This window comes from Sebastes fasciatus, chromosome 17 (assembly GCF_043250625.1).
Source record: "Sebastes fasciatus isolate fSebFas1 chromosome 17, fSebFas1.pri, whole genome shotgun sequence".
In the NCBI taxonomy this organism is placed as follows: domain Eukaryota; kingdom Metazoa; phylum Chordata; class Actinopteri; order Perciformes; family Sebastidae; genus Sebastes; species Sebastes fasciatus.
This window is the reverse complement of record NC_133811.1, coordinates 27,427,480-27,497,244: the sequence shown is the minus strand read 5'-3', so window position 1 is coordinate 27,497,244 and position 69,765 is coordinate 27,427,480. Positions and strand designations below refer to the sequence as shown.

The following is a 69,765-nucleotide window of genomic DNA, read 5'->3' as shown; positions in this document are numbered from 1 at the left end:
ATTAATCGCCATTAAATATTTTAATCGCCAGTATCGGTGATATAATTTGCCACAGAATAGATTTTATTGAGTGTTTGTAAGAGTCAAACTGTGCGTGCACCTGATCATCTGACTGGAGATTTCCGGCGGGTCAGGGGGAGAGAAAATGTGACGAAACACATAAAAACATCAACAGAGGCCAACGCCTCAACGCCTCGGTGCTAGCTGTTCAAACTAAACAAAACTGGGGGGGTCGCATCCCGAATAGGTTGAGAACCACTGAGTCCCTGAGGTGAAATCTAGTTTTAGTGTCTTTATTATTTCAGTTTATATTTTTTATTGGTAATCCCGTGTTACCTTTAAGAGCCTAACTTTCATGGAAACTTAATCAACACTGAAGATAACGTGCTAAAAGAAGCCACGGAGGAGAACTGCAGTAATGTTTTTTTGTTGTATTTTTTCTTCCAGCAGCAGCAGCAGCAGAGGGCCCTCAGGCGACCTGCAGAAACACTCGCTGTAATGGGCTTCCTCGTGGTCGGAGGTCTGCTGTCAAACCTCCTCGCTGGGAGCTGAAAATCTCCCCAAGCAGAGAAATCGGTCTGAAAAGGATCAGAAGGAAATGAAAGGATGCTCCCTCTGGGCGTCTTTCTGCAGCGGTACGGGGGGTTTGAACGCTGAAATGCAGCACGGTTCACTTCCTGTTTGGATCAAGACGCTGGAAACAGAGCGGGGGGGGGGGGGGGGGGCGACGGTGCACACCTGGACGTCAAATGATAAGTTTCTGGATTTATTTCAGGCTCAAAATGTTCAAATCTTCCTCCAAATGTGAGCGCTCTAGAGTCCTCAGATTGAACGCCGCCATCGCCTCCTTCCTCCCTGCAACGTGGCAGGAAACCCTCCTCCTCCTCCTCGTCGGGACCAAATTTTCACTGCGCTCGGTGAATCTTTAAAAGTATTGGAGGCTCTCCGGAGGGGTCCTCTGTGCAGGGAGGGTGACCGAACCTTCGCCTGAAGGAAAGAAACGTCGACAGAAACGGGTTTCTTTTCTTTCTTTCTCGTCCTGAAGCAGAGGGAGACTGTTATCCTCTCCGTGTTGAAGCCTCTGCTGAGTGAACGCAGCGGGATCAGATCTGAAATCTCTACCACTTTTTTCTGATTGAAAGTTTTCTTTTTTGGGGGGAAGTTATAAAGATTTGGGGCCCTCTTGGATCCCACGTGAGGCCTCCCAGGCATCAGAGATGGAATATAAAAAAGGCCCAGCAGGAGTTTTTCATGAGGATCACTGAAGAGTTTAATTTCCACGATGACACCGATCCATTTTAAAATCAGCCCACCGTTGTTTTCTCCAGTTCTACAACTCTAATACTACTGAGTTTTATTTTCATGGTGTTTTATCTTTTCTTAAGTGTTGCTGAGCTTCAGAAAGCGTCATGATTTTCTGTTAATGCTGGAAAATTCACTCATTTAGGATCTGTGAAGATCTGCATGGAGTCACGGTTTCATGTGCAGACATGGTTAGAAAAAATAATGTGGCTGATGTTTTAGAGCAAAGAGACTCAAATTTCGACAACATTTTCACTCTTATCTCCATATTTGAATTAGAAAATTTGCCCCCAAATAACTCACTAACCTTTTCCAATTTTGTCCAAGTCTGGATTTAAAATATCCAAATTTGCCACGTCTTTTCTCAAATTTTTAAAAAAATCTTTCTCCCATTTTGTCCAGATTTGTACCTGATTTCTGCTTCTTTTTTCCATGTTTTTGTATTTTAAAAAAATACCCGAAGAAGCAGCTGACAGACTTGATAAGAAAAAATAGTAGCTGTAGATGTTTAAGAGGAGCAAAAGAAATTCAAATTTTGACAAAATGTTTTGCTCTTTTCTCTAAATTTGAATTAGGAAATTTGCCCCAATTAGTCACTTACTCAACTTTTTTCAAATTTTGACAATTTTTTTTCTCATTTTGTCCAAATTTAAAACATCGAAATTTGTACCTTATTTTTGTCTCTTTTTTCCATGTTTTTATTTTTTAAAATTTAACCAAGAAGTAGCTGCTTGTTTCTGCCACCTCAGCTCCAAATTTGGACATGATTTCAGCTCCCTTTTTGTCCAAATATGGATAACAAAATGTGCCCCCAAAAAAGCCCAGATGATGTGAACTTACAAAGATGTTTTACGGGCGTTAGGTGGGGCTGAAAATGGTCAGGCACAGCTGACTGTGATTGGCTGAGACACCCGTCACATTTCCGTGTTTTTATGGATTTTCTTGCTCTTCAGTCGTCCTCAGTTTGAGATGAATTGAAGCTTCTGATAGAAAGATCCTCGATCTTAAGCTGAGAATGTAAAGTCTACTCAACACACTAACAGATGTTTGTACTCCTATACTTGTGAGGTCTATTATTGACATATTAACCAACTTTAGAAACCAAATCTGTAGCCCTAAACAGCATGTTAAAGAAATGAGGACAAAACATCCTCACTTTCAAAAATGTCCTAATTGTCCTAATTTTTGCAAAGCTTCATGATCCAAAAAGGAAACTACTTTTTGATAATTCGATTTCCAAAATATGTTTTTACTCTCAAATGTTCTGAAAATTTTATTTTTGAATGATGTTTTAAAGATATCCTCACTCTCCAAACATTGACATATTTTACAGAAATTCTCCCACTTTCCTAAAAGTCTTCACATTTCCACAACTGCTAAACTGTCTCACTATATAGACCCTTTTATTGATGACGTCATGATGAGGTCACGGTGTTAGCTGGAGGCTAAACAAAGGAAAGACTGGAGGCTAACACTAGCAGTGGGCTAAAGTTACACATCTAAAATGACATCTTGCTGTGTTGTTGGGTGCCAGAATCCAGATGTCACAGACATTGGAGATGACAAACTGTGATTCGAGGCTCTAGCGAGCTACAATATCAGATAAACGTTTCAGAGATGGAGAGTAAATGTTGCTAATATTTAGCCTACTGCTAACTGCAGCCGTGAGCCGTTAGCTGCTGTTAGCAGAAGACTAAACTATTAGCAACCCTTTCTCTCCATCTCTGAAACGCTTCGCCGATATTGTACGACTCTCTTTTTGACTGACTTTACTGAAGGATAGTTAACTATATACACTGTGCTTTCCTACGCTGGGACAAGAGTGTGTGGATGAAGCATTAAGTTGTTAAATTGTACTTATTTAGCGACTGGCTAGTTAGCTAGCTACCTTGCTAATTCCACCATGCTACAGAAAATGAGCCCAACAGCGAACAGCGCCGGGTCACGATCCCTCTGCCTCACTCCTCGCCGCTAGGAGACTACTTCACCGGGAGGAGAGCAGGCGTTAGCTAGCTAGCTTGTCAGTCTCCGGAGACAGACAATCTAGCTAGTTAACTAACTTTAGCCAGCCTTCTACTCCTCCTGAAATAGTCTCCAGCGGCGTAGGGGTCGGCTAATCTGGTCCCATTGATTAATGTTAATTATTGAGAGAAACTAGTATTTTCTTCAGCCATTGTTAAAAAAAACAATCCAACAAAACTTGCTAGCCAGTAAATACCTCATCATGGTTACTATGAAAATGTCCTCACTTGCTTTGATGTCAAATTTGTCCTCACAAAGATAGAAGTACAAACACACTTTTATGTTTGTTCCCTACAATAGTGGGGACACACACATTATGATATACAGTATGAAAGTGTAACCACACCTACAGTACTGCCTTTGTATTCACGTGCACATCTTATAAGCGCACACAATGCTAAATGAAACATAATGCATCAATGAACACACTTCCTGTCTCCACACACACTCCCAGCAGCTCACTGCCGAACCAAACCGTCCAACCGACTTCACTTCTCCACCCGTCCATCTCTCCCTCGACGTCTTCACCTCCTTCATCTCAAACTCACCTTTATTCACTTTATCTCTCTTCAGACGTTCACTTCTCTCTCCTTAATCTGTCTTTATTTTAAACTTAATTTAAAATTTCACAGGCCTGACAGGTGAAAAACATTTGTATTGCAGATGCATATGAGGAAGAAATATACTCGATAAAGGAAGAAAGAGCAATAAAAGAGGAAGACGTCTCACTCTGTCTTATCTCTTCAGTCCTTCTCTCGCTGGAAGAGCTAAAACTCTCATTACTCTGCTGTCAGCTGCTGCAGGAGTGGAGAGAAATCTGTGTAGACGCCTTTATTGAAGTGGTAGGACAGGTGTGTATACCTAGTGTTACACTGTGGGGAAAACCGTAGGTTTATACACCTACACTGTGGGGACAACCGTAGGTTTATACACCTACACTGTGGGGACAACCGTAGGTTTATACACCTACACTGTGGGGACAACCGTAGGTTTATATACCTACACTGTGGGGACAACCGTAGGTTTATACACCTACACTGTGGGGACAGCCATAGGTTTATTCACCTACACTGTGGGGACAACCTTAGGTTTATACACCTACACTGTGGGGACAACCGTAGGTTTATATACCTACACTATGGGGACAACCATAGGTTTATACACGTACACTGTGGGGACAACCGTAGGTTTATACACCTACACTGTGGGGACAACCGTAGGTTTATATACCTACACTGTGGGGACAACAGTAGGTTTATACACGTACACTGTGGGGACAAACATAGGTTTATACACCTGCATTGTGGGGACAACCGTAGGTTTATATACCTATATTGTGGGGACTCACCTCCCATTTGGAGCAACTAAAGGCTGGCCCACACAAAAAGATTTTTCAAATAAGTAAAATGTGAGAGAGCCCACACATAACGTTCTGTTACAGTTTTGTTCCTATAGTGTGTGGCGAACTGTTTTGAACTAACAGATTCATTAATGAACAACAAGAGTCTCCACTAAAATAAACAGAAATCTTACAAAACCGATCAAACGTAACTTTAGTGTAAACAAACATGGCGGACGACAATTACTTTGTACTGAAAATTCACAAAGGACGGATCGATGAAGTCATGGAGACACATTAAATAAACACTAATCAACAAGTTGGTCCTCCATTTCTGAGCTCCATCTTTCTACTTTATGCTTCACGTTTAGCATTAGCTCATGCGTTAGCCGCAGCCGCCATGACGGCGGTGGTTGTCCTTCCTCCTTCAGTCAGCTGGTTCTCTATTTTTCCCACATGACTGCGTCATAGGCTGTCCTCGGGGTTCCCCACACACAACAGGATATCCCATCGTAAATATTGAACATGATTAATATTTATTAAGGCTGTCAATTGATTAAAATATTTAATCGCAATTCACCGCACAATTGTCCATTAGTTAATTGTGATTAATTTCAAATTAATCTCAAATTTTTTTTATCTGTTCAAAATGTTTATTTAACGTTCTTTGCGACAAGCTAGTATGACATGGTTGGTACCAATGGGTTCCTTAATTTTTCTAGTTTCATATGATGCCAGTATCTTCACTAAAACTGAGCCCACTACAACCTAAAAATTGCAAGTTGCATTAATGCGTAAAAGAAGTTGTCATGAACGGAGATAGTAGCTATCGAGATCAAAACGATTGTTGTACCAGGCTGTAAACTTGTTTATTTCTGCTGTAAAGTTAGTCATTTTAACATGGCGGTCTATGACACGCTTTTGGAGCCTCAAGTGGCCATTTGAGAAAATGCCGCTTCTGGCACTTCAGCGTTGGCACTGCCGCTTGGTTTCCTCCCATTTCAGACAAATAAGGCAGTTTTTCTTTAGGGTTAACTTTTTTTAAATTTTAGGGTGATTTATCTATCCTTACACTGTGGGGACACACTGAAGTTTAAACAGCTACATGTTGCGGACACACTGATCTGTTTCTACACCACATTTGGAACAGTTATGTTAGAGAACATACTTTGTTTTTTACGTAGCTTGTTTGAAGCTTTTTTTCTGAACACAGCAACATGGCATTTACATTTCAACCAGCTACAAATGTACTCTTTTATCCGGTCGGTTGCAGATTGGCTCCAGTTCTTCATCAACAGGTGGAGATCGGTTTATTTGAGCTTTAACAGCTCCGTAATGACTCCGCTGCTGTGTGTTAATGGAGCTTGTTTTCCCAGGATGACAGTGATGGCTTTAATTATTACCTGCTTAAAGAAAACGCAGGGACAGATGGAAACTAGACATGGAGAGATGAGCTGAATGTGAAGGCAGGCTAAATCTGAGGGAACATAATTTTCCAATTTCTCACCCTCTCTGTCTCTTTTTCTTTTTTTTTAAATCCGTGAGACGACGGAGACAGAAAGACGGCTAGAGAATTTAGCTAAATCCAACAAAATGAACATGAGAGAGCAGCGAGAGAGACGAAGAGAAAAGAGAAAGCGAGACATCAATTAAGCCTCCACAGCTAAACACAGCAGGCAGAGCCGCAGGCCGACATCATCCAACAGAAACATCAAAAAGACCTCATAAAGAGACGGTAAGCAGTTTTCATTCATCCAGCTAAAACCTGAGAGGAAAATATACATTTTAGAGACACAAAGAAAACACAAAAATGTCTCAGTAATCGTGAGCTGGCAGTGAAAGAAAAATCAGACTACAAATATGAGAAACATGATCCTTTAAATGAAATGCTCATCCATCTTTTGTTCCTTTTAGTCCAATAGTTATAAATATGTTGTATTATTTTATGTTATTCAGCTTCACCACCCAAGATAATCAAAGTTTAGTAGTGCTAAAACAATTAGTCATTTAAAGTGAAATTATAATTTAAGAAAGTATTTAGTATCTTATTATTCCGATTTTTGATATTAACACTTCAATAAAATTGTTGGTATGAAAAAATGTAGTTGCTTGATCAAGAACATTTTTTTACAATATTAAGAATAATAAGACAAGTTTAAAACGTTTTTTTCTTCATACCACGGAAAAAAATTATCTTACTAACTTCACATGGTCATGACATGTTTGATTTTGACATTTATTTGCATTTAACAATTAACAGTTTAACTCTTGACATCATCTTGTCAAGAGATCATCTTGTTTCGGCTCGAAACAAGAAGTTTGTTTTGTTTGACGGATACGGAACGGATATGATATACCGTTACTCAAACTACAACAATAAAAGCGGTAATTTCCTTCTACCTCCACGTTGACTCAAATAAAGCAAAAACATTATATCGATTCTGATATTAAGAAATTAATTTCAAAATCGTAAAAAAAAAAAAAACTGCGATACATAGATGAATCGATTTATTTTCCCACCCCTAGCCTTTTCGTACAAACGGGTCGATGCGTTGGTCTCGTGTCTGATTCAGGTTTCAGCAGAAGTTTGTTTATGCGTCTGAGCATTCGTCTGATCCCTTTAATTCTGCTGTCTGCCTTTCAGCCATCTGCATCCTGCTCTTCCTCCTCCTCCTCCTCCTCCTCGCCTGTCCGCCTCCCTCTGCTTACTCATCCTCTTGATCGCTTTCCTCCTCCTCTTCATCATCCTGTCTTCCTCCCACACCTTCATCCCTCCTTCTTTGTCTCATCTTAAAGTTCACTCTCTCTCCTCTTCCTCCTCTTCCTCCTCTTCCTCCTTGCCTTACACTAAGCCTGTTTACATAGGATTAGAAACTCCAGCAGCTCCGTCGCTGCTGTGTTTTACCCTTTAAAGACTGGTTTTCTGTTTTCTGGTGTGTTTTCTTGTGTTTGTTCGTGTTGAATTTCGGGTAGTGCTGAACTTTGCCTTCGAGCTGCTGGTTTACCCAAACTGTTTGTTTTTCTTCACACTGTACTAGAAGGGAAAATCCACCCTGAGTCATGGATCGATTACTGAACGGGCCTACCCACAGACATACATGTATATACATAGACGCCGCATCATACGCCAACGTGGGTGCCATATTGGACCTGGCGAGACTGGTCTGTAACCCTATACAAGTGAACGGGGGAGCTGCCACTATAAAGTCTACATTTCTCAACCGATTTCAACGAGTCGTTTTATATTCAAACGTTTATGATCTACGAGGAGTAAAGTCACGTTAACGTCACTGCTTCCGGTTCCTAAATTGTTTGCAATATTAGACATATATTGTTTTTAATACGTATCGTACATTTCATGTTTTAAACACAATATAATGTTAGATATGAACATCAATAAGCTAACATTAGCTTATATTGATTAGCTAACAATAAGGAACGTTAGCTGGCTCTTATCTGATGTTAAAAACGTTTTGTAAAGACATAATGTTAACTTGAACAGTTGATAATGTGAAAAATACTTCAAGGAAAATGTGATATGATAGAACTTGTTTTTAATAATGACCTAATAATTGATTGAATCATATCGAAGGACAGACCGCTGATCTATGAACCAGAAGCAGTGACGTTAACGTATTTAACAGTTTTTCACCAAAATCTTTTGGAAAAGAAAAAATAATCGTAACATTTACTTAACGTTACTCCTCGTAGATCATAAACCCTTTAATATAATAGCGACTCGTTTGAATCGTTTGAGAAATGTAGACGTTATAGTGCTTTTTGTCCAGAAAAACGTCAGCTTCCCCATTCACTTGCCAGGTCCAATATGGCGTCCAAGTTGACGTACGATCCAGGAGTCAATGTGGCGTCTACGTATATATGTCATGGTCCTGCCGGGTACAGGATCAGAATTTGTTTTTGGCTAAAAAGTCTGAGCTGTTGAGTCCAAAATGTGACGTAACGTGATGCAACGCATGATGTCAGAGTTCCAACAGGAGGAGAAAATGTTCAGGTGTCACTGGTTTTGTTTTTATGTGTTTTGAATGGTGGGTTTTTCCTTGAAGTACTTCCTGTTGTGTGTGCGCCCCGAAACTGTGAAGTCTCTCGTTTTAAATAAATTATTTTTAAATGACAAACCTGTTTTTTTATGGTCTTTTCTGTGTTGTGGCTTTTGAAAGAAAGTGTCACAGAAACAACCATGAAATGTAAATTTCAGCTTTGTCGGGGTTTCTTACGAATCGCGCGTCCTTCACTGCAGTGTTTTTTCATTTTCTGGTGACGACACACAAACTGAGATGTTTTCTTAGTCTTTACACTGTTGATGTTGTATTTTATCAATGCAAAGGTTTTAGTTTTGATAAAGAATTGAAGTAGGCGCTTATGAACTTTTTTATTTTGTTAGGTTTTATTTTTTTATTTTTTTTGGGGGTGCACTGCACTCAAAAACAAACCAAACAGAAGTTTAAACATGTCGTATGAGGACGCAAATAAATGTCACAGTAAAATTCGGAATAAATTTGAACACCACTGAAGTCAAATCATTGAAACCATTTAATTTGAAAATCATGTTGATTGACATTCTTTGTCTTCCTTAATTTTTGAACACAAGAAACTTTCAAATTAATTGTTAAATTGTTATAAATTAAATGGTTTAAATATGTTTTAAAACTTTATACTCAGTTTAAAACATATTTTGAATTCAAAAACTACTTTAAATTTTCCATTTAATACAAGCATCAATTTAGACACATGGTTTTCAAAATAAAATATTTCAATGCTCTGTTTTTATTTCAGTGTGCAGGATTTTATTGTTTCAATGTTAAGTTTAAGTTTCAAAATCAAGTGTCTGGGAATTGCAAAACATTTAAAAAAAATATTTCCTAATTACAAATGTTAAAATTTGAATTATTAATGAATATATTTCAGTGGTTTAAAAATGATCAACTTATTTCCTTTTATAACTGTGAATTGTGAAACTACAACCAGATTGTTTTAGTTTCAGACGTCACACCCAGCTCTATTTTTATTCTGTTTTTTTAGAAGACGTGCAAATCTCCTAGCTTTCGTTTTGTTGTTTTTTTACAGTGTAGATGACGTGCAGGTTGTGTGTATCGGTGTGTGATCAGAGCTCCTCTATATTTTCTAAGTGGTTGAAAGTTGTCGTGTCAAAACTGAAGTGTAGATTTCTCTTCCTGCCTTCTGTCTGAGCTCTTTTATGAGTCTGCGCTCTTGTTTTGTAAAAAAAAAAATAAAACTTCCCGTTGGACCAAACCTTATTTTGGATGTGTGCTTTTTTCAGTACGTAGGTACACCCGATACCTATAACCTATAACCTGCCAAAATAAAAAATAAATGAATATATAAATAAATGACTCAACTGCAGGAATGCATGAAGAAATGTAAAAAGAAAAGAATAAATAAGTTTGGAGGACTAAATAAGGGGTGAAATACAAAATGCAGAAATAAATAAATAAATGCCTAAATACATACATTTAAAAATAGATATAAAATAAGTGCAAAATAAATGATTCAATAAAAGATAATTGCAAAAATACATAAATTTAAAAATGAATAGAAAATAAATACATAAATAAATAAAAGGGAAGATTAAACAGAAGAGTAAATAAGGGAATTAATACAAAGATAAATAAATAAAGAAGCAAATTAAAACAAAAATATCAATGTATGTCACATTTTATCAATTAATCAATAGCTACATTAACTTTTAATACTATTTTTGCTACATTTAATGACATTTATTCCTTTATCAAGTCATTTTTTCATTTATTTATTTTCGATTTTGGCAGGTTCTGTCCTCCATAGAACTTTCTCTTGTCTTTACGGTCTAATTTTAGTGAATTTCTATCTTATAATTATGAAATTACCAAAAAGTTCCAACTCAAAGAAACTCCTAAAACCACAACACGTTTTTTCCTAAATTTCGACAGCTGGTTTGAGTTCATTTTAGGTTCATTTTCTCTCTAAACTCCTGCAGAGTTGAAACGGCAGAATAAACCTTTTAAGAGGCAGATCAGGAATAAGTCGTTGAATAGCGTTTCGACATTAAGCTGCTTCAAATCGTATCTCACTGTGGACAGTCATATGGAAATATCTAATATTAGTCTGTATTTCCATAATCTGCAAGTGTCCTTGTGAGTCACCATACATGAAGGCTGACAGATGGTCGACCAGCGGAGCGACAAAATACAACAAGATGTACCTAAAAAACATCATTAAATAGACACAGTTGTCCAAACTGTCCATTTAGGAGAGGGTTGCTTATAGAAGTGATAAATGTGCCTCATGGAGAGAAGAAGAAAAGAAAGTCTAAATACAGATTTAAAGTTTCTCCTGTCCAGCTAAATAATGAAAAGCGTTTGTGATGTTTCATTTCTCTCTGAGCCTGAACTGAAACCTGAAATCTTCCTGCAGAGAAACTTAGACTTAATGGAGGACGGAACCTGCCACAATAATTGATTAAATAAATAAATGACTCAATAAATACATATTTCATTAAATGTAACATAAATGTGACATAAATTCAGATTTCTGCTTAAATTTGTTTCTTTATTTATTTTTGTATTAATTCCCTTATTTATTTACTCTTCTGATTATTTTTTTTCCCTTTTATTCATTTATTTTATGGAGTCATTTATTCTTTTATTCATTTATTTGTTATTTTGGCAGCTTCTGTCCTCCATATAAAAAAGTGAACTGAATATCTCTCTGTGTTTTAGACCGTTTGAAGACGCCGTTTTGGTGGTACATTTTCAGGAGGTTTTGTGGGAATAAAACAAGACATTCTCGTAGTAAAATGTCTTCATGAACGTAAAGTTTTTTGTCGACGTTCCGTCAGGTTGTTAAATAAAGAGCTCTAAGAGTCAGAGTGACTCTGCTGTAACAGGATTAAATGATTGACTTGGCTGGAAGTCCGTTTTTAATTTACATTCATAATCAGTACAGTTATTAAATATACATGAACACACAGTGTGGTCGACACTGACTTTATGTTTCATCCTTCTACTGAGGCTCAAAGTCAGTCAGGACTTCTGTCTCTGATTTTATTGATTTTATACACAAATAACTGTCAGTCAGCAGCTGTTTGTGTGATGAACGAACTTTATTTGGTCTTTTAAATGACAAAGAGGCAGAATCTGTTTAATCCTCGACACTAACAAGACTAAAGAAAGTCATAAACTAATATCTATAACCTTCTTCCCAGTTCTTGTTTTACATCTTTTTGTGAACATTTTGCATTTCTTTTTGGACGTTTTGTGTCTCTTTGTTGATGTTTTGTGTCTCTTTGTGGTCATTTTGCCTCTCTTTGTGGTGATTTTGTGTCTCTTTGTGGATGTTTTGTGTCTTTTTGTGGTCGTTTTGCGTCTCTTTGTGGAAATTTTGCAACCCTTTGTTGACATTTTGTGTCTCTGTGGACCTGTTGCATCTCTTTGTGGACATGTTGTGTCTCTGTGGACATTTTGTGTCTCTTTGTGGACATTTTGCATCTCTTTGTGGTCATTTTGCATCTCTTTGTGGTCGTTTTGCATCTCTGTGGTTGCTTTGCGTCTCTTTGTGGTCGTTTTGCATCTCTTTGTGGTCGCTTTGCTTCTCTTTGTGGTCGTTTTGCGTCTCTTTGTGGTCGTTTTGCATCTCTTTGTGGTCGTTTTGCGTCTCTTCGTGGTCGTTTTGCATCTCTTTGTGGTCGTTTTGCATCTCTTTGTGGTCGTTTTGCGTCTCTTCGTGGTCGTTTTGCGTCTCTTCGTGGTCGTTTTGCATCTCTTTGTGGTCGTTTTGCATCTTTTTGTTGACGCTTTGCATCTTTTTGTGGTCGCTTTGCGTCTCTTTGTGGTCGTTTTGCATCTCTTTGTGGTTGCTTTGCGTCTCTTTGTGGTCGCTTTGCTTCTCTTTGTGGTTGCTTTGCATCTCTTTGTGGTCGTTTTGCGTCTCTTTGTGGTCGTTTTGCATCTCTTTGTGGTCGTTTTGCATCTCTTTGTTGCTTTGCCAGTGTTACCTGTAAAAATACTCCATCAGAAGTAAAAGTTGACACAATCAGGCAGCAGGTTAGGAACTTTTCATCCATAATGTATCTGATGTATATTTTTCATTGTAATAATTAGTATTACATTACAAATAATAATTAAACACTTTTGTCTTCTCTGTGTGTGTCGATAATGTAAATCTACTATAAGTCAAACTTATTTTATACCTAAGGGATCAGACTTCATTGATTAGAGATGTTTGATCAATTAATCAGCAGCTGTGGGACCTCGTTTATTATGAATCAGTGAACACTTCCACACAGCGCTGCCATCGTCTGTGGCATATATGACGTATTGATCAGCTGCCTCATCAATAAATGAAAAGAGCTCCGGGGCCTTCGGAGCGCAGTGATGAAACAGAGACTCTATTAAAGACAGAAATCCTCCTCTGATCCTCGACACTCTCTGATCTCTGATCAGTTCAACTGTTTGAAAATTAAGAATTAGAATCAATTAATCTGCTGATTTTATTATTATTTTATTTTATATATCTCTGTGGTAATTTCAACTGTCTTTGTGGTCATTTTGCGTCTCTTTGTTGTCGTTTTACGTCTCTTTGTGGTCGTTTTGCGTCTTAGTGGTCGTTTTGTATTTCACTTTGGTGGTTTTGTCGCTGTATTAATTTCACTGAAATCTTAACTATTATCTAACGTATATAATTATGGAGGTATGGGCGGTGTTGGACGGTGGAGAAGATGGACTTTTTCTCCGTCCTCTCTTTCTCTGTCCTCTGAGGTCCTGAACAGAAAGCTGCTCAGGGTTTCATCTTCTTCATTAAAATGCTTCGCCCTCAGGCGGCTGCGTCGCTTCACAAGTCTCATGCATTTACACAGGTGTTAAGATAAGGTAAGCCTGACACACACACACACACACACTCTCACTCACTTAAATCAAGGTAAAGCCAAGCGAGTCAGCACGGACCCTGAGCAGGGTTTGAAAGGATGTTTGATTTTTCTCCATTTGAATATTTGAACAGTTCTGTCCTGTTATCTACAGTCCAGCATCTCAGTGTCAGTCGGTTCACATCCTGTCAATGAGTATTACGTAGAGCTGTCAGACGATCAAAATAGTTAATCATGATTAATTGCACATTTTTTATCTGTTCAAAATTAACCTTAAAGGGAGATTTGTCAAGTATTTTTTGGACAATTTTCATACATTTTGTTGGACATTTTTTCAGAGAAAAACCTTCACACATTCACATATCTTGAGGTCAGAGGTCAAGAGACCCCTTTGAAAATGGCCATGACAGTTCGTCTTCGCCAAAATATAGCATAAGTTTGGAGCGTTATTTAACCTCCTTCACGACAAGCTAGTAGGACATTATCTTTGACCGGTTGGGACTTTTACTTGAAGTGCTTTCAATACATTTAGCTGATCATACTTAGATGCTTTTACTTAAGTAATGTTTTGAATGCAGTATACTTTTACTTGTAGTGGAGTATTTTCACACAGTGGTATTATTGCTTTTGCTTCAGTAAAGTCACTATAATCACAGCAGGTGTATCAGTGTTTGTACACATAGCAGACAGACGTGGAGTTCCACAAGGATCTGTACTTGAACCACTTTATTTCCAATCGGTCTCGTAATAAAAAAAATCACTGATTATTTTCGCTATGCTATAGACAGATCTTCCTGTAACAGCTGATGAAACTGGAAAACTGCTGGTCAGACGTCTCTTGACGTTTAAAAGCTTCATTTGAAGCCCAGAAGAAGAAGTGAAACGTTGCATGCTGCTTCAGTCAGACGTAGATCAGCTTTCATGGATGTTTCTACGGATTTTATTATCCTGATGACACGTAAACATGCCGTTGTTTCATGCTATTTTTCTGTCTTTTTAATCAAACTCTATTAAATTGAGTTTAATTCCTCATCAGCACAGCAGGCAGATTTGTTAATGTCCTCATTAAGGCCTTAGTGATGTTAATAAAACCACCAACCAAACCTCCTCCTCCTTGTAAAACATATTTATTTAATTATTTATTCCAGTCTGTGTGATACTTTTAAAACCTGAGCTGCTGTATTATCCCACATGAGGATTTAAAGGTTTAACTCTTTCACAGTGGATTGGTTTAATTAGGATTTGGAGGAGAAGGGACTGAATAGGAAAATTAGATGGAGAGAGCGAAAGGAGGTTTATTTTCCTGCAGCTTTTCTCAGCCGTGTGCTGAATATTGTCATTAATGCTCATGAAAAATAGAATATTATTATTGCATTTAAGTCACCGGGGGAACTAATCCTGTAATCTTAAACCTTAACACAGAAGGTGGAGGATTAACCCTCTGGAGTCCAGGTTCATTTTGTCTTTGTTTAGCACCTTCTAGCATGACATCCTCTTTTTCAGCAAAAACTTGGCTATCAATCAAACCTCTCATTTTGTCAATTTAGTACAAAGCTGCCAGGGAAAAAAAAGACACAGGTTCCCCTAAAAAATGTTCATATCTTTGTTGATTATCCCTGAAAATATTATTTCAGAACAGTTTAAGGTTTTAAAAAACATTGTTTTAATATTTATACACAAAAAATACAGCAGAAAAATGTAAGAAATAGAGTCCATACATATTACTAATAATACACCTGGCATAATAAAATAAAAATACACACATATACTGTACATGCATCCTGTTTTTAATGTGAAAACAGAGTGACGAACCAGATCCTGTGAGGTGTTCTGCAGTAGAGGAGTGCTGGTCTCTGATCTGTGGCTCTCTCTAGTGTTCATGAACAAACACTACATCCACAAAGTGACTGAACTGATGTGACGTCTCCGTCTGTCCCTGGAAAACAAAACTCTATGCAGTTTGTTTTTAGCCATTAGTGGAAATGTAGATTTACATCGAGGGCCCAAAAAACAGTGGTGGGAGAAGTATTCACATCATTTACTTAAAGCCCGTCTCCAGACAGTTTTACTTCCTGTTTTTTGGTTAACGTTCTTTCTCAAATAGAGAGTGGGGGTGTGGTTAATAGTAATTACTTAGCTTCTCTAACAGGCTAGCATCAATGTTAGCTTCTCTAACAGGCTAGCATCAATGTTAGCTTCTCCAAAAGGCTAGCATCAATGTTAGCTTCTCCAAAAGGCTAGCATCAATGTTTCTCCAAAAGGCTAGCATCAACGTTAGCTTCTCCAAAAGGCTAGCATCAATGTTTCTCCAAAAGGCTAGCATCAACGTTAGCTTCTCCAAAAGGCTAGCATCAATGTTTCTACAAAAGGCTAGCATCAATGTTAGCTTCTCCAAAAGGCTAGCATCAATGTTAGCTTCTCCAAAAGGCTAGCATCAATGTTTCTACAAAAGGCTAGCATCAATGTTAGCTTCTCTAACAGGCTAGCATCAATGTTAGCTTCTCCAAAAGGCTAGCATCAATGTTAGCTTCTCCAAAAGGCTAGCATCAATGTTTCTACAAAAGGCTAGCATCAATGTTAGCTTCTCCAAAAGGCTAGCATCAATGTTTCTACAAAAGGCTAGCATCAATGTTAGCTTCTCCAAAAGGCTAGCATCAATGTTTCTCCAAAAGGCTAGCATCAATGTTAGCTTCTCCAAAAGGCTAGCATCAATGTTTCTACAAAAGGCTAGCATCAATGTTAGCTTCTCCAAAAGGCTAGCATCAATGTTTCTCCAAAAGGCTAGCATCAATGTTAGCTTCTCCAAAAGGCTAGCATCAATGTTTCTACAAAAGGCTAGCATCAATGTTAGCTTCTCCAAAAGGCTAGCATCAATGTTTCTACAAAAGGCTAGCATCAATGTTAGCTTCTCCAAAAGGCTAGCATCAATGTTTCTCCAAAAGGCTAGCATCAACGTTAGCTTCTCCAAAAGGCTAGCATCAATGTTAGCTTCTCCAAAAGGCTAGCATCAACGTTAGCTTCTCCAAAAGGCTAGCATCAATGTTTCTACAAAAGGCTAGCATCAATGTTAGCTTCTCCAAAAGGCTAGCATCAATGTTTCTACAAAAGGCTAGCATCAATGTTAGCTTCTCCAAAAGGCTAGCATCAATGTTTCTCCAAAAGGCTAGCATCAATGTTAGCTTCTCCAAAAGGCCAACATCAAGGATTCTCCAAAAGGCTATCATCAATTTTAGCTTCTCCAAAAGGCTAGCATCAATGTTAGCTTCTGGAACAGGCCAACTCCAATGTTTCTACAAAAGGCTAGCATCAATGTTAGCTTCTCCAAAAGGCTAGCATCAAAGTTTCTCCAAAAGGCTAGCATCAAAGTTTCTCCAAAAGGCTAGCATCAAAGTTTCTCCAAAAGGCCAACTCCAATGTTTCCACAAAAGGCTAGCATCAATGTTTCTACAAAAGGCTAGCATCAATGTTGAGACTTATTTGAATGAAGATGTTGATGTCCAGTGGTTCTTACATGGTAAATCTGATGCTACCAGCTACTAGTCCAAACCTTTTTATGTTCGTCGTGCCATTAAGTATTTTTACAGCCGGAGCTTACAGCAGTATGGCAGAGGTCAGGCTGTGTCACAGTCCTGGTTTTAGCTAGAATGAAGCAGCCCTGTGTTAAACTGTATACTACATGTATGTGTAAGCTTTGGTGGCCAAGGACAATTCAACAAATCAGTGCATGATTAATATACAAACCCAATAGTGTTGTTATGAAATCCTAAACTCACAGTAGATCCTGAAATCCCCTTTCAACCTGCAGAGAGGTACGCTGGCAGTGAAATATGACTTGCGTAACTCTTGGCAAAAAACATGAACACAAATGTTATGTAATTATTGGCCAGCAGCTTGTAACTGGGCCACCATCAGCTTCTATAAAGGCTGACCGGCTCAGTGAAGCTCAGTCGTTTCGTAACGTGCAGCTACCATCTGAGATCTTGGTGTTTATTCCATTTGTATCCTGAATCTGATCAGCTGTAGCATCATGAATCTGTGGCTCATCAGTCATTTCCTGGTAGCGGGGCTGTTTCTGAGCAGCTCGGCTCTGACACCTGAAGAATGCCAGCCCTTGGTCACGCCTTTGTCTCTGGCTGACCCCTCCATGGTAAGTCCTCATCTGACTACTGACTGGGTCTTTGCGTTTGTTTATTAGCCGTTGAAGCAGTATTCAGCTTTTTGGGAAATTACATAATTAGCATTGCAGTCGAGTTGTAATGAAGTTTAGAAAGTTTAAAGTTTACTTCCATTATTGAAAGATGTTTTTGTCTGCTGTCACTAACTGACTTCATGTTTGTTTGCAGATGTACGGCAGGATGAACTTCCTTGCGAGTTACACTGATAATGAAGAATATAACGCCATGTCGAAGATGGGCGAGAGCTCCTGGGCGAATACCACCGAGTCACCATCCAGCCCCAACGAACTTATTATGAGTCAGCTGAACACGATGTGAGTTGATAACAGTACAACTGTACAAATACACATTAACTTCTGTAAATCGTAGTTTTATCATAATTAATAAAACATTTGAGGAACACATTAAAACCTGCTAAAGGCGTGCCAGGTCTTCCGCTATGCAGATGATACTCAGTTTTACCACTAAAACCTCTTGAATCAACACAGTCGTTGTAACACACAACAGTTGAGTTGCATCAGTTCATCAATTCACCCTTTGCTAAGCTACGCCTGCGGGCTGTGTATTGATGAATGGATCTCGTGATACGATACGTATCATGATACAGAAGTTTGAGCACAATAGGCAAATACCCTCGTATTGTCAGTTAGCATCCACAACCTTTCTCACACCGGATCCCCAAAGCAGATGTTTTAGTCCTAAACAGGGGTTTTTCTTATGTGACCTGTAACCTCACAAAATAATGTAGTTAGCTAATTATATGGTAACTCTTGGCCATGGAACTAATGCTAAGTTACTACTGTTGGTAGTAAGCTAGTTATCTGGGAATGCTAACATTAGCAGCTTAAATTAGAGCAGATAAAACATTGTTAATCCATTCCTTACACTTTAGCCGACCCTTTTAGTGCTGACGTCATGATGAGGTCACGGTGTTAGCTGAAGGTTAAACAAAGGAAAGACTGGAGGCTAACACTAGCAGTGGGCTAAAGTTACACATCAAAAATGTCATCTTGCTTTGTTGTAAAGGTGCCAGAATCCAGATATCACATACATTTGAGATGACAAACTGTGATTCGAGGCTCTTGCGAGCTACGATATCAAAGAAACGTTTCAGAGATGGAGAGTAAATGTTGCTAATATGTAGCCGTCTGCTAACTGCAGCCAATGGCTCATCATTAGCAGAAGGCTAAACTATTAGAAACCCTTTCTCTCCATCTCTGAAATGCTTTGCCGATATTGTACGACTCTCTTTTTGACTGACTTTAGTGAAGGATAGTTAACTATAGGCCTCCAAAGATTTATACGGCCTCAATTTATATTTACAGCGCTACCGACAGCCACCAGCCTACGGTGACCAGACGTCTCGGTTTGTCCGAGACAGTCCCGGTTTGTCCGAGACAGTCCCGGTTTCAAGCTGACGTGTCCCGAGTCCCAACAAATATCTGTATAACACTCAAATGTCCCGGTTTTCAAAAGTCACTCACAAATTGTCCCGGTTTTCACTACAATTAAAATAATAACAATATTATACTTACATAGACATTTATCATGTTCCACTCATTAATTAATTTGTGCACACGAGATAAAGTTATCTTAACTTAAAACTAAAGTTGAAGAAAAATTTCCATAGGCCCAGACAACAATAAGTATCTTCTGAGTGAAACTCTCTACAGGACTCCCAAACTCTCTACAGGACTCCCAAACTCTCTTCAAGACTTCCAAACTGTCAGTGCATCATGAGGGGGATAGTCCTGTGATTAAAGGGGAAAAAAGTAGTGTATGTGATAAGTCATGATGTCACAGCCTCTAATGCACCCTCCTATAATGCCATCTCTCTGAGCCCACTCCGTGCTCAAATGCGCCACATGTGTGCCAAGTTAGCCATCCTGATGAAAACGCATATGGTGCGTGCATGTTAGCGTGTGCCCGTGTGAGCGGGCGTGCATGAATGTGCGGTACACTTCAGTGTCCCGGTTTGGGGGTTTGAAAAATATGGTCACCCTGTACCAGCTCGCTGGTCGGACGGCTGGTTACTTAGCTAGCCTAGCTTGCTAATTCAGCCATGCTGTCATGCAACACAGAAAATGAGGTGAACAAAGTTGTCACTCATCTGGCGAGAGCACTGTTCTTTCCTACGCTGTGACAAGAGTGTGTGGATGAAGCATTAAGTTGCTAAATTTTACTCATTTAGCGACTGGCTCGTTAGCTAGCTACCTTGCTAATTCCACCATGCTACAGAAAATGAGTCCAACAGCGGACAGCGCTGGGTCACGGTCCCTCTGCCTCACTCCTCGCCGCTAGGAGACTACTTCACCGGGAGGAGAGCAGGCGTTAGCTAGTTAGCTTGTCAGTCTCCGGACAAGCTAGCTAGCTAACTAGCCAGTTCCGGAGACAGACAAGCTAGCTAGCTAACTAACGTTAGCCAGCCGTCTACTCCTCCTGAAGTAGTCTCCAGCGGCGTAGGGGTCGGCTAATCTGGTCCCATTGATTAATATTAACTTTCTCAACTAACACTTGTGATCCTGGAGAGTGAGTGACAGTAAATATTGAGAGAAACTAATATTTTCTCCAGCCATTGTTAAAAACAAGCCAACAATACTTGCTAGCCAGCGTTAACTAACAGTTTCAGAGCATTATTCTGCCTCCCCTTAACGTCCCGTCCACTAAATACCTCACCATGGTTACTAACAGAGAAAAGGTCCATATTCAGTAGTAGTAGAAATAATAGGCTAATTAAACCAAATCAATCCCAACTCAACATGAAAACTCAGGAGCTATATTTTGATTAATAGTAAATAAATGACTTCTTGTCTGTGTCTTGATCTCAGGAGAAGTTTGACAAAATAATCATAACTGAAGCCTTACTATCCTTTTTTAGGATCTTAAATCGTAAAACAGCTCTCCCAGAATCTGGACTCACCTCTTCCTCTTGTCTTTTTTTCTCAGAAATGGAACCTGCTTTGCCTCAACTGTCACCGTAACTATTGACGGCAACACTGCAACATTGTCAAGTAAGTTACCTGATCTGACACGATAGGCCTACTGGAGATTCTTCGTGTAAAGCTGGGCATTCACTGTACGACTTAAGCCTGTTTCTGGCCCGAATTTTGAGCCGCACGACTCATATTCGAGTCTGACTAGATTTCAGCTTCGTCGGGAGTCGTTTTCCGTGCAGTGTACGGGGGGGACAAGGACCGATTAAGTCCTCCCGACCGGCCGTTGGAGAGTCTGATAAATTTCTGACATGTCATGTTGTCAAAAACACATTTCAAGGCTAAAAAAAGCAACAAGGGAATCAATAAAAAATAAATCTGACCTTGTCCGTCCACAGGCTCTCGCACAGTTAAAGCAGAGAAGCCGATTCCCCAACGTCAACACCTTGTTTGTCCTCTTTTTACAGTAATCAGAGCGTAGCTATCGAGATAACAATGTACAATAGATACAGTAAAACTTAGCTAGCTTACCTCAAATTATTTTCCGTCCACGTCTTCCTCGCCACCTGCGAGTCCATATAACGTTACACCGCCCCCACTTTTTTTAAGACATTTCAGCAGACGGGATTGCACAGATGATGAGGGCAGTACGTTTCTGCCTTGTTAGCATTGTGACCCGTCCAGATACACATAGATACTTTTCCTGTTTCAGATGATGAATATTGTTTTATTTAAAATGTTTTGACTTTCTTTCTATCCTCAGTCGCCAACATCACCACTGTGTTCCACCTGCTGCCGAGTTGTGACGGCTGTCTGCTGATGAGCTTCAACAGCACCGCCAGAAACCTTAACAAGATGTTACAAATGTTGAACGTCAACAGCAACATTACGGGGGAGGAGATCAACTTTCGTGGTGTTTATCTGATGGGTAAGAAGGAATGAGCCTGAGAGAAAATAACACATTTTATCTGAAACATTCGTCTATTTTTGTTGTTTTGTTTCCAGCCAGAGAGTCGACCCTGAAGGACTCGGACATGGAACACTTCAAGAAGCAGGCGAGCTGCCTCGGCTTCTCCAGAGAACCAGACTTCCTCTACGACCCCAAGAATGGTGATTCACCTTTTAAAGCTTAAATGAAACTATTATTAAATGATTAAACAATGGAATCAAGATGAGTGATGTCAGACATAACTGATTTCTCTATCTCTGTCTTTCTCTCTGCAGGTTTCTGTGCTGAAGGCGAGGGCATTAAGATAACATTCTGAAGTGAAGAACAACTTTCAGAAATATTTCAAACTGAAATTGAGAAATTAAAGAGACAAAAAGTGACTAAAAACATCAAAAGTGTGGTCCGTATTTTTTATTCATTATCTAATGAAATGGTGTAACACCAAGGCTTTCAAACTGTGAAGCGCCTCCTCAGGGAGGTGTGGAGGGAGAAAGGTGACGTAAAGATACTGGGTCAGGGGCATGCAGGTATTCTAACAACAGGAAGTTAGTTGTAGTTTTTCAGCAAACCTTAAAGTTGAAGTCAGTAACTTTGAGCAAATATGATGAAAACAGTATTTTTTTATAAAACAGTCACTATGTCCTGCCAGTAGTACATGATACAGATAATCTGTAAGAAAAAACAATAGGACTGCGATAATAACACGTTAACGCAAATTTGTTTTAACGACACTAATTTCTTTAATGCGTTAACACAACTTGTGATTTTTAGGTTGTAACGGCTCAGTTTTAAAGCTAGAGTGAAGATACTGGTATCATATGAAACTAGAAAACCTCATAAATCCATTGATACCAACCATGTCATACTACTTATCATGAAGAAGGCTAAATAACGCTCCAATGTTACACAAAATCTTTGGTGAGGAAAAACTGTCATGGCCATTTACAAAGGGGTCTCTTGACCTTTGACCTCCAGATATGTGAATGAAAATGGGTTCTATGGTTTACAGCATGTAGGGCCATCAGCATGGACCATAAGGGAAGTATTAATCTCAGGCGCTGGTTATGTGCATACCAGAATAAATCTGTGCACAAGCTGACAACAGTATTTTTTGCTCAACAAGCTTGTTTGCTGCTGGCCCAGGTCCTCTGAGTCCAGAGGCCGACAACATATACTCAGTGTATTTGTAAGCGTTGGTGGCCAAGGACAATTCAACAAATCAGTGAATGATTAATACACAAACCCAACAGTGTCCTTATGAAATCCTACACCCACAGTAAATCCTGAAATCCCCTTTGAACCTGCAGAGAGGTACACTGGCAGTGAAATATGGCTTTCCTAACTCCGGTAAACAAATGTAACTAGGCCACCATCAGCTTCTATAAAGGCTGACTGTCTCAGTGAAGCTCAGTCATTTCGTGACTTGCAGCTACCATCTGAGATCTTGGTGTTTATTCCAGTTATATCCTGAATCTGATCAGCTGTAGAATCATGAATCTGTGGCTCATCAGTCATTTCCTGGTAGCGGGGCTGTTTCTGAGCAGCTCGGCTCTGACACCTGAAGAATGCCAGCCCTTGGTCACGCCTTTGTCTCTGGCTGACCCCTCCATGGTAAGTCCTCATCTGACTCCTGACTGGGTCTTTGGGTTTGTTTATTAGCCGTTGAAGCAGTATTTTTGGGAGATTCTTCCTTAGTTCGTGCTTCTCATGGATTAGCATTAGCATTTGAGTCAGAGCTAAATAAACGACAACACGGCACAATGAAAATATATTTTAACCCATTTCCCAAGATGTGGCTGTGTCCTATCCAGGCTACCATCTTTGTTTGGATTAGGAAGTGCTGCAATTTGGAAAAAAGTTTAAAAAATGTTTTTATAGTGTAGTAGGATGTTTGAAGATTCTGGAAAACATCACCCCGTATGTAACACCTTCAAATGTATGTTGATGTTTTTCAGGCGAGAACGTAACCATTTAGATTTCAAAGATTTTGTGATCAATTTATCCAAAACATGTCTGTTTGAAACCAGTTAACATCTGTCAGCAGATCTTAGATACTTAACGACTGGCTCTGATGTCTCTGTAGCATTTTGATATATCATGTTTATTCCTTTTGAAAAATAAATTGTGATCTCAGATATTAAATATATGTTGCTGCTACATTAGTTCATCTGAAGGCAAAGTTGAGCTTCATGTTTTAATGTCGTACAACATGGCCGCCTCTATGGACATTGACTTATATGTATTCGAGCTGGGACAATACACCTATCTCCCGATTCGATACTACCATGAGACTTCGGTGCCGATTCGATATGTATTGCGATTCTACAACTATTGTGATTCGATATTACGATTTATTGTGATTTTTGTTAACTTTTTTAACACTAAACCATGGAAGAAAGTTGAATCATACACTTCTAGGGACTAGGGAAAATCTCTAAATGAATCCAGTAAAAATGTTTGATTTTCAGCAAGTATGTAGTCAGAAATGTCCTGAAGTCGAATATATCAGTCATCGTCAGGAATGATTTATTAAATTTTTTCCAGCAACCCAAAAATCAAAGAATAAAGACATTTCCCTCACAAATTAGTGGTATTTTCTTTTTAATTTATAAGGGATATTTAATGTTTTATACTTCTGGTGAATAATTCCATCAATCTTATTTCCATAGATGTATTTTGTATATACATACACCTTATTTTGCAAACCAGACGTAGTCACACGTGTCTACTTCCTCTAACTTCTCCAAGGTGGTCTCTAGCTCTCCCCTCAGCTCCGTTCTCTTTATACATCCATGGTCAGCTCCATCGGGGCCGTTTGAATGCATTTAACATAAATGTCTATATATGGGTGCTCAACAGTTGAAGCGTCGGCCCATTTGACCACAGAGATGAGAATGACGGCCGGCTTGACCGCACGTTGCCGCGATACGATGACGTTTCCTGTCCATGACAGAGTTAGCATGCAGCTTTAGGCGTGATGTCTAGCTCTGCTTTTCCTGCAATGTGTGAAACACAAAGTGTTTCCATACTTTACTGGATGTGTAGTGTTTACCTCTTTGGATTCAACATGTGAGGGTGCAGGTCGTATCCAGGCAGACCCGTTTCAACTTTCTAGTTTCGGCTCGCTACGGTTTGTTTTGGTTGACGGATACGGAACGGATATGATGTCACGTTACTCAGACTACATCAATAAAAGCGGTAACTTCCTTCTACCTCCACATAGACTCAAATGAAGCCATTATATCTATTTTATATATATTACCACTAGCTTTGTTCCAGTTAGTGTTAGGTGTCTTTTGAAGTTTTTGGTACCCTTGCCTTTACGATACCCAAGTTTCAATACCTAAACAAGTCTTGAGTTTGAAGAATAGTTTCCATTGAATAATTTTTAAGTAAAAATTGTTTAAAAAATGTCAAAAAATATCTCGTGAAAGATGAACAAACTGTTCAAATAAGTAAACAAGATGACGATTCTCTCCAAAAGTACTGAGAGATGTTTTTGTCTGCTGTCACTAACTGACTTCATGTTTGTGTGCAGATGCTCGGCTTGTCGAACTTCATGGCGGGTTACAGCGATAATAAGGTATATAACGCCATCCTGAAGTTAACTCAGAGCTCCTCGATGAACATCACCGAGTCACCATCCAACCCCAGTGAAGTTGTTATGTCTCAGAAGAACAGGATGTGAGTTGATAACAGTACACCTTACAAATACACAACTTAATAACTTCTGTAAATTATAGCTTTCTCAAAATTAAGAAAACATTTGAGGGACACGTTAATCACTGTTAAAACCTGCTAAAGGTGGTAACTTTTCCTTCTTAGGCCCATTTTCCCTACTTTTTCTGTCTATATGCTGTTCCTGGCTCTCTGATTTCCTAATCGTAACATCCAGTTCCACCGCTATGCAGATGTTACTCCATTTTATCACTAAAACCTCTTGAATCAACTTAAATGTAACACACAACAGCTGAGTCTGTTGATGTTTGTCAATTCACCCTTTGCTAAGCTACGCCTGTTACTAGGGCTGTGTATTGGCAAAAATCTGGCGATACGATACGTATTATGATACAGGGTTTACATTTCAAGATATTGCGATATATTGTGATACTCTATCACAGTACAGTATCTGAACAGATGAGTTTTCAGTCTGAAGAGTTTCTGCTGTCCTGATGTGAATGGGGAGTTCGTTCCACCATTGTGGAGCCAAGGCAGCAAATAGTCAGGAGTAGTTTGACGAAACAATCCTAACTAAAGTTCTACTTACTAGCCTTTTTCAGAGCTTTAAAACATATAACTCAGTCTTCAACGTTTTTAGCCAACGAGGACGTGAAGTCGTAAAACAGCTCCATCAGAATATGAACTCACCTCTTGCTCTTGTCTTTTATCTCAGAAATGGAACCTGCTCGGCCTCAACGTCCAACGTTATTTTTGACGGCAACACTGCATCAGTGTCAAGTAAGTTACCTGATCTGACACGATACTGTAGTTTCTACGTCATCACGCATGTTCTCATGCCTTCAGATGCTTGTAGGGTTTCAATTAACCTGTTAAGCCCTAGCTCTATCTCTCCGAAAAAAATAAGAACTACACAAAATTAAGCAGGATTTGCTCCTCAAACATAAGGCTTAGATGCATACAGTATGGTCTCACTTGAATGGTAAGGAGTATGAATGCATTGTAAGTAAACTAGACTACATATATTACCATGGAGATTACAATGGAGAAGCAATAACAAAAAATATGATTTTTTATCCTCGCCTAGTATAAAATCTTAATTTCAAAGGCAATATCACCATAATAACAAAGATCCCATTGATTATGATGCAACTAAATGTATTCTGCTACTCTTTACTACAACTGGGACTGTTGATGAAAATACACAAAAACTTTGAGAAACACCCTGTTTTTCCACTGTCTCACGGCAGTTTGTGAAATAGTCACGTAATTTAATCTATTTGATTCGTGTACATAGACACGAATTTCCCTTATTTTTCATGACGCTCAGCACGGCCTTCAACAACGTATTTTTGGTACGTTTTCCTACAAATGTCCAGCAACACAAGACGCAAATGTCAATTTCCGCTCCAGTCTTTTCAGAATAAAACTACTACTGAGGTTTAAGAATGGATAGCCTTGGTTAGGTTTAGAAAATAAACTACTTAGTTAGCTTTAGGAAAAGATGGTGGTTTGGGTTAAAATGACTACAGAAGTGCTCTAACTTAAGTACGGAAGTTATGTGAAAAAATAAATCAACTTTGACTTGAAACACCAGTCTCCTGGTGAAAGTCCTGTGTTTTTTGGATATTTGGTTGGACTTAAGTAACAAAACTACTTAGTTAGGTTTATGAAAAGATTGCGGTTTCGGTTAAAGTAACACTGGAAGTTGCGTAACTTAAATACGGAAGTAGCGTGAAAAAAGTTGCTTAGTTGGCTTTAGGAAAAGGTTGCGATTTGGGTTAAAATAACTCCGGAAGTTGCGTAACTTAAGTACAGACGTTACGTGACAAAAACTACTTAGTTAGGTTTAGGAAAGGATTGCGGTTTGGGTTAAAATAACACCAGAAGTTGCGTAACTTAAGTACAGACATTACGTGACAAAAACGACTTAGTTAGGTTTAGGAAAAGGTTGCGATTTGGGTTAAAATAACTCCGGAAGTGTCAAAGTTACGTGACAAATAAATCGTTGAAACGTTGACTTCTGGTTTCACACAGGACATGAACAGCGATCTTCTGGGCGAAAATCCTGTATTTTTTTACCCATCCATCCACCCCGACCTCCTCCCTATGTGGCATTTGTCGCACTTTATACTTCCCGGTTCACAATTACATGGATTACATATGAATTGATTTCTTGCTGACAATCACAAACATTTTTGAAATTCGTGTCTATGTACATGAAACAACACATTCAATTTCGTGACTATTTCACAAACTGCTCTGCGACTGGGCTGTTGATTACATCAAACACAAAATCAGTTTCCAGAAAGCTGACAATACACACGTTCTTAGGTTTTCGGTCTACGGGCTCACTATACAGTTTCTGTTTCAGATGGAGAATATTGTTGTTTTATTTAAAATGTTCTGACTTTATTTCTGTCGTCAGTCGCCAACGTCACCTCGATGTTCCACCTGCTGCCAACTTGTGACGGCTGTATGCTATTCAGCATCAACGTCACCGCCAGAAACCTCGACAAGTTACTTCACAAGATTGAATTCAACCACGACGTTACAGAGGAGGAGATCCATGCTCATGCTCTTTATCTGATGGGTAAGAAGGAACAAGCCTGAGAGAAAATAACACATTTTATATCGGAAACATTCGTCCATTTTTCTTGTTTTGTTTCCAGGCCCCGGATCGACCCTGAAGGACTCAGACCTGGAACATTTCAAGCAGCAGGCGAGCTGCTTCGGCTTCTCCGGAGAACCAGACTTCCTCTACGACCCCAAGAACGGTGATTCAACTTTTAAACTTAAATGAAACCACTATTGAATGGTTAAATAATTAAATCAAGATGATCTTTATCTCTGTCTTTCTCTTTGCAGGTTTGTGTGCTGAAGGCGAGGGCATTAAGATGACGCTCTGAAGTTAAGAACAACTTTCATGAATATTTCAAACTGAAATTGAGAAATTAAAGAGACAAAAAGTGACTCAAAACATCAAACGTGTGGTCCGTATTTTGTATTCATTATCTAATAAAATGGTGTAACACCAAGGTTTTCAAAGTACTACCTCCCCATGGGGGTTGTGGAATTGTAGTCCTAAAACTTAGACCATGATGATCTCCCAAATTCAAATAAAACAAAAATAATTCATTAATATTAACTTCTTTCTATCACAATAAATGTTTTTTTGGCACTAATAAGGCTCAGAATATCACATAGAATTTGTCAGCCGTTGTAATCAACATAGATTTCTCATTGTTTGTCCATTCTTGTTGACTATACTAGACCCTTACAGAGTCCGACCACCAGATACTATTATCATATGACGTATTGGTGTGTTTATTATCGTCACCTATTATGAAATGAGTAATGTTAGACCAGACATGTCCGAATCAAATTTAAACGAACGTTAGCTAACGTTATCAGTTAGCCCTCAGTCGGAAACGTAACAAAAGTCAATACAATATTGCAGACATGTCCGATTCAATTTTAGCTTCCGCAGCCACTTGTTGTTTTGACCGCGGGGGAGGAGGAGCGCCTGCACCGGTAGACTACCAGTTACGTGATTCCTTCTTGATGGCCGCCGCCAGACACTTTTTCCTCAGCGATTCCTCAACAAGTATAATGTCAATATAAAACTGGAGACTTGGATTTTGGTCATTTTATTAGATCAACCAGTCACACAGCAGCTCTTTATATGTCAGGCAGGTGAACATTAACATCAGACCCCTGACAGTTCTCTATTAAATAGAGTGTTGCTGGTCGAGATTTCTATTTTTTTAATTAATTGACCTTAACATTTTTGCCTGTCTGTTTGACTGACAATCTGTTCCCTTTCGGTGGACCCCATGCGACCTTATTTCAGAAAAAAATATGTACAGTAGTCAACGGCAAGAGACAAATAGTTTTTTGATATCGTTTGAATTGTGGCATGAATCACACACATTATGTTTGTCAATTTAAAAGATAATTTTGCAAGTCAAGAAAGTCTCAGTTTGTCGTAGTATCATTGGGTTTAGTGTGAAACCGCTCAGTCAACTACATCTGTCCTCTCACACAATAAACCTTTCCTCTTAGTAACCATGTTGAGGTATTTAGTGGGCGGAGCATTAAGTGGAGGAAGTATAATTCTCTGAACACGTTAGTTAATGCTGGCTAGCAAGTATTGTTGGCTTGTTTTTTTAACAATGGCTGAAGAAAATACTAGTTTCTCTCAATATGTACTGTCACTCACTCTCCAGGATCACGAGTGTTAGTTGAGAAAGTTAACATTAACCAACGGGACCAGATAAGCCGACCCCTACGCCACTGGAGACTACTTCAGGAGGAGTAGACGGCTGGTTATTTAGCTAGGGCCTATTTGATGGCCATTTTGAAAAATGGCTGCCATGGCCTTCAGGGGCCAAATATGCAGCGTCCCGATATCTACATCTTTTCATAACATATAAACCTACGTCTGTGCCCAATTTGTTTCTTTTATCGCAAAATGCACAACCATTATGAATATTTCAGCTTAGTTTCTCCACGAAGGGTTCCTTTCTTCATTGCTCAACAGCTTAGCTGGCAACATATACTCAGTGTATTTGTAAGCGTTGGTGGCCAAGGACAAATCAGTAAATGATTAATACACAAACCCAATAGTGTTGTTATGAAATCCTACACCCACAGTAAATCCTGAAATCCCCTTTGAACCTGCAGAGAGGTACACTGGCAGTGAAATATCGCTTACCTAACTCTGGTAAACCAATGCAACTGGGCCACCATCAGCTTCTATAAAGGCTGACCGGCTCAGTGAAGCTCAGTCGTTCCGTGACGTGCAGCTACCATCTGAGGTCTTGGTGTTTATTCCAGTTATATCCTGAATCTGATCAGCTGTAGCATCATGAATCTGTGGCTCAGCAGTCATTTCCTGGTAGCGGGGCTGTTTCTGAGCAGCTCGGCTCTGACACCTGAAGAATGCCAGCCCTTGGTCACGCCTTTGTCTCTGGCTGACCGCTCCATGGTAAGTCCTCATCTGACTCCTGACTGGGTCTTTGGGTTTGTTTATTAGCCATTGAAGCAGTATTAAGCTTTTTGGGAAAATACATAATTAGCATTAAAGTTGAGTCTTAATAATGTTTATAAAGTTTAAAGTTTACTTCCATTATTGAAAGATGTTTTTGTCTGCTGTCACTAACTGACTTCATGTTTGTTTGCAGATTTACGGCAGGATGAACTTCATCGCGGGTTACACTGATAATGAAGTATATAACGCCATGGGGAAGTTTACCCAGAGCTACTGGATGAATATCACCGCATCACCATCCAGCCCAAATGAAGTTATTTCCACTCAGCAGAACAAGATGTGAGTTGATAACAGTACAACTGTACAAATACACATTAACTTCTGTAAATCATAGTTTTATCATAATTAATAAAACATTTGAGGAACACATTAAAACCTGCTAAAGGTGTACCAGGTCTACCGCTATGCAGATGATACTCAGTTTTACCACTAAAACATCTTGAATCAACACAGTCAGATTCCAACTCTTGTGTTGTCAGTTAGCATCCACAACCTTTGTCACACCGGATCCCCACAGCAGATGTTTCAGTCCTAAACAGGTTTTTTTTCTAATGTGACCTGTAATCTCACAATATAATGTAGCTAGCTAATGATATGCTAACTCTTGGCCTTGGAAGCAATGCTAAGTTACTACTGTTGGTGGTAAGCTAGTTATTCGAGAATGCTAATGTTAGCAGCTTACATTAGAGCAGATAAAACACTTTCCTTACACTTAAGCCGACACCCTTTTAGTGATGACGTCATGATGAGGTCACGGTGTTAGCTGGAGGCTAAACAAAGGAAAGACTGGGGGCTAACACTAGCTGTGGGCTAAAGTTACACATCTAAAATGTCATCTTGCTGTGTTGTTAGGTGCCAGAATCCAGATATCCTATAGTGAAGGATAGTTAACTATAGGCATCCAAAGATTTAAATGCCCTCAAATTATATTTACAGTGCTGCCGACGGCCACCAGCTGATCAGACAACTGGCTACTTAGCTAGCTTAGTTTGCTAATTCCGCCATGCTGTCATGCAACACAGAAAATGAGCCAAACAAAGTTGTTACTCATCTGGCGATAGCACTGTGCTTTCCTACGCTGGGACAAGAGTGTGTGGATGAAACATTAAGTTGTTAAATTTACTCATTTAGCGACTGGCTAGTTAGCTAGCTACCTTGCTAATTCCACCATGTTGAGAAAATGAGCCCAACAGCGGACAGCGCCGGGTCACGGTTCCTCTGCCTCACTCCTCGCCGCTATGAGACTACTTCACCGGGAGGAGAGCAGGCGTTAGCTAGCTAGGTTGTCAGTCTCCAGACAAGCTAGCTAGTTAACTAATGTTAGCCAGCCGTCTACTCCTCCTGAAGTAGTCTACAACGGCGTAGGGGTCGGCTTATCTGTTCCCGTTGGTTAATATTAACTTTCTCAACTAACACTTGTGATCCTGGAGAGTGAGTGACAGCACATATTGAGAGAAACTAGTATTTTCTCCAGCCATTGTTAAAAACAAGCCAACAATACTTGCTAGCCAGCGTTAACTAACGGTTTCAGAGGATTATTCTGCCTCCCCTTAACACCCCGTCCACTAAATACCTCAACATGGTTACTAACAGAGAAGAGGTCCATATTCAGTAATAGTGGAAATAATAGGATAATTAAACCAAATCAATCCCAACTCAACATGAAAGCTCAGGAGCTATATTTTGATTAATAGTAAATTAATGACTTTTGTCTGTGTCTTGATCTCAGGAGAAGTTTGACAAAATAATCCTAACTGAAGCTCTAGTAGCCTTTTTCAGGATCTTAACTTTGTAAGCCAACATGGAGGAAGTCGTAAAACAGCTCTCCCAGAATCTGAACTCATCTCTTCCTCTTGTCTTTTTATCTCAGGAATGGAACCTGCTTTACCTCAACTGTCCCCATAACTATTGACGGCAACACTGCAACATTGCCAAGTAAGTTACCTGATCTGACACGATAGGCCTACTGGAGATTCTATGTGTAATGCTGGGCATACACTGTAAGATTTTAGCCCTTTTCTGACCAAAACTTTGAGCCGCACGACTCATATTACAGTCGGACCGAATTTCAGCTTCGTTAGGCGTCGTTTGCCATGCAGTGTACGGGGGGGACTTGGGGCTGATTAACTCCTCCCGACCGGCCGTCGGACGACTGGCATGTCATAAATTTTGGTTGTCCATCCACAGGCACCCGCACAATCAAAGCAGAGCAGCCGGTTCCCCAACGTCAACGCCTTTTTTCTACTCTTTTTACAGTAATCAGAGCGTAGCTATCGAGATAACAATGTACAATAGATACAGTAAAACTTAGCTAGCTTACCTCAAATTATTTTCCGTCCACGTCTTCCTCGCCACCTGCGAGTCCATATAATGTTACACCGCCCCCACTTTTTTTAAGACATTTCAGCAGACGGGATTGCACAGATGATGAGGGCAGTACGTTTCTGCCTTGTTAGCATTGTGACCCGTCCAGATACACATAGATACTTTTCCTGTTTCAGATGATGAATATTGTTTTATTTAAAATGTTTTGACTTTCTTTCTATCCTCAGTCGCCAACATCACCACTGTGTTCCACCTGCTGCCGAGTTGTGACGGCTGTCTGCTGATGAGCTTCAACATCACCGCCAGAAACCTTAACAAGATGTCACAAATGTTGAACGTCAACAGCAACATTACGGGGGAGGAGATCAACTTTCGTGGTGTTTATCTGATGGGTAAGAAGGAATGAGCCTTAGAGAAAATAACACATTTTATATCTGAAACATTCGTCTATTTTTGTTGTTTTGTTTCCAGCCAGAGAGTCGACCGTGAAGGACTCGGACATGGAACACTTCAAGCAGCAGGCGAGCTGCCTCGGCTTCTCCAGAGAACCAGACTTCTTCTACGACCCCAAGAACAGTGATTCACCTTTTAAGCTTAAATTAAACTATTATTAAATGATTAAATAATGAAATCAAGATGAGTGATGTCAAACAGAACTGATTTCTCTATCTCTGTCTTTCTCTCTGCAGGTTTCTGTGCTGAAGGCGAGGGCATTAAGATAACATTCTGAAGTGAAGAACAACTTTCATAAATATTTCAAACTGAAATTGAGAAATTAAAGAGACAAAAAGTGACTCAAAACATCAAACGTGTGGTCCGTATTTTTTATTCCTTATCTAATGAAATGATGTAACACCGAGGCTTTCAAACTGTGAAGCGCCTCCTCAGGGAGGTGTGGAGGGAGAAAGGTGAGGTAAAGATACTGGGTCAGGTGCATGCAGGTATTCTAACAACAGGAAGTTAGTTGTTGTAGTTTTTCAGTAAACCTTAAAGCTGAAGTCGGTAACTTTTAGCAAATATGATGAAAACAGTATTTTTTTATAAAACAGTCACTATGTCCTGCCAGTAGTACATGATACAGATAATCTGTAAGAAAAAACAATAGGACTGCGATAATAACACGTTAACGCAAATTTGTTTTAACGACACTAATTTCTTTAATGCGTTAACACAACTTGTGATTTTTAGGTTGTAACGGCTCAGTTTTAAAGCTAGAGTGAAGATACTGGTATCATATGAAACTAGAAAACCTCATAAATCCATTGATACCAACCATGTCATACTACTTATCATGAAGAAGGCTAAATAACGCTCCAATGTTACACAAAATCTTTGGTGAGGAAAAACTGTCATGGCCATTTACAAAGGGGTCTCTTGACCTTTGACCTCCAGATATGTGAATGAAAATGGGTTCTATGGTTTACAGCATGTAGGGCCATCAGCATGGACCATAAGGGAAGTATTAATCTCAGGCGCTGGTTATGTGCATACCAGAATAAATCTGTGCACAAGCTGACAACAGTATTTTTTGCTCAACAAGCTTGTTTGCTGCTGGCCCAGGTCCTCTGAGTCCAGAGGCCGACAACATATACTCAGTGTTTTTGTAAGCGTTGGTGGCCAAGGACAATTCAACAAATCAGTGAATGATTAATACACAAACCCAACAGTGTCCTTATGAAATCCTACACCCACAGTAAATCCTGAAATCCCCTTTGAACCTGCAGAGAGGTACACTGGCAGTGAAATATGGCTTTCCTAACTCCGGTAAACAAATGTAACTAGGCCACCATCAGCTTCTATAAAGGCTGACTGTCTCAGTGAAGCTCAGTCGTTTCGTGACTTGCAGCTACCATCTGAGATCTTGGTGTTTATTCCAGTTATATCCTGAATCTGATCAGCTGTAGAATCATGAATCTGTGGCTCATCAGTCATTTCCTGGTAGCGGGGCTGTTTCTGAGCAGCTCGGCTCTGACACCTGAAGAATGCCAGCCCTTGGTCACGCCTTTGTCTCTGGCTGACCCCTCCATGGTAAGTCCTCATCTGACTCCTGACTGGGTCTTTGGGTTTGTTTATTAGCCGTTGAAGCAGTATTTTTGGGAGATTCTTCCTTAGTTCGTGCTTCTCATGGATTAGCATTAGCATTTGAGTCAGAGCTAAATAAACGACAACACGGCACAATGAAAATATATTTTAACCCATTTCCCAAGATGTGGCTGTGTCCTATCCAGGCTACCATCTTTGTTTGGATTAGGAAGTGCTGCAATTTGGAAAAAAGTTTAAAAAATGTTTTTATAGTGTAGTAGGATGTTTGAAGATTCTGGAAAACATCACCCCGTATGTAACACCTTCAAATGTATGTTGATGTTTTTCAGGCGAGAACGTAACCATTTAGATTTCAAAGATTTTGTGATCAATTTATCCAAAACATGTCTGTTTGAAACCAGTTAACATCTGTCAGCAGATCTTAGATACTTAACGACTGGCTCTGATGTCTCTGTAGCATTTTGATATATCATGTTTATTCCTTTTGAAAAATAAATTGTGATCTCAGATATTAAATATATGTTGCTGCTACATTAGTTCATCTGAAGGCAAAGTTGAGCTTCATGTTTTAATGTCGTACAACATGGCCGCCTCTATGGACATTGACTTATATGTATTCGAGCTGGGACAATACACCTATCTCCCGATTCGATACTACCATGAGACTTCGGTGCCGATTCGATATGTATTGCGATTCTACAACTATTGTGATTCGATATTACGATTTATTGTGATTTTTGTTAACTTTTTTAACACTAAACCATGGAAGAAAGTTGAATCATACACTTCTAGGGACTAGGGAAAATCTCTAAATGAATCCAGTAAAAATGTTTGATTTTCAGCAAGTATGTAGTCAGAAATGTCCTGAAGTCGAATATATCAGTCATCGTCAGGAATGATTTATTAAATTTTTTCCAGCAACCCAAAAATCAAAGAATAAAGACATTTCCCTCACAAATTAGTGGTATTTTCTTTTTAATTTATAAGGGATATTTAATGTTTTATACTTCTGGTGAATAATTCCATCAATCTTATTTCCATAGATGTATTTTGTATATACATACACCTTATTTTGCAAACCAGACGTAGTCACACGTGTCTACTTCCTCTAACTTCTCCAAGGTGGTCTCTAGCTCTCCCCTCAGCTCCGTTCTCTTTATACATCCATGGTCAGCTCCATCGGGGCCGTTTGAATGCATTTAACATAAATGTCTATATATGGGTGCTCAACAGTTGAAGCGTCGGCCCATTTGACCACAGAGATGAGAATGACGGCCGGCTTGACCGCACGTTGCCGCGATACGATGACGTTTCCTGTCCATGACAGAGTTAGCATGCAGCTTTAGGCGTGATGTCTAGCTCTGCTTTTCCTGCAATGTGTGAAACACAAAGTGTTTCCATACTTTACTGGATGTGTAGTGTTTACCTCTTTGGATTCAACATGTGAGGGTGCAGGTCGTATCCAGGCAGACCCGTTTCAACTTTCTAGTTTCGGCTCGCTACGGTTTGTTTTGGTTGACGGATACGGAACGGATATGATGTCACGTTACTCAGACTACATCAATAAAAGCGGTAACTTCCTTCTACCTCCACATAGACTCAAATGAAGCCATTATATCTATTTTATATATATTACCACTAGCTTTGTTCCAGTTAGTGTTAGGTGTCTTTTGAAGTTTTTGGTACCCTTGCCTTTACGATACCCAAGTTTCAATACCTAAACAAGTCTTGAGTTTGAAGAATAGTTTCCATTGAATAATTTTTAAGTAAAAATTGTTTAAAAAATGTCAAAAAATATCTCGTGAAAGATGAACAAACTGTTCAAATAAGTAAACAAGATGACGATTCTCTCCAAAAGTACTGAGAGATGTTTTTGTCTGCTGTCACTAACTGACTTCATGTTTGTGTGCAGATGCTCGGCTTGTCGAACTTCATGGCGGGTTACAGCGATAATAAGGTATATAACGCCATCCTGAAGTTAACTCAGAGCTCCTCGATGAACATCACCGAGTCACCATCCAACCCCAGTGAAGTTGTTATGTCTCAGAAGAACAGGATGTGAGTTGATAACAGTACACCTTACAAATACACAACTTAATAACTTCTGTAAATTATAGCTTTCTCAAAATTAAGAAAACATTTGAGGGACACGTTAATCACTGTTAAAACCTGCTAAAGGTGGTAACTTTTCCTTCTTAGGCCCATTTTCCCTACTTTTTCTGTCTATATGCTGTTCCTGGCTCTCTGATTTCCTAATCGTAACATCCAGTTCCACCGCTATGCAGATGTTACTCCGTTTTATCACTAAAACCTCTTGAATCAACTTAAATGTAACACACAACAGCTGAGTCTGTTGATGTTTGTCAATTCACCCTTTGCTAAGCTACGCCTGTTACTAGGGCTGTGTATTGGCAAAAATCTGGCGATACGATACGTATTATGATACAGGGTTTACATTTCAAGATATTGCGATATATTGTGATACTCTATCACAGTACAGTATCTGAACAGATGAGTTTTCAGTCTGAAGAGTTTCTGCTGTCCTGATGTGAATGGGGAGTTCGTTCCACCATTGTGGAGCCAAGGCAGCAAATAGTCAGGAGTAGTTTGACGAAACAATCCTAACTAAAGTTCTACTTACTAGCCTTTTTCAGAGCTTTAAAACATATAACTCAGTCTTCAACGTTTTTAGCCAACGAGGACGTGAAGTCGTAAAACAGCTCCATCAGAATATGAACTCACCTCTTGCTCTTGTCTTTTATCTCAGAAATGGAACCTGCTCGGCCTCAACGTCCAACGTTATTTTTGACGGCAACACTGCATCAGTGTCAAGTAAGTTACCTGATCTGACACGATACTGTAGTTTCTACGTCATCACGCATGTTCTCATGCCTTCAGATGCTTGTAGGGTTTCAATTAACCTGTTAAGCCCTAGCTCTATCTCTCCGAAAAAAATAAGAACTACACAAAATTAAGCAGGATTTGCTCCTCAAACATAAGGCTTAGATGCATACAGTATGGTCTCACTTGAATGGTAAGGAGTATGAATGCATTGTAAGTAAACTAGACTACGTATATTACCATGGAGATTACAATGGAGAAGCAATAACAAAAAATATGATTTTTTATCCTCGCCTAGTATAAAATCTTAATTTCAAAGGCAATATCACCATAATAACAAAGATCCCATTGATTATGATGCAACTAAATGTATTCTGCTACTCTTTACTACAACTGGGACTGTTGATGAAAATACACAAAAACTTTGAGAAACACCCTGTTTTTCCACTGTCTCACGGCAGTTTGTGAAATAGTCACGTAATTTAATCTATTTGATTCGTGTACATAGACACGAATTTCCCTTATTTTTCATGACGCTCAGCACGGCCTTCAACAACGTATTTTTGGTACGTTTTCCTACAAATGTCCAGCAACACAAGACGCAAATGTCAATTTCCGCTCCAGTCTTTTCAGAATAAAACTACTACTGAGGTTTAAGAATGGATAGCCTTGGTTAGGTTTAGAAAATAAACTACTTAGTTAGCTTTAGGAAAAGATGGTGGTTTGGGTTAAAATGACTACAGAAGTGCTCTAACTTAAGTACGGAAGTTATGTGAAAAAATAAATCAACTTTGACTTGAAACACCAGTCTCCTGGTGAAAGTCCTGTGTTTTTTGGATATTTGGTTGGACTTAAGTAACAAAACTACTTAGTTAGGTTTATGAAAAGATTGCGGTTTCGGTTAAAGTAACACTGGAAGTTGCGTAACTTAAATACGGAAGTAGCGTGAAAAAAGTTGCTTAGTTGGCTTTAGGAAAAGGTTGCGATTTGGGTTAAAATAACTCCGGAAGTTGCGTAACTTAAGTACAGACGTTACGTGACAAAAACTACTTAGTTAGGTTTAGGAAAGGATTGCGGTTTGGGTTAAAATAACACCAGAAGTTGCGTAACTTAAGTACAGACATTACGTGACAAAAACGACTTAGTTAGGTTTAGGAAAAGGTTGCGATTTGGGTTAAAATAACTCCGGAAGTGTCAAAGTTACGTGACAAATAAATCGTTGAAACGTTGACTTCTGGTTTCACACAGGACATGAACAGCGATCTTCTGGGCGAAAATCCTGTATTTTTTTACCCATCCATCCACCCCGACCTCCTCCCTATGTGGCATTTGTCGCACTTTATACTTCCCGGTTCACAATTACATGGATTACATATGAATTGATTTCTTGCTGACAATCACAAACATTTTTGAAATTCGTGTCTATGTACATGAAACAACACATTCAATTTCGTGACTATTTCACAAACTGCTCTGCGACTGGGCTGTTGATTACATCAAACACAAAATCAGTTTCCAGAAAGCTGACAATACACACGTTCTTAGGTTTTCGGTCTACGGGCTCACTATACAGTTTCTGTTTCAGATGGAGAATATTGTTGTTTTATTTAAAATGTTCTGACTTTATTTCTGTCGTCAGTCGCCAACGTCACCTCGATGTTCCACCTGCTGCCAACTTGTGACGGCTGTATGCTATTCAGCATCAACGTCACCGCCAGAAACCTCGACAAGTTACTTCACAAGATTGAATTCAACCACGACGTTACAGAGGAGGAGATCCATGCTCATGCTCTTTATCTGATGGGTAAGAAGGAACAAGCCTGAGAGAAAATAACACATTTTATATCGGAAACATTCGTCCATTTTTCTTGTTTTGTTTCCAGGCCCCGGATCGACCCTGAAGGACTCAGACCTGGAACATTTCAAGCAGCAGGCGAGCTGCTTCGGCTTCTCCGGAGAACCAGACTTCCTCTACGACCCCAAGAACGGTGATTCAACTTTTAAACTTAAATGAAACCACTATTGAATGGTTAAATAATTAAATCAAGATGATCTTTATCTCTGTCTTTCTCTTTGCAGGTTTGTGTGCTGAAGGCGAGGGCATTAAGATGACGCTCTGAAGTTAAGAACAACTTTCATGAATATTTCAAACTGAAATTGAGAAATTAAAGAGACAAAAAGTGACTCAAAACATCAAACGTGTGGTCCGTATTTTGTATTCATTATCTAATAAAATGGTGTAACACCAAGGTTTTCAAAGTACTACCTCCCCATGGGGGTTGTGGAATTGTAGTCCTAAAACTTAGACCATGATGATCTCCCAAATTCAAATAAAACAAAAATAATTCATTAATATTAACTTCTTTCTATCACAATAAATGTTTTTTTGGCACTAATAAGGCTCAGAATATCACATAGAATTTGTCAGCCGTTGTAATCAACATAGATTTCTCATTGTTTGTCCATTCTTGTTGACTATACTAGACCCTTACAGAGTCCGACCACCAGATACTATTATCATATGACGTATTGGTGTGTTTATTATCGTCACCTATTATGAAATGAGTAATGTTAGACCAGACATGTCCGAATCAAATTTAAACGAACGTTAGCTAACGTTATCAGTTAGCCCTCAGTCGGAAACGTAACAAAAGTCAATACAATATTGCAGACATGTCCGATTCAATTTTAGCTTCCGCAGCCACTTGTTGTTTTGACCGCGGGGGAGGAGGAGCGCCTGCACCGGTAGACTACCAGTTACGTGATTCCTTCTTGATGGCCGCCGCCAGACACTTTTTCCTCAGCGATTCCTCAACAAGTATAATGTCAATATAAAACTGGAGACTTGGATTTTGGTCATTTTATTAGATCAACCAGTCACACAGCAGCTCTTTATATGTCAGGCAGGTGAACATTAACATCAGACCCCTGACAGTTCTCTATTAAATAGAGTGTTGCTGGTCGAGATTTCTATTTTTTTAATTAATTGACCTTAACATTTTTGCCCGTCTGTTTGACTGACAATCTGTTCCCTTTCGGTGGACCCCATGCGACCTTATTTCAGAAAAAAATATGTACAGTAGTCAACGGCAAGAGACAAATAGTTTTTTGATATCGTTTGAATTGTGGCATGAATCACACACATTATGTTTGTCAATTTAAAAGATAATTTTGCAAGTCAAGAAAGTCTCAGTTTGTCGTAGTATCATTGGGTTTAGTGTGAAACCGCTCAGTCAACTACATCTGTCCTCTCACACAATAAACCTTTCCTCTTAGTAACCATGTTGAGGTATTTAGTGGGCGGAGCATTAAGTGGAGGAAGTATAATTCTCTGAACACGTTAGTTAATGCTGGCTAGCAAGTATTGTTGGCTTGTTTTTTTAACAATGGCTGAAGAAAATACTAGTTTCTCTCAATATGTACTGTCACTCACTCTCCAGGATCACGAGTGTTAGTTGAGAAAGTTAACATTAACCAACGGGACCAGATAAGCCGACCCCTACGCCACTGGAGACTACTTCAGGAGGAGTAGACGGCTGGTTATTTAGCTAGGGCCTATTTGATGGCCATTTTGAAAAATGGCTGCCATGGCCTTCAGGGGCCAAATATGCAGCGTCCCGATATCTACATCTTTTCATAACATATAAACCTACGTCTGTGCCCAATTTGTTTCTTTTATCGCAAAATGCACAACCATTATGAATATTTCAGCTTAGTTTCTCCACGAAGGGTTCCTTTCTTCATTGCTCAACAGCTTAGCTGGCAACATATACTCAGTGTATTTGTAAGCGTTGGTGGCCAAGGACAAATCAGTAAATGATTAATACACAAACCCAATAGTGTTGTTATGAAATCCTACACCCACAGTAAATCCTGAAATCCCCTTTGAACCTGCAGAGAGGTACACTGGCAGTGAAATATCGCTTACCTAACTCTGGTAAACCAATGCAACTGGGCCACCATCAGCTTCTATAAAGGCTGACCGGCTCAGTGAAGCTCAGTCGTTCCGTGACGTGCAGCTACCATCTGAGGTCTTGGTGTTTATTCCAGTTATATCCTGAATCTGATCAGCTGTAGCATCATGAATCTGTGGCTCAGCAGTCATTTCCTGGTAGCGGGGCTGTTTCTGAGCAGCTCGGCTCTGACACCTGAAGAATGCCAGCCCTTGGTCACGCCTTTGTCTCTGGCTGACCCCTCCATGGTAAGCCCTCATCTGACTCCTGACTGGGTCTTTGGGTTTCTTTATTAGCCGTTGAAGCAGTATTTTTGGGAGACTTCCTCAGTTCATGCTTCTCGTGGATTAGCATTAGCAATACATTTGAGTCAGAGCTAAGCTTACATTTCTCTTAAAGATAAATACACGACAACACGGCACAATGAAAATCTATTTAACCCAATCCTGCTAACTGTCCCGAGGTGACTGGCCACTGTCAGCCGCTCTTTGGTAATTTACATCTGGCTCTGATGTCTCCAAAGCATTTTGATATATGATATAATTCCTTTTGGAAGATACATTTTGGTCTCAGAGATGATATAATATTTGTTGCTGCCACATTTGTTCAGCTGAAAGTAAAGTTTGACCTAATCATCACAGCCCAGGACACAAGTTCAAACTCGGTGTGCTCAGTATTGAGAAACACCTAGTATCCTTCTGCTTACAGTCTTTGTGTTATGTTAGGCTAAACATGTCCAAATTAAATTAAACACAGGACTTTCACCCAGAAGACTGCTGTTCGTGTCCTCTGGCACTAAACAACTCTTTTGATGTCTTCCAGTCAGGTTTTCGACGAAACCACAGCACTGAGACTGCTCTTGTTAAGGTCTTCAATGACATCCGATTGAACACAGACAGTGGTAGAACTACGGTTTTAGTTTTACTGGATCTCAGTGCTGCATTCGACACGGTTGACCATAATATATTACTAGACCGACTGGAAAACTGGGTGGGTATTTCTGGCATAGCACTCAGCTGGTTTAAATCCTACCTAAAAGACAGGGACTTCTTTGTGTCTATAGGTAATTGCAAATCTGAGCTGAACAAAATCACATGCGGAGTTCCCCAAGGCTCCATCTTGGGGCCTCTTTTGTTTAACATCTACATGCTCCCACTGGGTCAGATTTTTGAGAACAACAAAATAAATTACCATAACTATGCAGACGACACACAAATTTACATAACTCTATCACCAGGAGACTACAGTCCAATACAAGCACTGAGTGAGTGCATTGAACAAGTCAATAATTGGATGTGCCAGAATTTTCTTCAGCTGAACAAAGACAAAACTGAGGTCGTAGTTTTTGGAGCCAAAAAAGAAAGATTAAAGGTTAGTGCTCACCTACAATCTGTGATGTTAAAAAGCTCAGACCATGCCAGAAACCTTGGTGTAGTCATGGACTCAGACCTGAGCTTTAACAGCCATATTAAGACAATTACAAAGACAGCCTTCTATCACCTGAAGAATATAAGAAGAATTAGAGGACTGATGTCTCAGCAGGATTTGGAAAAACTAGTCCATGCATTTATCTTCAGCCGACTTGACTACTGTAACGGCGTCTTTACCGGTCTTCCTAAAAAATCGATCAGACAGCTGCAGCTGATTCAGAACGCTGCTGCTAGAGTCCTCACTAAGACCAAGAAAGTGGATCACATCAGTCCAGTTCTGAAGTCTCTACACTGGCTGCCTGTCTCTCAGAGAATTGATTTCAAGGTACTGCTGCTGGTTTACAAAGCACTAGATGGTTTAGGGCCAAAATACATTTCTGATCTTCTGCTGTGTTATGAACCATCCAGACCTCTCAGGTCATCTGGATCAGGTCTGCTTAGTGTCCCCAGAGTCAGAACTAAACATGCAGAAGCAGCGTTCAGTTTTTATGCACCAAATATCTGGAACAAGCTCCCAGAAACCTGCAGGACCGCTCCAACTCTCACTTCTTTTAAAACAAAGCTTAAAACTTTCCTGTTTGCGGGTGCCTTTTATTCTGACACTGCACTATAACTTTTACTCTTTTGAGTTTTATGCAATTTTAGCTTCTATCCTAGCTTTTATTTTTAGCTTGTTTTTATTTTCTAATCTTTAATGTTTTAATGTTTTAAGACTAAAAGGAGGAAAGCTGCCCTTTTAGTGAAAACTAGGGGGAGGAAGCTGCCCTTTTGGTAAAGACTGAAAGGAGGAAAGCTGCCCTTTTAGTGAAAACTGAGGGGAGGAAGCTGCCCTTTTAGTAACGAAAACTGAAAAGGAGGAAAGCTGCCCTTTTAGTAACGAAAACTGGAAGGAGGAAAGCTGCCCTTTTAGTAGCGTGTTGAAAACTGAAAGGAGGAAAGCTGCCCTTTTAGTAACGCAAAGCTTAAAACTTTCCTGTTTGCGGGTGCCTTTTATTCTGACACTGCACTAACTTTTACTCTTTTGAGTTTTATGCAATTTTAGCTTCTATCGTAGCTTTTATTTTTACCTTGTTTTTATTTTCTAATCCTTAATGTTTTAATGTTTTTAATTATTTCTTAATGTTCTTTTGCATTTTGTCGCAATGTTCTTGAATGTTTCTGTAAAGCACTTTGAATTGCCCTGTTGTTGAAATGTGCTATACAAATAAAGCTGCCTTGCCTTGCCTTGCCTCTGTGAAACCAAGTCAACCTTGACTTATTTTACCTTAGTTTTGTTACGTAACTTCTGTACTTGATGTAACTAACTGAGTTGTTTTACGTAACAAACAAACTTATTTTAACCCCAACCTAACCACGTAAACCTAACAACTAAGTAAACCTCTGTTGGAAGTTTATTTTAAAAAAGAGACTCTACATGTAATAAGTAAATGTAACTTTGAAAAGACTAGGGGTGTGTTCCACTCAAGACGATTCAATATGCATCTCGATACATGGTCTGCAATATAAAAACAATAGGCCAACAGTTAAGCACGTAATGTTCGATACAGTTCAATAGACCCTTTCAGTGTGGACGTCATGATGAGGTCACGGTGTTAGCTGGAGGCTAAACAAAGGAAAGACTGGAGGCTAACACTAGCAGTGGGCTAAAGTTACACATCTAAAATGTCATCTTGTTGTGTTGCTGGGTGCCAGAATCCAGATATCACAGACATTTGAGATGACAAACTGTGATTCGAGGCTCTAGCGAGTTACAATATCGGAGAAACGTTTCAGAGATGGAGAGTAAATGTTGCTGATATTTAGCCGTCTGCTAACCGTAGCTGTGAGCTGCTAGCTAGCTAACTAACCAGTTCCAGAGACAGACAATCTAGCTACCTAGCTAACGTTAGCCAGCCGTCTACTCCTCCTGAAGTAGTCTCCAGCGGCGTAGGGGTCGGCTAATCTGGTCCCATTGATTAATGTTAACTTTCTCAACTAACATTTGTGATCATGGAGGGTGAGTGACAGCACATACTGAGAGAAACTAGTATTTTCAATGGCTGAAGAAAATACTTGCTAGCCAGCGTTAACTAACCTGTTCAAAGAATTATTCTGCCTCCACCTAACGCTCCGCCCACTAAATACCTCAAAATGGTTACTAATAGGAAAGAGGGTCAATATAGTACTATTTTGATACGATTCAATTTAGTTTAACTTAATTCATAGTATTCTCATGCCGTGCCATATATTTCCTATACGATGGCTTAATGCAGCTCATTGGCCTAGTCTGTTCCTGTCCTGTTTGGTGGCTGACCCAAACCACGCAGTGATGGATGTGCAGAGAACAGATTGGATAGCTGCAGTTTAGAACTGGATCAGCAGCTCCTGAGGCAGGTTGAACTTCCTGAGCTGGTGCAGGAAGTACATCCTCTGCTGAGCCTCCTCCCCAGTTTTAAGAGCGTTCAGCTCCAGGTTGTTCTGACCACACCAGAGGGCCAGCTGATTAATGTACTGTCTGTATGCAGACTCATCACCACCCTGGATGGGGCCGATGACCGTTGTGTCGTCTGCATCTTCAGCCCTACTTCCATTATTGAAAGATGTCTGTGTCTGCTGTCACTAACTCACTTCATGTTTGTGTGCAGATGTACGGCAGGTGGAGCGTCATCATGGGTTACAGTGATCTTGAAGAATTTAACGCCATCATGAAGATAACTGAGAGCTCCTGGATGAATATCAGCGCATCACCATCCAGCCCCAATGGAGCTGTTATTACTCAGGAGGAAAAGATGTGAGTTGACAACAGTGCAACATTAACTGTACAAATACTCAACTTAATAACTTTTAAATTATAACTCGAAATCCAACATGGCATGTTCATGGCACAGGTTTATATCCTGTTCATGACGACAAATTATGTTGAAGATATATGGTATTACAGACTAAGCGGTTAAAAAGATTAACTGTAGAACAGACATGGACTCGTAAGTTTGAAGTGTTTATTTGCGAAGAAACCAGATAACACAGGAACAGTCCTTCCTTATATTCTTCGTCCGGCCGCCCCACATTCCAATGATCCAATCTGACTAATATGGTCACAAATTCCTTAGCATCCCCAAAGTCTTACACAATACCCCTGTGAGGACATCACAAACACCAGCTAGAGCCGTGCTTATAAGGACATCAGCCTCAAGCCAGGCCCGTGCGACCCCTTACACAATAATTATAGTTTTATCATAAGTGAGAAAACATTTGAGGAAAGAAAGCACATTTAACACTGTTAAAACCTGCAAAAGGTGATCACTTTTCATTTTGAAGCCCATTTTCCTTCCTTTTTTTGTCTATCTGCTGCTCACCGCTATGCAGATGATACTCTGTTTTATCACTAAAACCTCTTGAATAAACTTAAGTGCTGTAAACACACGACAGCTGAGTTGCATCAGTTGATGTTCATCAATTCCCCCTTTGCTAAGCTCCGCCGAGCTGTGTATTGGCAAGAATCTGGCGATACGATACGTATCATGATACAGGGGTTATTGCAATCTCAGTTGATGTTTGTCATTTCACCCATTGCTAAGCTACGCCTGTTACTACGCCCATCAAGCTTTCTATCCTAGCACGGCACATATGTAGTTAACAATGAAACACAGTTTAATTTATTCCTTACACTTTAGCTCTTGTGCTTTTTAGAAATATAGAAGTTAAACCAAAACGATCCAAATTCAAGTTAAACTTTTATTCATAGTAAATTAATGACTTCAACCCTATCTTACGTTCTGCGCCCGTTGGCGTGTTGGTCTTAAAATGAGGTGTGATCAGGTGCACTGTTGGTGCATTGCTATCTTGACGAAGAAGAAAGCAATTGTGCCATTGACAAACAAAAACCTGGTCTAATGTCAAATGCGCAGTATTTTCTAGCTATTTAAAGGACGCATTATTCAGATAGTAAGATCTGTCAACATAGGCAGGTTCACAACACGCGTCCACTCTGCTTATTACACAGCAGCGCTCTTCCTCCTCAGTTAAACAGGTTATCGGTGCTCAGATGCAGTCAGATGGAGTTGTTGATGCGTCAGAGGATTGGGAGACGGCGGAGGCCGAGGGTCCACTAGCCAACAACCACATACCTGTCCCTTCACTCCCTTCATAATACCCCATGGCAACGTTAAATCAGCACCCTCGTCAATGGACAGCGATAAATAATAAACGGAGTGACCTCCTAATCAGTAAACAGAATATGAAACTCCTCAATATAAGACAATTCTAGGGCTGTACCGTACAGTTGGAAGCTTCAAAGCTTCATTCATAATGTTGACATTCAAATTCTAAATCAACATTTGAGTGCTGCGAAGCTTTCTTTTTTTTTTGCATATCTACTCATTGTGTTTAAGCAGTATTTCTGCACAGTTGCGGATGCAGATCCGGCTACACTAATATTATTAGTATTATACTATTTGTAGAATTAGACTCCAGTGGTGGCTGTGTAGGATTATTTCAGACTTGTGTGATCCAAACATTTCCAGTAACTCCAGAGAGTTGTAAAGTCCAAAATTCTCAATGTTTTTAATCTAACTAAATATTCTGCTTAAATCCATATTCGTTACTCTATTTAGATAGCAAGGTGCAGATGCTCCTTGCTTTTAAAGGGAATAGGAGATGACACCCTGATTGGTTTAATTCATACACCCAAAACACACCTGTGATTAATTAAGAGACTGAGTACAACCCCTTTGCCCCTTGCGCCTTACTTTGCGCCCAGATTATGCGCCGTTTCACTAGCAAAAGTGGAGTTGGACACGTCCTAAATGCACTTTAGACCATGCGCTATGGATGGTGTAAATAGGGCCCTTTCTGTGTTGGTTTAAAGGTCAAGCATCTTGACCTCGGGAGTAGTAGAAAACAGTCAAGCTCCACTTATTAGCCTTTTTCAAAGCTTTCAAACATATCACTCAGTCCTCATCAGTGGAAGGAATCTGAACTCACCTCTTCCTCTCGTCTTTTTTTCTCAGGAATGGAACCTGCTTTGGCTATAATGTCAACGTAACCATTGATGGCAACACTTTGTCAGTGAAATGTAAGTTACCTGATCTGATACGATACTGGAGTTTCGATGTGTTTGTTAGTTCTAGAGAATACAGCAGGAGAGATCATGTTTCTGACTAATAAAAAGCTGCAGATTTATCACACATATTGATGCTTGTAGGGGTTCAATTAACTGAAGGATAAAGATACAGCCATCATCAGGTCAACATTTAAAGTGTAAAGTGAAAAAATATCCATCTTGACTGAGGACATTGTTGGATTATGTAAATCCGAAATCAGTTTCCAGAAAGTTGACAATACACACGTTCTTAGGTTTTCAGTCTACGGGCTAAATATACAGTTTCTGTTTCAGATGGAGAACATTGTTGTTCTATTTCAAATGTTCTGACTTTCTTTCTGTCCTCAGTCGCCAACATCTCCTCGGTGTTCCACCTGCTGCCGACTTGTGACGGCTGTATGCTGATGAACATCAACAACACCCACAGAGACCTCGACAAAATACTTCAAATGATGAATATCAACAGCAACATTACAGGGGAGGAGGTCAAATTTCACGCTCTTTATCTGATGGGTAAGAAGGAACAAGCCTGAAAGAAAATAACACATTTTATATCTGAAACATTCGTCCATTTTTTGTTGTTTTGTTTCCAGCCAGAGAGTCGACCCTGAAGGACTCGGACATGGAACACTTCAAGAAGCAGGCGAGCTGCCTCGGCTTCTCCAGAGAACCAGACTTCCTCTACGACCCCAAGAACGGTGATTCACCTTTTAAGCTTAAATTAAACTATTATTAAATGATTAAATAATGAAATCAAGATGAGTGATGTCAGACAGAACTGATTTCTTTATCTCTGTCTTCCTCTCTGCAGGTTTCTGTGCTGAAGACGAGAGCATTAAGATGCCGTTCTGAAGTGAAGAACAACTTTCAGAAATATTTCAAACAGAAATTGAGAAATTAAAGAGACAAAAAGTGACTCAAAACATCAAACGTGTGGTCCGTATTTTTTATTCATTATCTAATGAAATGGTGTAACATCGAGGCTTTCAAACTGTGAAGCGCTTCCTCAGGGAGGTGTGGAGGGAGAAAGGTGAGGTAAAGGTACTGTGTGAGGTGAAAGGGTCAGGTACATGCAGGTATTTTAACACAGGAAGTTAGATATTGTAGTTTGTCAGCAGCTGGAGCTGCAGCGGTGACACAGATCATGGTGCTGACTAAGATACCTTAAAACACCTTGAGACGGATTGCTTCAATTTGCATCAAAAAACACACTCCTTCTTGGAGTCATAACTCGGTGAAATCTGAACATACAGACATAAACAACCATAAATCCACTGAGAAATCACAGAAAAAGGACACTTCAGAACGTGCCTGAGAATCATCGTGTTTCTAAGTTTTCTGCTGTACCAAAGTAATCCAGTGATAGTTGTCCGTACATCCATATGTACACTACAAACAGGAGCTGATAATACATGATTCATCATCCTTTTAATGGAAACTATATATACAGTATATACTGAATATGTGTATGTATATACAGTATGTATATATATATATATATATATATATATGTGTGTGTGTGTACATATGTATATGTATATATACATATATATATATGCTAACTTCTCCAACCGGTTAACATCACCTGTACTTTATGGAACAAGCTTGATTTTTTTCACATCTAACACAAAACAAGAAATAATATTAAGCTATTTTTTGATCTGACAAAAAATAACACATTTACAGTACTTAAGGGCTTGAGCAGCTATGTGTGATTCCTGGCGCAATTGAAACGGGATCAAAAAATTATAGGTCTCTTGCCGTTAACTACTTTAGGCTACATATTTTTACCAAATTAAGGTCCTTTTTTCCTGTGTTCCTTTCTTCATTGCTCAACAGCTTGTTTGCTGCTGGCCCAGGTCCTCCGAGTCCAGAGGCCAGCAGCATATACACAGTGTATTTGTAAGCATTGGTGGCCAAGGACAATTAAACAAATCAGTGAATGATTAATACATAAAAACCCAACAGTGTCCTTATGAAATCCTACACCCACAGTAAATCCTGAAATCCCCTTTGAACCTGCAGAGAGGTACGCTGGCAGCGAAATATCGCTGTCCTAACTCTGGTAAACAAATGTAACTGGGCCACCATCAGCTTCTATAAAGGCTGACTGTCTCAGTGAAGCTCAGTCGTTCCGTGACGTGCAGCTACCATCTGAGGTCTTGGTGTTTATTCCAGTTATATCCTGAATCTGATCAGCTGTAGCATCATGAATCTGTGGCTCATCAGTCATTTCCTGGTAGCGGGGCTGTTTCTGAGCAGCTCGGCTCTGACACCTGAAGAATGCCAGCCCTTGGTCACGCCTTTGTCTCTGGCTGACCCCTCCATGGTAAGCCCTCATCTGACTCCTGACTGGGTCTTTGGGTTTCTTTATTAGCCGTTGAAGCAGTATTTTTGTGAGACTCTTCCTCAGTTCATGCTTCTCGTGGATTAGCATTAGCAATACATTTGAGTCAGAGCTAAGCTTACATTTCTCTTAAAGATAAATACACGACAACACGGCACAATGAAAATCTATTTAACCCAATCCTGCTAACTGTCCCGAGGTGACTGGCCACTGTCAGCCGCTCTTTGGTAATTTACATCTGGCTCTGATGTCTCCAAAGCATTTTGATATATGATATAATTCCTTTTGGAAGATACATTTTGGTCTCAGAGATGATATAATATTTGTTGCTGCCACATTTGTTCAGCTGAAAGTAAAGTTTGACCTAATCATCACAGCCCAGGACACAAGTTCAAACTCGGTGTGCTCAGTATTGAGAAACACCTAGTATCCTTCTGCTTACAGTCTTTGTGTTATGTTAGGCTAAACATGTCCAAATTAAATTAAACACAGGACTTTCACCCAGAAGACTGCTGTTCGTGTCCTCTGTGAAACCAAGTCAACCTTGACTTATTTTACCTTAGTTTTGTTACGTAACTTCTGTACTTGATGTAACTAACTGAGTTGTTTTACGTAACAAACAAACTTATTTTAACCCCAACCTAACCACGTAAACCTAACAACTAAGTAAACCTCTGTTGGAAGTTTATTTTAAAAAAGAGACTCTACATGTAATAAGTAAATGTAACTTTGAAAAGACTAGGGGTGTGTTCCACTCAAGACGATTCAATATGCATCTCGATACATGGTCTGCGATACAAAAACAATAGGCCAACAGTTAAGCACGTAATGTTCGATACAGTTCAATAGACCCTTTCAGTGTGGACGTCATGATGAGGTCACGGTGTTAGCTGGAGGCTAAACAAAGGAAAGACTGGAGGCTAACACTAGCAGTGGGCTAAAGTTACACATCTAAAATGTCATCTTGTTGTGTTGTTGGGTGCCAGAATCCAGATATCACAGACATTTGAGATGACAAACTGTGATTCGAGGCTCTAGCGAGCTACAATATCAGAGAAACGTTTCAGAGATGGAGAGTAAATGTTGCTGATATTTAGCCGTCTGCTAACCGTAGCTGTGAGCTGCTAGCTAGCTAACTAACCAGTTCCAGAGACAGACAATCTAGCTACCTAGCTAACGTTAGCCAGCCGTCTACTCCTCCTGAAGTAGTCTCCAGCGGCGTAGGGGTCGGCTAATCTGGTCCCATTGATTAATGTTAACTTTCTCAACTAACATTTGTGATCATGGAGAGTGAGTGACAGCACATATTGAGAGAAACTAGTATTTTCAATGGCTGAAGAAAATACTTGCTAGCCAGCGTTAACTAACCTGTTCAAAGAATTATTCTGCCTCCACCTAACGCTCCGCCCACTAAATACCTCAAAATGGTTACTAATAGGAAAGAGGGTCAATATAGCACTATTTTGATACGATTCAATTTAGTTTAACTTAATTCATAGTATTCTCATGCCGTGCCATATATTTCCTATACGATGGCTTAATGCAGCTCATTGGCCTAGTCTGTTCCTGTCCTGTTTGGTGGCTGACCCAAACCACGCAGTGATGGATGTGCAGAGAACAGATTGGATAGCTGCAGTTTAGAACTGGATCAGCAGCTCCTGAGGCAGGTTGAACTTCCTGAGCTGGTGCAGGAAGTACATCCTCTGCTGAGCCTCCTCCCCAGTTTTAAGAGCGTTCAGCTCCAGGTTGTTCTGACCACACCAGAGGGCCAGCTGATTAATGTACTGTCTGTATGCAGACTCATCACCACCCTGGATGGGGCCGATGACCGTTGTGTCGTCTGCATCTTCAGCCCTACTTCCATTATTGAAAGATGTCTGTGTCTGCTGTCACTAACTGACTTCATGGTTGTGTGCAGATGTACGGCAGGTGGAGCGTCATCATGGGTTACAGTGATCTTAACGCCATCATGAAGATAACTGAGAGCTCCTGGAAGAATATCAGCGCATCACCATCCAGCCCCAATGGAGCTGTTATTACTCAGGAGGAAAAGATGTGAGTTGATAACAGTGCAACATTAACTGTACAAATACTCAACTTAATAACTTTTAAATTATAACTCGAAATCCAACATGGCATGTTCATGGCACAGGTTTATATCCTGTTCATGACGACAAATTATGTTGAAGATATATGGTATTACAGACTAAGCCTTTAAAAAGATTAACTGTAGAACAGACATGGACTCGTAAGTTTGAAGTGTTTATTTGCGAAGAAACCAGATAACACAGGAACAGTCCTTCCTTATATTCTTCGTCCGGCCGCCCCACATTCCAATGATCCAATCTGACTAATATGGTCACAAATTCCTTAGCATCCCCAAAGTCTTACACAATACCCCTGTGAGGACATCACAAACACCAGCTAGAGCCGTGCTTATAAGGACATCAGCCTCAAGCCAGGCCCGTGCGACCCCTTACACAATAATTATAGTTTTATTATAAGTGAGAAAACATTTGAGGAAAGAAAGCACATTTAACACTGTTAAAACCTGCAAAAGGTGATCACTTTTCATTTTGAAGCCCATTTTCCTTCCTTTTTTTGTCTATCTGCTGCTCACCGCTATGCAGATGATACTCTGTTTTATCACTAAAACCTCTTGAATAAACTTAAGTGCTGTAAACACACGACAGCTGAGTTGCATCAGTTGATGTTCATCAATTCCCCCTTTGCTAAGCTCCGCCGAGCTGTGTATTGGCAAGAATCTGGCGATACGATACGTATCATGATACAGGGGTTATTGCAATCTCAGTTGATGTTTGTCATTTCACCCATTGCTAAGCTACGCCTGTTACTACGCCCATCAAGCTTTCTATCCTAGCACGGCACATATGTAGTTTACAATGAAACACAGTTTAATTTATTCCTTACACTTTAGCTCTTGTGCTTTTTAGAAATATAGAAGTTAAACCAAAACGATCCAAATTCAAGTTAAACTTTTATTCATAGTAAATGAATGACTTCAACCCTATCTTACGTTCTGCGCCCGTGGGCGTGTTGGTCTTAAAATGAGGTGTGATCAGGTGCACTGTTGGTGCATTGCTATCTTGACGAAGAAGAAAGCAATTGTGCCATTGACAAACAAAAACCTGGTCTAAAGTCAAATGCGGAGTATTTTCTAGCTATTTAAAGGACGTTTATTCAGATAGTAAGATCCGTCAACATAGGCAGGTTCACAACACACGTCCACTCTGCTTATTACACAGCAGCGCTCTTCCTCCTCAGTTAAACAGGTTATCGGTGCTCAGATGCAGTCAGATGGAGTTGTTGATGCGTCAGAGGATTGGGAGACGGCGGAGGCCGAGGGTCCACCAGCCAACAACCACATACCTGTCCCTTCACTCCCTTCACAATACCCCATGGCAACGTTAAATCAGCACCCTCGTCAATGGACAGCGATAAATAACAAACGGAGTGAATAGAATATGAAACTCCTCAATATAAGACAATTCTAGGGCTGTACCGTACAGTTGGAAGCTTCAAAGCTTCATTCATAATGTTGACATTCAAATTCTAAATCAACATTTGAGTGCTGTGAAGATTTCTTTTTTTTTTGCATATCTACTCATTGTGTTTAAGCAGTATTTCTGCACAGCTGCGGATGAAGATCAGGCTACACTAATATTATTAGTATTATACTACTTGTAGAATTAGACTCCAGTGGTGGCTGTGTAGGATTATTACAGACTTATGTGATCCAAACATTTCCAGTAAATCCAGAGAGTTGTAAAGTCCAAAATTCTCAATGTTTTTATCTAACGAAATATTCTGCTTAAATCCATATTCGTTGGCGTTAAGCCTTTCAAAAAGTACATTTTCACTGCAGGAAACCACTTGCTTCTCCAAGTTGCTGAATCTGCTATTTAGATAGCAAGGTGCAGATGCTCCTTGCTTTTAAAGGGGATAGGAGATGACACCCTGATTGGTTTAATTCATACACCCAAAACACACCTGTGATTAATTAAGAGACTAAGTACAACCCCTTTGCCCCTTGCGCCTTACTTTGCGCCCAGATTATGTGCCGTTTCACTAGCAAAAGTGGAGTTGGACACGTCCTAAATGCACTTTAGACCATGCGCTATGGATCGTGTAAATAGGGCCCTTTCTGTGTTGGTTTAAAGGTCAAGCATCTTGACCTCGGGAGTAGTAGAAAACAGTCAAGCTCCACTTACTAGCCTTTTTCAGAGCTTTCAAACATATCACTCAGTCCTCATCAGTGGAAGGAATCTGAACTCACCTCTTCCTCTCGTCTTTTTTTCTCAGGAATGGAACCTGCTTTGGCTATAATGTCAACGTAACCATTGATGGCAACACTTTGTCAGTGAAATGTAAGTTACCTGATCTGATACGATACTGGAGTTTCTATGTGTTTGTTAGTTCTAGAGAATACAGCAGGAGAGATCATGTTTCTGACTAATTAAAAGTTGCATATTCATCACACATATTGATGCTTGTAGGGGTTCAATTAACTGAATGATAAAGACAGACACAGCTAAGAATCAAACATTAAACTTTTGCTGCATTCAGGCAAAAACTTCAAGAAGGAACCCGTTGACAAAGAGCATCTCATTTTCTAAAATAGAAAAATTCCATCAAGGAGTTTTACTATCATTTTTAGCCACGTTAGCAACGTTGCTCGAGGGATGGTAACGTCTGTTAGTCCACCACTTTGGTCCAGACTGAAATATCTCAACAACTATTGGATGGATTGAGATGCAATTTGGTTCACACATTCATGGATACCAAAGGATAAATCCTTTAGCGCCACCATGAGGTTCATATTTGTAGTTATCAGGTGAAATATTTCGACAACTATTAGACGGATTGAGATGAAATGTGGTTCAGACATCCAGGTTCCCTCTCAGGATGAATTATAATATCTTTGGTGATCCTTTGACATTTCATCCAGCGCCATCATCAGGTCAACATTTAAAGTGTAAAGTGAAAAAATATCCATCTTGACTGAGGACATTGTTGGATTATGTAAATCCGAAATCAGTTTCCAGAAAGTTGACAATACACACGTTCTTAGGTTTTCAGTCTACGGGCTAAATATACAGTTTCTGTTTCAGATGGAGAATATTGTTGTTCTATTTCAAATGTTCTGACTTTCTTTCTGTCCTCAGTCGCCAACATCTCCTTGGTGACCCACCTGCTGCCGACTTGTGATGGCTGTCTGCTCTTCAACATCAACAGCACTGCCAGAAACTCCGACAAAATACTTCAAATGATGAATATCAACGTCAACATTACAGGGGAGGAGGTCAAATTTCACTTTCTTTATCTGATGGGTAAGAAGGAACGAGCTTGAGAGAAAATAACACATTTTATATCTGAAACATTCGTCCATTTTTTGTTGTTTTGTTTCCAGCCAGAGAGTCGACCCTAAAGGACTCGGACATGGAACACTTCAAGAAGCAGGCGAGCTGCCTCGGCTTCTCCAGAGAACCAGACTTCCTCTACGACCCCAAGAACGGTGATTCACCTTTTAAGCTTAAATGAAACTATTATTAAATGATTAAATAATGAAATCAAGATGAGTGATGTCAGACAGAACTGATTTCTTTATCTCTGTCTTCCTCTCTGCAGGTTTCTGTGCTGAAGGCGAGGGCATTAAGATGCCGTTCTGAAGTGAAGAACAACTTTCAGAAATATTTCAAACAGAAATTGAGAAATTAAAGAGACAAAATGTGACTCAAAACATCAGACGTGTGGTCCGTATTTTTTATTCATTATCTAATGAAATGGTGTAACACCGAGGCTTTCAAACTGTGAGGCGCTTCCTCAGGGAGGTGTGGAGGGAGAAAGGTGAGGTAAAGGTACTGGGTGAGGTGAAAGGGTCAGGTACATGCAGGTATTTTAACACAGGAAGTTAGATATTGTAGTTTGTCAGCAGCTGGAGCTGCAGCGGTGACACAGATCATGGTGCTGACTAAGATACCTTAAAACACCTTGAGACGGATTGCTTCAATTTGCATCAAAAAACACACTCCTTCTTGGAGTCATAACTCGGTGAAATCTGAACATACAGACATAAACAACCATAAATCCACTGAGAAATCACAGAAAAAGGACACTTCAGAACGTGCCTGAGAATCATCGTGTTTCTAAGTTTTCTGCTGTACCAAAGTAATCCAGTGATAGTTGTCCGTACATCCATATGTACACTACAAACAGGAGCTGATAATACATGATTCATCATCCTTTTAATGGAAACTATATATACAGTATATACTGAATATGTGTATGTATATACAGTATGTATATATATATATATATATATATATATGTGTGTGTGTGTATATATGTATATGTATATATATATATATACATATATATATATGCTAACTTCTCCAACCGGTTAACATCACCTGTACTTTATGGAACAAGCTTGATTTTTTTCACATCTAACACAAAACAAGAAATAATATTAAGCTATTTTTTGATCTGACAAAAAATAACACATTTACAGTACTTAAGGGCTTGAGCAGCTATGTGTGATTCCTGGCGCAATTGAAACGGGATCAAAAAATTATAGGTCTCTTGCCGTTAACTACTTTAGGCTACATATTTTTACCAAATTAAGGTCCTTTTTTCCTGTGTTCCTTTCTTCATTGCTCAACAGCTTGTTTGCTGCTGGCCCAGGTCCTCCGAGTCCAGAGGCCAGCAGCATATACACAGTGTATTTGTAAGCGTTGGTGGCCAAGGACAATTAAACAAATCAGTGAATGATTAATACATAAAAACCCAACAGTGTCCTTATGAAATCCTACACCCACAGTAAATCCTGAAATCCCCTTTGAACCTGCAGAGAGGTACGCTGGCAGCGAAATATCGCTGTCCTAACTCTGGCAAACTAATGTAACTGGGCCACCATCAGCTTCTATAAAGGCTGACTGTCTCAGTGAAGCTCAGTCGTTCCGTGACGTGCAGCTACCATCTGAGGTCTTGGTGTTTATTCCAGTTATATCCTGAATCTGATCAGCTGTAGCATCATGAATCTGTGGCTCATCAGTCATTTCCTGGTAGCGGGGCTGTTTCTGAGCAGCTCGGCTCTGACACCTGAAGAATGCCAGCCCTTGGTCACGCCTTTGTCTCTGGCTGACCCCTCCATGGTAAGCCCTCATCTGACTCCTGACTGGGTCTTTGGGTTTCTTTATTAGCCGTTGAAGCAGTATTTTTGGGAGACTTCCTCAGTTCATGCTTCTCGTGGATTAGCATTAGCAATACATTTGGGTCAGAGCTAAGCTTACATTTCTCTTAAAGATAAATACACGACAACACGGCACAAAGAAAATCTATTTAACCCAATCCTGCTAACTGTCCCGAGGTGACTGGCCACTGTCAGCCGCTCTTTGGTAATTTACATCTGGCTCTGATGTCTCCAAAGCATTTTGATATATGATATAATTCCTTTTGGAAGATACATTTTGGTCTCAGAGATGATATCATATTTCTTGCTGCCACATTTGTTCAGCTGAAAGTAAAGTTTCACCTAATCATCACAGCCCAGGACACAAGTTCAAACTCGGTGTGCTCAGTATTGAGAAACACCTAGTATCCTTCTGCTTACAGTCTTTGTGTTATGTTAGGCTAAACATGTCCAAATTAAATTAAACACAGGACTTTCACCCAGAAGACTGCTGTTCGTGTCCTCTGTGAAACCAAGTCAACCTTGACTTATTTTACCTTAGTTTTGTTACGTAACTTCTGTACTTGATGTAACTAACTGAGTTGTTTTACGTAACAAACAAACTTATTTTAACCCCAACCTAACCACGTAAACCTAACAACTAAGTAAACCTCTGTTGGAAGTTTATTTTAAAAAAGAGACTCTACATGTAATAAGTAAATGTAACTTTGAAAAGACTAGGGGTGTGTTCCACTCAAGACGATTCAATATGCATCTCGATACATGGTCTGCAATACAAAAACAATAGGCCAACAGTTAAGCACGTAATGTTCGATACAGTTCAATAGACCCTTTCAGTGTGGACGTCATGATGAGGTCACGGTGTTAGCTGGAGGCTAAACAAAGGAAAGACTGGAGGCTAACACTAGCAGTGGGCTAAAGTTACACATCTAAAATGACATCTTGTTGTGTTGTTGGGTGCCAGAATCCAGATATCACAGACATTTGAGATGACAAACTGTGATTCGAGGCTCTAGCGAGCTACAATATCAGAGAAACGTTTCAGAGATGGAGAGTAAATGTTGCTGATATTTAGCCGTCTGCTAACCGTAGCTGTGAGCTGCTAGCTAGCTAACTAACCAGTTCCAGAGACAGACAATCTAGCTACCTAGCTAACGTTAGCCAGCCGTCTACTCCTCCTGAAGTAGTCTCCAGCGGCGTAGGGGTCGGCTAATCTGGTCCCATTGATTAATGTTAACTTTCTCAACTAACATTTGTGATCATGGAGGGTGAGTGACAGCACATATTGAGAGAAACTAGTATTTTCAATGGCTGAAGAAAATACTTGCTAGCCAGCGTTAACTAACCTGTTCAAAGAATTATTCTGCCTCCACCTAACGCTCCGCCCACTAAATACCTCAAAATGGTTACTAATAGGAAAGAGGGTCAATATAGCACTATTTTGATACAATTCAATTTAGTTTAACTTAATTCATAGTATTCTCATGCCGTGCCATATATTTCCTATACGATGGCTTAATGCAGCTCATTGGCCTAGTCTGGTCCTGTCCTGTTTGGTGGCTGACCCAAACCACGCAGTGATGGATGTGCAGAGAACAGATTGGATAGCTGCAGTTTAGAACTGGATCAGCAGCTCCTGAGGCAGGTTGAACTTCCTGAGCTGGTGCAGGAAGTACATCCTCTGCTGAGCCTCCTCCCCAGTTTTAAGAGCGTTCAGCTCCAGGTTGTTCTGACCACACCAGAGGGCCAGCTGATTAATGTACTGTCTGTATGCAGACTCATCACCGTCCTGGATGGGGCCGATGACCGTTGTGTCGTCTGCATCTTCAGCCCTAATTCCATTATTGAAAGATGTCTGTGTCTGCTGTCACTAACTGACTTCATGTTTGTGTGCAGATGTACGGCAGGTGGAGCGTCATCATGGGTTACAATGATCTTGAAGAATTTAACGCCATCCTGAAGATAACTGAGAGCGCCTGGATGAATATCAGCACATCACCATCCAGCCCCAATGGAGCTGTTATTACTCAGGAGGAAAAGATGTGAGTTGATAACAGTGCAACATTAACTGTACAAATACTCAACTTAATAACTTTTAAATTATAACTCGAAATCCAACATGGCATGTTCATGGCACAGGTTTATATCCTGTTCATGACGACAAATTATGTTGAAGATATATGGTATTACAGACTAAGCCTTTAAAAAGATTAACTGTAGAACAGACATGGACTCGTAAGTTTGAAGTGTTTATTTGCGAAGAAACCAGATAACACAGGAACAGTCCTTCCTTATATTCTTCGTCCGGCCGCCCCACATTCCAATGATCCAATCTGACTAATATGGTCACAAATTCCTTAGCATCCCCAAAGTCTTACACAATACCCCTGTGAGGACATCACAAACACCAGCTAGAGCCGTGCTTATAAGGACATCAGCCTCAAGCCAGGCCCGTGCGACCCCTTACACAATAATTATAGTTTTATCATAAGTGAGAAAACATTTGAGGAAAGAAAACACATTTAACACTGTTAAAACCTGCAAAAGGTGATCACTTTTCATTTTGAAGCCCATTTTCCTTCCTTTTTTTGTCTATCTGCTGCTCACCGCTATGCAGATGATACTCCGTTTTATCACTAAAACCTCTTGAATAAACTTAAGTGCTGTAAACACACGACAGCTGAGTTGCATCAGTTGATGTTCATCAATTCCCCCTTTGCTAAGCTCCGCCGAGCTGTGTATTGGCAAGAATCTGGCGATACGATACGTATCATGATACAGGGGTTATTTAAAGGCATTTAGTCCCTGTAACATCCAACATCATAGCACTACTTTTTGTGCAATCTCAGTTGATGTTTGTCATTTCACCCATTGCTAAGCTACGCCTGTTACTACGCCCGTCAAGCTTTCTATCCTAGCACGGCACATATGTAGTTTACAATGAAACACAGTTTAATTTATTCCTTACACTTTAACTCTTGTGCTTTTTAGAAATATAGAAGTTAAACCAAAACGATCCAAATTCAAGTTAAACTTTTATTCATAGTAAATTAATGACTTCAACCCTATCTTACGTTCTGCGCCCGTTGGCGTGTTGTTCTTAAAATGAGGTGTGATCAGGTGCACTGTTGGTGCATTGCTATCTTGACGAAGAAGAAAGCAATTGTGCCATTGACAAACAAAAACCTGGTCTAAAGTCAAATGCGCAGTATTTTCTAGCTATTTAAAGGACGTTTATTCAGATAGTAAGATCCGTCAACATAGGCAGGTTCACAACACGCGTCCACTCTGCTTATTACACAGCAGCGCTCTTCCTCCTCAGTTAAACAGGTTATCGGTGCTCAGATGCAGTCAGATGGAGTTGTTGATGCATCAGAGGATTGGGAGACGGCGGAGGCCGAGGGTCCACTAGCCAACAACCACATACCTGTCCCTTCACTCCCTTCATAATACCCCATGGCAACGTTAAATCAGCACCCTCGTCAATGGACAGCGATAAATAACAAACGGAGTGATCTCCTAATCAGTAAACAGAATATGAAACTCCTCAATATAAGACAATTCTAGGGCTGTACCGTACAGTTGGAAGCTTCAAAGCTTCATTCATAATGTTGACATTCAAATTCTAAATCAACATTTGAGTGCTGCGAAGCTTTCTTTTTTTTTTGCATATCTACTCATTGTGTTTAAGCAGTATTTCTGCACAGTTGCAGATCCGGCTACACTAATATTATTAGTATTATACTACTTGTAGAATTAGACTCCAGTGGTGGCTGTGTAGGATTATTTCAGACTTGTGTGATCCAAACATTTCCAGTAACTCCAGAGAGTTGTAAAGCCCAAAATTCCCAATGTTTTTAATCTAACGAAATATTCTGCTTAAATGATGCTCCTTGCTTTTAAAGGGAATAGGAGATGACACCCTGATTGGTTTAATTCATACACCCAAAACACACCTGTGATTAATTAAGAGACTAAGTACAACCCCTTTGCCCCTTGCGCCTTACTTTGCGCCCAGATTATGCACCGTTTCACTAGCAAAAGTGGAGTTGGACACGTCCTAAATGCACTTTAGACCATGCGCTATGGATGGTGTAAATAGGGCCCTTTCTGTGTTGGTTTAAAGGTCAAGCATCTTGACCTCGGGAGTAGTAGAAAACAGTCAAGCTCCACTTATTAGCCTTTTTCAGAGCTTTCAAACATATCACTCAGTCGTCATCAGTGGAAGGAATCTGAACTCACCTCTTCCTCTCGTCTTTTTTTCTCAGGAATGGAACCTGCTTTGGCTATAATGTCAACGTAACCATTGATGGCAACACTTTGTCAGTGAAATGTAAGTTACCTGATCTGATACGATACTGGAGTTTCTATGTGTTTGTTAGTTCTAGAGAATACAGCAGGAGAGATCATGTTTCTGACTAATAAAAAGCTGCAGATTTATCAAACATATTGATGCTTGTAGGGGTTCAATTAACTGAATGATAAAGATACAGCCATCATCAGGTCAACATTTAAAGTGTAAAGTGAAAAAATATCCATCTTGACTGAGGACATTGTTGGATTATGTAAATCCGAAATCAGTTTCCAGAAAGTTGACAATACACACGTTCTTAGGTTTTCAGTCTACGGGCTAAATATACAGTTTCTGTTTCAGATGGAGAACATTGTTGTTCTATTTCAAATGTTCTGACTTTCTTTCTGTCCTCAGTCGCCAACATCTCCTCGGTGACCCACCTGCTGCCGACTTGTGACGGCTGTCTGCTCTTCAACATCCACAGCACTGCCAGAAACGTTGACAAAGTACTTCAAATGATGAATATCAACAGCGAGGTTACAGGGGAGGAGGTCAAATTTCACGCTCTTTATCTGATGGGTAAGAAGGAACAAGCCTGAAAGAAAATAACACATTTTATATCTGAAACATTCGTCTATTTTTGTTGTTTTGTTTCCAGCCAGAGAGTCGACCCTGAAGGACTCGGACATGGAACACTTCAAGAAGCAGGCGAGCTGCCTCGGCTTCTCCAGAGAACCAGACTTCCTCTACGACCCCAAGAACGGTGATTCACCTTTTAAGCTTAAATGAAACTATTATTAAATGATTAAATAATGAAATCAAGATGAGTGATGTCAGACAGAACTGATTTCTTTATCTCTGTCTTCCTCTCTGCAGGTTTCTGTGCTGAAGGCGAGGGCATTAAGATGCCGTTCTGAAGTGAAGAACAACTTTCAGAAATATTTCAAACAGAAATTGAGAAATTAAAGAGACAAAATGTGACTCAAAACATCAAACGTGTGGTCCGTATTTTTTATTCATTATCTAATGAAATGGTGTAACACCGAGGCTTTCAAACTGTGAAGCGCTTCCTCAGGGAGGTGTGGAGGGAGAAAGGTGAGGTAAAGGTACTGGGTGAGGTGAAAGGGTCAGGTACATGCAGGTATTTTAACACAGGAAGTTAGATATTGTAGTTTGTCAGCAGCTGGAGCTGCAGCGGTGACACAGATCATGGTGCTGACTAAGATACCTTAAAACACCTTGAGACGGATTGCTTCAATTTGCATAAAAAAAACACACTCCTTCTTGGAGTCATAACTCGGTGAAATCTGAACATACAGACATAAACAACCATAAATCCACTGAGAAATCACAGAAAAAGGACACTTCAGAACGTGCCTGAGAATCATCGTGTTTCTAAGTTTTCTGCTGTACCAAAGTAATCCAGTGATAGTTGTCCGTACATCCATATGTACACTACAAACAGGAGCTGATAATACATGATTCATCATCCTTTTAATGGAAACTATATATACAGTATATACTGAATATGTGTATGTATATACAGTATGTATATATATATATACATATATATATATATATATGTGTGTGTGTGTATATATGTATATGTATATATATATATACATATATATATATGCTAACTTCTCCAACCGGTTAACATCACCTGTACTTTATGGAACAAGCTTGATTTTTTTCACATCTAACACAAAACAAGAAATAATATTAAGCTATTTTTTGATCTGACAAAAAATAACACATTTACAGTACTTAAGGGCTTGAGCAGCTATGTGTGATTCCTGGCGCAATTGAAACGGGATCAAAAAATTATAGGTCTCTTGCCGTTAACTACTTTAGGCTACATATTTTTACCAAATTAAGGTCCTTTTTTCCTGTGTTCCTTTCTTCATTGCTCAACAGCTTGTTTGCTGCTGGCCCAGGTCCTCTGAGTCCAGAGGCCAGCAGCATATACACAGTGTATTTGTAAGCGTTGGTGGCCAAGGACAATTAAACAAATCAGTGAATGATTAATACATAAAAACCCAACACTGTCCTTATGAAATCCTACACCCACAGTAAATCCTGAAATCCCCTTTGAACCTGCAGAGGTACGCTGGCAGTGAAATATCGCTTTCCTAACTCTGGTAAACAAATGTAACGGGGCCACCATCAGCTTCTGTAAAGGCTGACTGTCTCAGTGAAGCTCAGTTGTTTCGTGACGTGCAGCTACCATCTGAGATCTTGGTGTTTATTCCAGTTATATCCTGAATCTGATCAGCTGTAGCATCATGAATCTGTGGCTCAGCAGTCATTTCCTGGTAGCGGGGCTGTTTCTGAGCAGCTCGGCTCTGACACCTGAAGAATGCCAGCCCTTGGTCACACCTTTTTCTCTGGCTGACCCCTCCGTGGTAAGCCCTCATCTGACTCCTGACTGGGTATTTGGGGTTTTTATTCGGCATTATCATTGAGACATTGATGCAGTATTCATCTTTTTGGGAAATTCTTCCTCAGTTCGTGCTTCTCATGGATTAGCATTACAATCGAGTTAGCTAAGCATATATTTCTCTTCAAGATGAATACACGACAACACTGCACAATGAAAATATATTTTAACCCATTTCCCAAGATTTGACTGTTTCCTATCCAGGCTACCATCTTTGTTTGGATTAGAAAGTGGTGCAATTTGGGAAACAGTTTTAAAAACGTTTTCATCGAGTAGTGGACTGAATTCTTTTTAATCTGGACTATTTGAGGATTTTGGAAAACATCACCGCATATGTAACACATTCAAATGTATGTAGAATTTTTTTCAGGCGAGAAAGTAACCATTTAGATTTCAAATATGTGATCAGTTTATCCAAAAAAATGTCTGTTTGAAACCAGTTAACCTCTGTCAGCAACTCTTTGATAATTAACTACTGGCTCTGATATAATTCCGTTTGGAAATTAATGTTTTGTCTCAGAGGTTAAATATACAACCCGATCTTATGGGAAGGTGTCTAAATAGGGCATTATAAGGATATTCCATGTGTCTTGATAACACTTTTTAGGCGTTTCGCATGTCATTTACACGCCACCACAGGCTTATCATTATGAAACAGCGTTTTTCGTGTTACCATGAAACGGTCGCAGTTGAGGCAACAAAACTACAGTAAAGGTCTTTTGAAATTTTTGGTACTTTTGCCTTTACGATACCCAAATTTCAATATCTATACCTATACATTACCCGACTTTGAGGAATATAAAGGTGTTTTTCTATTTAAAAAAAATGTCTTTGAATAAGTTTTAAATGTCTGAACAGAAGAGGTTTGCTTCATTAAAATAGTTGGAAATTGGCAAAAAAAAATATCTTGTGAAAAATGAACAATGTGTTCAAATAACAAGTAAACAAGATTATAATTCTGACCAAAATTTCCATTATTATTATCATTGAAAGATGTTTTTGTCTTCTGTCACTAACTGACTTCATGTTTGTTTGCAGAACTACGGCAGGTGGAACTTCATTGTGGGTTACTCTGACAATGAAGGATATAACGACATGCTGAAGGTAACTGAGAGCTCCTGGATGACTGTCAACGCATCACAATCCAGCTCCGATTCAGTTGTTACGTTTCATGATAAGATGTGAGTTGATAACAGTGCATCATCAACTGTACAAATACACAACATAATAACTTCTGTTATAGTTTTATAGTTAAGAAAACATTTGGGGAATAAAACATTGTTAAAACCTAATATGAATATTAATAAAGTATTATCTTATTTTATAATGTGTTAAAATCTGCTAAAGTAACCACTTTTCCTTCTTAGGCCCATTTTCCTTCCTTTTTCTGTCTATATGCTGCTCCAGGATCACTGATTTCCTAATCTTAACATCCAGTTCCACCGCTATGCAGAAACACTCAAATTTATCGTCAAAACCTCTTGAATCAACATAAGTGTTGTCAACACACGACAGCTGAGTTGCATCAATTGATGTTTGTCAATTCACCCTTTGCTAAGCTATGCCTGTTACTACGCCAGTCAATCTTTCTATCATAACAAGTCACATAGGTAGTTTAGAATGAAACGCTGTTTAATTCATTCCTTACCCTTTAGTTCTTGTGCTTTTTAGAAATATAGTGGTAGAACTAGTAGTTAAACCAAAACAATCCCAATTCAAGTTACATTTTTATTCATAGTAAATTAATAACTTCTTATGTCCTATCTTGCAACCAATGCACAGCGACATTAACTGTAAAAATACACAACTTAATAACTTATGTAAATTATAGCTTCGTCATAATTAAGAAAACATTTGAGGGACACGTTAAACACTCTTAAAACCTGCTGAAGGTGATAACTTTTCCTTCTTAGGCCTATTTTCCTTCCTTTTTCAGTCTATATGCTGCTCCAGGCTCACTGATTTCCTCATTGTAACAGTTCCACCGCTATGCAGATGATACTCCGTTTTATCACTAAAACCTTTTGCATTAACTTAAATGTGACATACGACAGCTGAGTTGAATCAGTTGATGTTCGTCAATTCACCCTTTGCTAAACTACGCCTGTAACTAGGGCTGTGTATTGGCAAGAATCTGGCGATATGATGCATATCATGATACAGGGGTTACGATTCAAAATATTGCGATATATTGTGATACTGTACTGTATTCTTGCCAATGCGCAGCCCTAATCGGAACAGATGAGTTTTCAGTCTGAAGAGTTTCTGCTGTCCTGATGTGAATGGGGAGTTCGTTCCACCATTGTGGACCCAGGGCAGCAAACAGTCAGGAGTAGTTTGACAAAACGATCCTAACTAAAGTTCTACTTACTAGCCTTTTTCTTAGCTTTCAAACATACCACTCAGTCTTCATCAGTGGAAGGATCTTAAATTTTTAAGCCACCTTGGACAATAAGGCGTAAAACAGCTCCATCGGAATATGAACTCACTTCTTCCTCTCGTCTTTTTATCTCAGGAATGGAACCTGCTTTGGCTCAGCTGTCAATGTAACCATTGATGGCAACACTGCATCAATCTCATGTAAGTTACCTGATCTGACACGATAACAGAGTTTCTATGTGTTTGTTAGTTCTAGAGAATCCAGTAGGAGAGATCATGTTTCTGACAAATTAAAAGCTGCAGATTCATCACACTTGTCCTGCTGCCTTCAGATGCTTGTAGGGTTTCAATTAACTGAAGGATACAAAGCAGCTGCATAACTGCAGACGCTACACCAAACCGCCTGTCCATCTCCCACTCCATGTTACTCTTGCTCGTGAACAAGACCCTGAGATATTCGAACTCCCTCGCTTGGGGCAGTGACTCACTCCCAACCCGGAGGGCACAATCCACCAGTTTCCGGCAAAGAACCATGTCCTCAGACTTAGAGGTACTGACTCTCATCCCGACCGCTTCACACTCGGCTGTAAACCGCCCCATTGCTGCAGGTCATGGTCTGATGAAGCCAACAGAACAACATCATCTGCAAAGTGCAGAAACGCAATCCTGAGGTCCCCAAACTGGACACTCTCCTCTCCCCGGCTGCACCTTGAGATCCTGTCCATGAAAATCACAAACAGGATCGGCGACAAGGGACAACCCTGGGGGAGGCCAACACTCACCAGAAACGTGTTTGACTTTTTTGTTTGTGCAGAGTATACGGACCGGATGGCTCGTAACAACGACCCCGGTACCTCCCACAGGACTCCCCGGGAGACACGTTCATTAGCCTTTTCCAAGTCCACAAAATGCATGTAGACTGGATGGGCAAACTCCCATGACACCTCCAACAGCCCTGCAAGGGTAAAGAACTGATCCACTGTTCCACGGCCAGGACGGAATCCGCATTGCTCCTCCTGGATCTGAGGTTCGACAATCGGTCGGAGCCTCCTTTTCTGCACCCTAGAATAAACTTTCCTGGGAGGCTGAGTAGTGTGATACCCCGATAGTTGGAGCACAGCCTCCAGCCCCCCTTTTTAAAAATGGGAACCACCACCCCGGTGTCCATGTGACACTGAAGAGGCGTGTCAGCCAAGAAAGCCTAATAATGTCCAGAGCCTTCAGCATCTCAGGGCAAATCTCATCCACCCCCGGCGCATTGCCGCCGAGGAACTTTTCGAGTACCTCAATGACCTCTGCCGTGGATATGGACAAGCCTTCCACCAAGTCTTCAGGAGTTCCTCAAAGTGCTCTTTCCACCACTCGACAAAATCCCAAGTCTGGGTCCGCAGTTTTTCTCACCTGCTGAACACAACCTGAGTCAAGCCATGCTTTCCCTTTCTGAGTTGTCTAACAGTTTGTCAGAACTTTCTAGAGGCCAACTGAAAATCTTTCTCCATAGCGTTCCCAAATGCCTCCCAGACCCGGGTTTTTGCTTTGGCGACCGCCACAGCTGAAGCCCATCTGGCCAACTGGTACCCGTCTGCTGTTTCCAGAGACATCGAAGCCAACCAAGTCTGAAAGGCCTCCTTCACTGCTGGTGTCCACCAGTGGGTTCTTAGGTTGCCGCCACAACAGGCACAGGGGACCTAAGAATAAACCCCTTGGGAAAAAGCATCTCATTTTCAGGAAGGCTCCTTAAATACAGAAATTCCATCATGGAGTTTTACTAGCATTTTTAGCCACGCTAGCATTGATGCTCTAGGGATGGTAATGTCTGTTAGTCCATCACTTTGGTCCAGACTGAAATATCTCAACAACTATTGGATGGATCAAGATGAAATTTGGTTCAGACATCCATGTTCCCTCTCAGGATGAATTCTAATAACTTTGGTGATCATTTGACTTTTCATCTAGCGCCATCATCAGGTCAACATTTAGAGTGTAAAGTGAAATGCAAAGTGAAAAAGCATCCATCTTGTCTGACGACATTGTTGGATTATGTAAATACAAAATCAGTTTCTAGAAATTTGATAATACACACGTTCTTAGGTTTTCGGTCTACAGGCTCACTATACAGTTTCTGTTTCAGATGGAGAATATTGTTGTTTTATTTAAAATGTTCTGACTTTGTTTCTGTCCTCAGTCGCCAACATCTCCTCGGTGTTCCACCTGCTGCCGACTTGTGACGGCTGTATGCTGATGAACATCAACAGCACCGTCAGAGACCTCGACAAAATACTTCAAATGATGAATATCAACAGCAACATTACAGGGGAGGAGGTCAAATTTCACGCTCTTTATCTGATGGGTAAGAAGGAACGAGCTTGAGAGAAAAAAAAAAAAAAATTATATCTGAAACATTTGTCCATTTTTGTTGTTTTGTTTCCAGCCAGAGAGCCGACCCTGAAGGACTCGGACATGGAACATTTCAAGAAGCAGGCGAGCTGCCTCGGCTTTTCCAGAAAACCAGACTTCCTTTACGGCCACAAGAACGGTGATTCACCTTTTAAACTTAAATGAAACTATTATTAAATTATTAAACAATGAAATCAAGATGATCTTTATCTCTGTCTTTCTCTTTGCAGATTTCTGTGCTGAAGACGAGGGCACTATGATGCCGTTCTGAACTTAAGAACAACTTTAATGAAGATTTCAAACTGAAACTGAGGAAATAAAGAGACAAAAAGTGACTCAAAACATCAAACGTGTGGTCCATAATTTTTATTCATAATCTACTCAAATGGTGTAACACCAAGGTTTTCAAACTACTACCGCCCCAGGAGTATGTGGAGGGAGAAAGGTGGGGTAAAGATACTCACAGTTATGTGAGGGCTACTGTTGTAGCCCTCACATAACTGACTGACTCCATAACAACATTGTAGGTCCTGTTTACACCCCCAAAGCATTATGGAAACTGTAGTTCTAACACTTAGTGCATGATAATCTCCCAAATGGAAGTAAGACAAAAAATTATAGCAGGAGTGACTAAATCCATTAATATTAGCTTTTGTCCTATCACGATCAATGATTTTTTTTTGTTTTTTGG

The 69,765-nt window shown here is 39.9% G+C and overlaps 8 protein-coding genes across 8 annotated transcripts; all 8 read left to right on the top strand.

The window, feature by feature from the left end:
• The first annotated feature begins 17,428 nt into the window (after positions 1–17,428).
• LOC141754162 (uncharacterized) lies at positions 17,429–28,266 on the top strand. Its single transcript, XM_074613062.1, has 7 exons — positions 17,429–17,498; positions 23,031–23,212; positions 25,140–25,285; positions 25,995–26,059; positions 27,708–27,872; positions 27,952–28,056; positions 28,148–28,266. The coding sequence occupies exons 2-7, from the start codon at positions 23,093–23,095 to the stop codon at positions 28,186–28,188; spliced, it is 642 nt and encodes a 213-aa protein (XP_074469163.1). The 5' UTR covers positions 17,429–17,498; positions 23,031–23,092; the 3' UTR covers positions 28,189–28,266.
• On the top strand, positions 17,483–21,996 carry LOC141754158 (uncharacterized). The gene is made up of 6 exons (XM_074613059.1): positions 17,483–17,691; positions 17,888–18,033; positions 20,666–20,730; positions 21,416–21,580; positions 21,658–21,762; positions 21,877–21,996. The coding sequence occupies exons 1-6, from the start codon at positions 17,572–17,574 to the stop codon at positions 21,915–21,917; spliced, it is 642 nt and encodes a 213-aa protein (XP_074469160.1). The 5' UTR covers positions 17,483–17,571; the 3' UTR covers positions 21,918–21,996.
• Positions 28,267–30,043: 1,777 nt separating the features above from the next.
• LOC141754157 (uncharacterized) lies at positions 30,044–33,465 on the top strand. The gene is made up of 6 exons (XM_074613058.1): positions 30,044–30,269; positions 30,466–30,611; positions 32,203–32,267; positions 32,885–33,049; positions 33,129–33,233; positions 33,347–33,465. The coding sequence occupies exons 1-6, from the start codon at positions 30,150–30,152 to the stop codon at positions 33,385–33,387; spliced, it is 642 nt and encodes a 213-aa protein (XP_074469159.1). The 5' UTR covers positions 30,044–30,149; the 3' UTR covers positions 33,388–33,465.
• Positions 33,466–34,366: 901 nt separating this feature from the next.
• On the top strand, positions 34,367–39,739 carry LOC141754163 (uncharacterized). The gene is made up of 6 exons (XM_074613063.1): positions 34,367–34,685; positions 36,613–36,758; positions 37,468–37,532; positions 39,181–39,345; positions 39,425–39,529; positions 39,621–39,739. Exons 1-6 carry the CDS (start codon positions 34,566–34,568, stop codon positions 39,659–39,661), a joined length of 642 nt encoding a protein of 213 aa, XP_074469164.1. The 5' UTR covers positions 34,367–34,565; the 3' UTR covers positions 39,662–39,739.
• Positions 39,740–41,443: 1,704 nt separating this feature from the next.
• LOC141754161 (uncharacterized) lies at positions 41,444–48,934 on the top strand. Its single transcript, XM_074613061.1, has 6 exons — positions 41,444–41,742; positions 45,549–45,694; positions 47,913–47,977; positions 48,353–48,517; positions 48,598–48,702; positions 48,816–48,934. The coding sequence occupies exons 1-6, from the start codon at positions 41,623–41,625 to the stop codon at positions 48,854–48,856; spliced, it is 642 nt and encodes a 213-aa protein (XP_074469162.1). The 5' UTR covers positions 41,444–41,622; the 3' UTR covers positions 48,857–48,934.
• A 1,147-nt stretch (positions 48,935–50,081) lies between these two features.
• LOC141754166 (uncharacterized) lies at positions 50,082–56,117 on the top strand. The gene is made up of 6 exons (XM_074613067.1): positions 50,082–50,333; positions 52,270–52,406; positions 54,675–54,739; positions 55,538–55,702; positions 55,783–55,887; positions 56,001–56,117. The coding sequence occupies exons 1-6, from the start codon at positions 50,214–50,216 to the stop codon at positions 56,039–56,041; spliced, it is 633 nt and encodes a 210-aa protein (XP_074469168.1). The 5' UTR covers positions 50,082–50,213; the 3' UTR covers positions 56,042–56,117.
• Positions 56,118–57,308: 1,191 nt separating this feature from the next.
• On the top strand, positions 57,309–62,853 carry LOC141754159 (uncharacterized). Its single transcript, XM_074613060.1, has 6 exons — positions 57,309–57,526; positions 59,461–59,606; positions 61,833–61,897; positions 62,273–62,437; positions 62,517–62,621; positions 62,735–62,853. Exons 1-6 carry the CDS (start codon positions 57,407–57,409, stop codon positions 62,773–62,775), a joined length of 642 nt encoding a protein of 213 aa, XP_074469161.1. The 5' UTR covers positions 57,309–57,406; the 3' UTR covers positions 62,776–62,853.
• A 1,194-nt stretch (positions 62,854–64,047) lies between these two features.
• LOC141754165 (uncharacterized) lies at positions 64,048–69,423 on the top strand. Its single transcript, XM_074613066.1, has 6 exons — positions 64,048–64,263; positions 65,337–65,479; positions 66,814–66,878; positions 68,863–69,027; positions 69,109–69,213; positions 69,305–69,423. Exons 1-6 carry the CDS (start codon positions 64,144–64,146, stop codon positions 69,343–69,345), a joined length of 639 nt encoding a protein of 212 aa, XP_074469167.1. The 5' UTR covers positions 64,048–64,143; the 3' UTR covers positions 69,346–69,423.
• The last annotated feature ends 342 nt before the right edge of the window (positions 69,424–69,765 follow it).

Coding starts and splice junctions, on each gene's coding strand:
- LOC141754166 (XM_074613067.1), top strand. CDS start 50,214: ATGAATCTGTGGCTCATCAGTCATTTCCTGGTAGCGGGGCTGTTTCTG. Junction 54,740..55,537: donor CAACACTTTGTCAGTGAAAT/GTAAGTTACCTG, acceptor TTCTGTCCTCAG/TCGCCAACATCTCCTTGGTG. Junction 55,888..56,000: donor CCTCTACGACCCCAAGAACG/GTGATTCACCTT, acceptor TCCTCTCTGCAG/GTTTCTGTGCTGAAGGCGAG.
- LOC141754165 (XM_074613066.1), top strand. CDS start 64,144: ATGAATCTGTGGCTCAGCAGTCATTTCCTGGTAGCGGGGCTGTTTCTG. Junction 66,879..68,862: donor CAACACTGCATCAATCTCAT/GTAAGTTACCTG, acceptor TTCTGTCCTCAG/TCGCCAACATCTCCTCGGTG. Junction 69,214..69,304: donor CCTTTACGGCCACAAGAACG/GTGATTCACCTT, acceptor TTCTCTTTGCAG/ATTTCTGTGCTGAAGACGAG.
- LOC141754161 (XM_074613061.1), top strand. CDS start 41,623: ATGAATCTGTGGCTCAGCAGTCATTTCCTGGTAGCGGGGCTGTTTCTG. Junction 45,695..47,912: donor ATTACTCAGGAGGAAAAGAT/GTGAGTTGACAA, acceptor TTTTTTTCTCAG/GAATGGAACCTGCTTTGGCT. Junction 48,518..48,597: donor TCACGCTCTTTATCTGATGG/GTAAGAAGGAAC, acceptor TTTTGTTTCCAG/CCAGAGAGTCGACCCTGAAG.
- LOC141754162 (XM_074613062.1), top strand. CDS start 23,093: ATGAATCTGTGGCTCATCAGTCATTTCCTGGTAGCGGGGCTGTTTCTG. Junction 27,873..27,951: donor TCATGCTCTTTATCTGATGG/GTAAGAAGGAAC, acceptor TTTTGTTTCCAG/GCCCCGGATCGACCCTGAAG. Junction 28,057..28,147: donor CCTCTACGACCCCAAGAACG/GTGATTCAACTT, acceptor TTCTCTTTGCAG/GTTTGTGTGCTGAAGGCGAG.
- LOC141754158 (XM_074613059.1), top strand. CDS start 17,572: ATGAATCTGTGGCTCATCAGTCATTTCCTGGTAGCGGGGCTGTTTCTG. Junction 17,692..17,887: donor CTCTGGCTGACCCCTCCATG/GTAAGTCCTCAT, acceptor GTTTGTTTGCAG/ATGTACGGCAGGATGAACTT. Junction 21,763..21,876: donor CCTCTACGACCCCAAGAATG/GTGATTCACCTT, acceptor TTCTCTCTGCAG/GTTTCTGTGCTGAAGGCGAG.
- LOC141754163 (XM_074613063.1), top strand. CDS start 34,566: ATGAATCTGTGGCTCATCAGTCATTTCCTGGTAGCGGGGCTGTTTCTG. Junction 36,759..37,467: donor ATGTCTCAGAAGAACAGGAT/GTGAGTTGATAA, acceptor CTTTTATCTCAG/AAATGGAACCTGCTCGGCCT. Junction 39,530..39,620: donor CCTCTACGACCCCAAGAACG/GTGATTCAACTT, acceptor TTCTCTTTGCAG/GTTTGTGTGCTGAAGGCGAG.
- LOC141754157 (XM_074613058.1), top strand. CDS start 30,150: ATGAATCTGTGGCTCAGCAGTCATTTCCTGGTAGCGGGGCTGTTTCTG. Junction 30,612..32,202: donor TCCACTCAGCAGAACAAGAT/GTGAGTTGATAA, acceptor TTTTTATCTCAG/GAATGGAACCTGCTTTACCT. Junction 33,234..33,346: donor CTTCTACGACCCCAAGAACA/GTGATTCACCTT, acceptor TTCTCTCTGCAG/GTTTCTGTGCTGAAGGCGAG.
- LOC141754159 (XM_074613060.1), top strand. CDS start 57,407: ATGAATCTGTGGCTCATCAGTCATTTCCTGGTAGCGGGGCTGTTTCTG. Junction 57,527..59,460: donor CTCTGGCTGACCCCTCCATG/GTAAGCCCTCAT, acceptor GTTTGTGTGCAG/ATGTACGGCAGGTGGAGCGT. Junction 62,622..62,734: donor CCTCTACGACCCCAAGAACG/GTGATTCACCTT, acceptor TCCTCTCTGCAG/GTTTCTGTGCTGAAGGCGAG.